The sequence below is a fragment of the Grampus griseus genome (assembly GCF_964374135.1).
Source record: "Grampus griseus genome assembly, chromosome: 14".
NCBI classification, from domain to species: domain Eukaryota; kingdom Metazoa; phylum Chordata; class Mammalia; order Artiodactyla; family Delphinidae; genus Grampus; species Grampus griseus.
The window spans coordinates 51,193,208-51,265,296 of NC_139008.1; the positions used below are offsets into that span (position 1 = coordinate 51,193,208).

Sequence of the window (72,089 nt, forward strand, 5' to 3'; positions counted from 1 at the left end):
CACCCAAAGCTGTGTGAACAGATAGTGCTAACAAATATTTGTGGAATAAAGAAACTCCTATATGGGAGAAACAATGTCTCTGCCTCATCAGCACAATGACTCATGCAGGAAAGGTGCTCAATAGTTATTCATTGAATGAATCAATGAATGAATGAATGATCTGCCCGTATCTAGGAGGCTGGTGAGAGAATAACAAAAAAGAGAAGATTAAATCTAAGAGATTTTTAAGCTCTGCTTGCTTGAATCAAGCAGGTGGGAAAAGCATGGAAGTAAATTCAGGAAACGTGGCATCTGGAATTAACACCCTAGCCACGTGGCATCTAACACGTACGTTGCTAGGCCATTTCTGTTGTGAAGATTTTTAAACGCATTTCCACTGTCACAGTAGGCTTTTGAGTGAATCTGCTGATCTGCCCTGTTTGGGGTACTGTGGAGAGGTACACAACAAGGAGTAGGAAACGGCACCATTTACTCTGGCAAAGCTCGGTAGGAAGTAAGTCTTGGGCTGCCTGAGAAACAGTGAACCCTCAAGCAGTGATTTTGAACCGATTCTTTTCAGTGACCTTCACCTCCTTCTTTCCTCACTTCTGACCACCCACCAACACTCACTCCAACACACAGACCACTTTTTGACCTTGGCCTGGAAACCTGACCCTCATCCTTGCCTAGTTTTATCAGCTGAGAGGTTGTATCAGTGTCCTGGCCATACACCTGGACCCTGACTGTGTAAAGAGGCCACAGCTGTTCATAGAGGGGGGTAGCCATCTCCCAACATTGGGGAAGGAGAACCATTGATGGCAGCAAGGTGAAAGCAAACTGGGCAGCCAGGAGAAACAGGGAGGCCACAGGTCAAGGCAGCAGCAGGAGTTCTACTCTTCGGACTTAGGGAGATGACTAAGTATACACTGTGATTTTATAGCCCGCAAACTTTGTCACCTGCCCTAAGTAGCTCTCTGACCAGCCTGTGGTACCCCTTTCCCTTTGCCTGTTTCAGAACATCTGCCATTAGAGCCAACCTTTTGGGTTTGGAAATAAATCAGACAATAGCTTTGGAAGGCCACTGTTAACTGTACCTTTGACATCTGGCATCTGTAGGGGTGGTGAGGGGGGAGCTGCAGGCTTCCTTGGAGTCTTCCTATGTCAGCACCAGGCAGGCAGAGCCCTGGGTATTTTCCAGCCACCTCCAGCTGGATTTTGGGGGGGCATAGAGACTAGATAAGTGTCACTGATTTGAACCCTGAGCTTTGCTGATCCGGAATCATCCTGGCTGTTGGACTGGCACAGGGCTCAGGGTCAAGGGAGAGTATCCAGATGTCTCCAAGCCACGTGAGCAGGTCTGCAGCCTGGAGCTGCTTTCTGGAGGGGCAGAAAGGGACGGTGAAGCCCTAGGGTCCTCAGCCCCTGCAGGTGTAGCCAGGCATGCCCTGAGCTGTACCTGTCTCACATTACTGCACCCAGCTTTCCAGCCAGCTCTGCAGTCTGGCTGGCTTTGTTTGCTGCAGTGCCGTGTCCCCTCTGGCACAGGTGGTGCGGATGCTCTGCAGGGCCCAGCAGAGGTGCACCAGGCAGCCTCCAGTGTCCCTGCGTAGCTGAGAGCACCGCAGTGAGGGCTCCGGCCAGCTCTGGGCTGGCTGCCAACAGCCTCTTGCAGACTGCGTCACAGCACAGATCTCTTGCTTGCAGGCAAGGGAGGAGTATGGAAAGCTTGGGACTTGAAATGTCTCTGGTGCTGCTTCATCCCCCTTTCCACACCCCTCTGCTGTTTCACGTGGTTCCTCATTCCTTTTCCTTTCCTCCACCTTGCCCCCTCCCCCGCCCCCGCCCTTATCACGCTGACACATTTGTGTCCTTCTGACGGCTTTTCATGTCAACCTCCAAACAAAATGACTCACACCATAGTACATCCCATCAGGACAGCGCTTTCTAGGGAGAAACAGGCTGGCTGACCTTATTATGCGTTAGGCATGTCAATGGGTTTCAGCGTGAAGCAATGAAAATTAGCAGTTTCCATCTAGAGGCCTTTCCTGCATGGAACCAACAGGGTTCCCTTGCTACTCAAGTTCACCTTTCTGTATCTTGATTTCCCCATCTGTAAAATGAGAACAGTTACTCCTCCCTTCTCTGTTTTACCAGGCCTTTGAGTATCATGGGGAATATTAGAAGGTTTCATAAACTTTAGTGTACAGGAAGTTACCTGGGGAGCTTGTTAAAATGCAGATCCTGATTCCATAAGTCTAGGGTGAGGCCTGAGATTCTGCATTTCTAACGGACTCCTGGGCTAATGGATGCTGCTGATCTGTGTATCACTCTGAGTAGTGAGGGGCTAGTAAATAAGAGGACAATTTGAACATCATGAAGCACCAGGAAACTGTAACATTTTAATTATTCTATGTGCTTGTCCTTCTAAAAAGCACATTTGCATCTTTAAAAGAGTCTTCACATCTTTAATTCAGATGAATGTCATTATTTTTGGCATCTTAGAGAGCTACTAGAGAGAAGATGTAAAGCTAAGAGGGACTGACTATCATTTCTGTTGTCACTGAAGCTGCCTCTTCCTTTTTTCTCCCCTTTCCTCCTCTCAGAGCTGGGATTGAATATGGATTCAAATGCAATTTCTTACCTAAGCAACCGATTGTCAGCAGGTGAGCAAGGGTGTTGGGTCATTCCCCAGGCCAGATGAGGGACAAAAGAGGGGTTGATTGAAAGCCATTGTTTTCTCAAGAGAAAGAGTATATATGGGCATCAAAAGGCATGCAGAGTTGGCCCTCCATATCCAAGGGTTCCACATGCTCAGACTCCACCAACTGTGGACTGGTAATACTCAGAAAAAAAAAATACAGAAAGTTCCAAAAAGCAGAACTTGAATTTGCTGTGCATGGGAAATATTATTTACATAGCATTTACATTGTATTAGATATTATAAGTAATCTAAGGATGATTTAAAGTATATGAGAGGGAGGATGTGTGTTGGTTATATGCAAACGCTGTGTGCCATTTTATATAAGGGACTTGAGCAACTGTGGATTTTGGTATCCAGAGTGGGTCCTGGAACAAATCCCCTGAAGATACTGAGGGAGGACTGTATAAGAATGTTTATAGCACCACTATTTATAAAGTCAAAGCCGGAAAGAACCCAAATGTCTAATAGTAATAGAATAGAATAAATAAATTGAGCTGTATTCATACAATGGAATACTACAGAACAATAAAAAATGAATCAACTACTATAACATGTACCCTCATATATAGATCCTATAGGTGAAATTTGTTATCAAACTCAAATTTGGCTGTCCAAGAATCCAATACTGAGAGACAAGAGTTGGGCAAAGGGAAAGGTAGCTTTATTGAGGAAGCTGGCCATCCTGGGGAGAAGGTAGACTCATGTCCCAAAGAACCAACTCCCAACTCCCCAGGTTTTGCTTGGAGATTATATAGGGAAAGGGGGAAGGGGGCTACATGCTGGGGAGGGGGCAATATTCTATTTTCAGAGATAATTGTCTCAACCTTGCAATTCTAAGTAGCCATCAGGTCTTGCTTGCAGTTGGAACATTAGCTGAGCCATAAGTTTCTGGTCAGCTGGGGGGGCCCCTGCACAGTCCTGCTCAGTTTCAAAATGATGAGCAGGGCTTCCCTGGTGGCTCAGTGGTTGAGAGTCCGCCTGCCGATGCAGGGGACACGGGTTTGTGACCCGGTCTGGGAGGATCCCACATGCCGTGGAGCGGCTGGGCCCGTGAGCCATGGCTGCTGAGCCTGCGCGTCCAGAGCCTGTGCTCCACAACAGGAGAGGTCACAGCAGTGAGAGGCCTGTGTAAGGCAAAAAAAAAAAAAAAAAAAAAAAAAAAACCCATAAAAAATGATGAGCAGACATAAGACATGCTGTATGATTCCATTTACATGAAGTTCAAAAACAAGCAAAACTAACTAACAGGGTTACTTCTGTATGAGGTAGCAGTGTTGACAGGGAATGGACATAAGGGAGTTTCTAGGGGCTAGAAAATGCCTTCATATTGGTCTGAGTTGAACTCTTAAGATTTGTACAAATTACTGGATGCTTATTACATCACAAAAAAGAAAATTTAAAGCTACAAAAGAGAAAGGCTAGTTCTAATTTTACCCCCACATTTCACATTTTTGGGTCCTGCTCTCCTTCTCTCCTTTATGACACATATTTTATTAAATGGAAACCCCTATAGGCCATACTAGTCAACTTCCCTGATTTGCTCTCTGCTGGCTTCCCAGGTACCTCTGCTGGACCATGTAACAGAAGTAGAACCTGCCTTCTCATCACTTCCCCTGTGACTGCACAGAAGGCTTTAGGCTGTGTTGTTTGTTGCTCACAGGTTCTCCTCTGAGCTTGAAGCTTGCTCCTGCCTCCGGTGCTGTGTCCTCTGGTCACCAGAGCCCTTGCTCTCTCTAGGGCTCTGAGCTGCAAACCTGCCTGCCCAAGTCCAAAATCAGATATGCAGAGCTCTTTGTACTTGGAAGTTTAATGCTTCCCTCCCACATTTGGGTTTATCCAAGAAGGGTCTGAAAACTCTGGGGCATCTGTTGTGAAAGTATCTGTTGCCACAATAATGCTGCCTAACAAGCCACTCCAAAACTCAGCGTCTTCAAACAACAATCACTATTAGTTCTCAAGGTTATGGTTCAGGTGGGCGGTCCTTCTTCTTGGGGCTCTGCTGACCTCTGCTGTGCTTGCTTGTGAGTCGGTGGTCAGCTGGAGGATGACTGCTCAAGAATGGCCTCACCCGCATGCTTGTTCGTCAGCTGGCTGCTGGCTGGGGGGATGGCACGGCTGTCCCTCATCCTCCAGCAGACTAGTCTGGATATTGTCACATGGTGATAGCTAAGGGTCTGAGAGAGAAGGGTGCTCAAGGGCACTGGAGGTGAGGCTTGGAGCTGGAAAAACATTCCTTCTGCTCTATTTTACCCATCAAAACAAATCACAGACCAGCCCAGGTTCCAGGGGTGGGAAACACAATCTGCATCTAGCTTAGAGAAACTGCAAAATCACATTGCAATGAGTGTGCAAGGGGTGGAAAATCAGGGCCATTTTTTGTTTTTTTTTTGTATTCAATCTACTACATGTGGCTGGGGTATGAAAACAGAGGCATTGGAAATCAGGTCTTTTCCCTTCTGCAAAGCATCTGTGGGGTAGCAGCTGCTCTCCAGGCCTCCTGTAGCCTTGACTCTGACCCCACAAAACCAGTCAAACCTGTTCTCCAGCCTTCTTTTATGCTTTATTCCTTTGGGGCTCAGCAGACTTTTAATCCTGCTGGTCAAATAAATGTGTGGAAACCTGAGTGAGCACATAAAAAGGAAATGTTTTAGGTCAAGTTTCCCAGAAGAGCCCAGAATGGGGATTTTTGTCAAGTGATTTGTTGTGGAAAGAATCTCAGGAAAGGGGAGGGGACTAAGGTGTGGGTGTGTTCTCCCACTCTGAGACAAGGAAGCTGGGCTTGTTTGCCCCATATCTGTCAGTCATTGGCTATGGCTGCCCCTGGGTGAGGGGAGACACACATCTCCATTGCTGTGGCTTCCATCAGCCTTGGGAAATTTTCTAGAAGATGTAGTCATGAGCTCTTAATAGCAACACTCAGAGCAGCTGGGGAATGGGAATGTGATCCAGGAAAGGGGGTTCTGGGCTGGACCCCAAGAGCATTTGCTAACAGAGGCACTATTTAGAAACTGAATTCTGAACTCAAAGAAGATCTAGGGAAAATTTAGCAGAGACCTGATAACTGTTTCCCAATTTTGATGAGTTGTAATGACACATAGAGGAACCCATTCTGTACATTCTGTAGGCAGATCTAAGATCCATAATTGGACTCTCAATAGAGGCAGATTTGGGCTTAACAGAAGGGGAGAACATTGAATAATTTGAGAATTCTGAAAATGAAAAGGAAGGCCCTGGGAGTGGTGAATTTTTTTTTTTTTTTTTTTTTTTTGAGTGGTGAATTTTTGAAAAAGAGATTGGGCAACATTCGGTGGGAAGATAGTATAGGATATTAGTTAGGTTCTCAAAGAAAGAAACCGAGGGATGATGACTAAAATCCCACATCCTTGAGTTCTTGATGTTCTGGTCAGAGATTCAAGAGGGAAGAGTATAAAGGGGACATTCATTCAGGGCAAATACACTTCTTCTATTAATACAGAGCTTTGGCCTCAATCCGTTGTTTATCACCCCCAGCTCTGCCTGGCTGGGCCACATGCCAGCTGAGAGGTAGATTGAAGGGAACTTCATGAAGTCAGAGTGAGCCCTGGTGAACATGCAACATCAGCTAAAAAGGAGAAGAGAAAGGTGGACGTTTAAAGAAATGTCAAAATAGACTCCAAGAAGAACGGTCACCCAAAACAACATTGCCCAGCCCTGCCTTTGAGTCTTATTGGAGGTAGACCCTCACATATTTGGGTGTTTGGCTTAGCACAGAGTCCAGTGGAATTTTCTCATGCCTCTAGTCTGGCTGCACAATAAAATCACTTGGAGACCTTTTAAAAACCTTATTGTTCAGCTTCTCTCCAGAACAATAAAATCAGAACTTCTGGGGGTGGGAGACATATCGGTAATTTTTAGTTAGAGCAGTAATCCTCAGACTTTAGCATGCACCAGAGTTATCTGGTGGGCTTGTTGAAATATAGATTTCTGAGCCCCAACATCAGAGATTCTGATTCAGCAAATCTGGGAAAGGCCTAAAAATTTGCCTTTTTAACAAGTACCCAGGTGATGCCAATGCTGCTGGTCTGGGAACCACATTTTAAGAACCCACCGATAGAGACAGACAGAAAGAAGGAGGAAATCCTGTCTGTGATGGTTTCAGTGTAAGGCTGCCTCAAGTGAGGGCTTGATGTGGGTGACTCTTCCATGTCCTTTCTTGAATTCCCTAGTTCTGTGGCTGTTCACACTGGCCCCAAAACCTGGATATTATTTGTATTCAGCTGTGGGGTGCCATATAGTCAGACTCTCAAAATGGTTGGGTAAACATTTTCAAGATATCCTAGGTATTCAACAGTGGGTAGAAACAAACCCATGTTGAGCCAAATAGGTGTTTGAAACCTTATCTTCCCCTGAAGATACCAGGGTATTTCTTGGGAGTCATCTCACATTTGTATTGAGTTTCAGGCCCCAACGACTTCCTTTGGCTGCATCTGCTTGCTAAGAGCTCCCCGCCCCATCCCCACAAAGCTTACTTGAGGGAAAATCTTTTCTCCAATATCAATAAGTTTGGAAGATACTTAGGTGACATTGTCACATATGCCTCTTTTGAAGACTCTCTCTCACTGTCTACTAATAATTGCTAACTTCCCAAAGAAGCCAGGAGAGATTAATTTTCTGTATGAGCTGATTTATGACTGGCCACCTCTGAGAAGATAGCCTGAGTCACTCTCCTTGACTCGTGCTCACTGCAGAATATTCAGGGATAAAAATCTTCTCTTTAAACACAGAAAATGTATGGGCAAACTTCAAGTTCCTCCATCTAAATTCGCAATTAATCTAGAGACTAGATAGGAAAAGCAAATAAAGACCATTTACAGGGCAGCAAAAAGGGATGCCCCAAATATGGGTTTTCTGGCCCTGTTCCCAGGTTGTGACCATGAAGCCTTTGCTTGTCACGTTCCCTTGTTTCCCCAAATAGGGATGAGGCTGACTCTGCTCCAATTATAAGGCCTAAGTAGTTTAAAATTTAAGATGTTTTTGAGAATCCATACAACAGGAAGATAACTATAATATTACTACTACTACTATCATTTATTGAGCATAAGTCACTGTTTTAATGACTGAATCCTGAATTCTTAGAAGTCATTTAGTCCTCCTGATGCCCTTGGGTGATGAATTCAATTACTCCTCCACGTTTTAGGTGGGTGATCTGGGCAAAGAGAGGGAGCTGACTTGAACTCAATCACAGCTGTTAAAGGGGTGAAGCCAGGATTAGAAGCTCAGCAGGCTGACTTTAGGGCTCTTGACCTCATGATGTACTGAACAAAACAAAACAAATCAAAAACAACCTGACACAGGGATGAACTAGTCTCAGGGAAAGTTTTTTTGTTTTGTTTTGTGTTTTGTTTGTTTGTTTGTTTTACTGTCAGGCCTGTGGAGAAAGTCGGGGTGGCATATTTATGAAAGGAGGAAGTTTTGTGGGGGTCAAAAGAATTTAGGTGTCTTCAGCTTTGAAACCAGAGCAGGGGAGGTAAAGGGCTCATTAACAATTACAAGTGACCCTTGAACAACATGGATTTTAACTGTGTGGGTACACTTAAACTTGGATCTTTTTTTCACTGAATAATACTACAGTATTACAAGATTCAAGGTTGGGAATTCTCTGGCGATCCAGTGGTTAGGACTCTGCACTTTCACTGCTGAGGGCTGGGATCAATCCCTGGTCACGGAATTAAGATCCTGCAAGCTGTGTGGCCAAAAAAAAAAAAAAAAAAAAAAGAGATCCGAGGTTGGTTGAATTCACAGATACAGAACTGCAAATACAGGAGAAATGTGCACATAGAGGGCTGACTATAAGTTATACTTGGATTTTCAACTGCACAGAGGGTCAGTGCCCCTAACCTTGCTTGTACAAGGGTCAACTTTATAGCTTGCCCAATTATTTGTTATAATATTTTTTTTTACCATCTGAACAAAGGCAATGATTTATTGGTAATGGCAATGAATGAAATATTGAAAGTCTTATACACACTACTATATATAAAGTAAATAATCAATAAGGATCTACTGTATAGCACAGGGAACTCTACTCAATACTTTGTAATGGCCTATATGAGAAAATAATCTAAAAGAGTGTATATATATATATATATATATATATATATATATATATATGTATAACTGATTCACTGTGCTGTATACCTGAAATTAACACAACATTGTAAATCAATTACATATTTTTTTAATTAAATTAAAAAAAAAAGAAGGTCTCTGGCGAGAATCAAGCAATTATCCAAGAGCTGTAGATCTGATTGCAATATGGTCTTCCAGTGTCTTTTGTACCTTAGTGGCTTTCTCCTTTTTTGCAAACTACTCATTTGAAATCATTCATGTTTGCTGCCTGGACTGGAGTTCCAATAAAAGTAAAATATGAAATTCTAGTTGTTTCTTCTTCACTTGATTGGACTAAATAAATATAGTTATGCTGTTAACATTCTGAAACTTAACATATGAAGTGGGACAATACCATCTTCTTTAATACCATCCTCTGAGAGTTCCAGAGCTGGAATTGGTTCACTTCTTTCTGCCTCTTCAAAATCCATAGATAGGGGTAAATTGATAGAAATTTTTACGTATTTCGGACCCTGACCATTATCTGGACCTTGAAATTTCATTGAATAAAGCTTAACAGGCTGATTGAAGACTACAGTAATAAGCAGCTGTCCATCCCAATCAGATTCCAAGAAGGTCATGTCTTTTCATAAACAGTTGTCAAATCCATGCTCCTCACTTTCATTAAGACATTCACAGCCAGATTTGTTAATAAAAAAGCATAAAATCCATATAGCCTTTTGGAATATCTGTGTCCTCATTGCTTCCAGGGCTGTTTTCTAAGTGCTGCTTGGTTTTTTCTTCTAGTCCCACAGCATCTGCTCCTTGATACTGATCAACTCTCACTTTGTTTCAAAAAAACAAAAAGGTAGGTATTGCTGACATATTGTTGGTGGCAGCTGTTCCCTGACACTGATGTACACCTACTTCCAAGGAAACTGCTTGTGGATACTTATTACACATAGAGCTGAATGCTGGGGCAATCCTTAAACACAGTCCACACCCTCGCATGGTGAATTTGACATGGTGAGTCTGGAAATCCAGGTCACTCCTGACCCGTTTCACACCCACCACTCTCAGAGAGCCTGGCAGGGTGGCCACAACACCACTGGCTTCAAAATTGAAGGAGAAGAAGGCCCTGGAGAGGAAGGGGGGAGGCTCAGGAAGACCTAGGCCTGGACAAAGGAGGTGGTGACCCTGGCGTCTTCTCCAGGGTCCTCCAGTGCCGAGTCAGGCCAGAGAGCGGAGCAGCAGAGGGGGCGGGATGGGAGGGAGAGAGGAAAGATGAGGGAAGAGAAGGCCTATAATTTTATATGATGTAATCATAGATGCATTTATACAATATATAATGTAAGATACAACTAACAACACATTATACGTATGAGATATATAATACACACTATATTGATTATAATGTGTTATACATTTAAAATTATATATAGTTTTTTATATATATTTTATAACATTATAGTGTATATATATATATGTATATATATAAATATACATATATATTAATTTTTGGAATAGGTTTTGGGATAGTTTTATTAGGCTATTATTCACCTACCACAAAATTCAGTAAAGTCCACAAATCCAAAAAGGGAGTAAATAAAATGGGGCTGATAGAAAACTCTCCTTCTTGGGGTGTCTGCAGATGGCCCATCTGATCAGGAATTTGATTACATGGGTTGATCAACATATGTAACAGAGGACAGGCTATTGAAATGTTTTCTTTCCCAGCTTCTAGCCTATAGGCTAGGTGAGAACGATCATTTTTATTTTTCAAAAGATAAAATTTTAGTTATCAATATTTCTCAATGCCAACTATAATAATTGCATCCAATTTGTTTATTAAATCATTTCAAATTTAGGGCAATATCTCTTTTAATTTTGTGGTTTTAACGTTTTTCTTATAAGCAAAATAAGACAGGATTTAAAAATTCCTGGGCTTGTTTTCTTTGACCACGTCTGACCACATCTGAGTCTGGTTTCTAAGTTCCTAATTGTTTCAGTCAGGTTCTCATTCTCCTTAAATTGTCGTTGAGCTGTTGAAGAGGGTTACAATTTCCTCCATATTTATTTGAAATTGAATGGTCAATTAAAATATACACTAACTAACCCCTAAACTGACTGGACTTTTAAGAGATTTTTCAAAATGTATTTAAGGGAAAAGTAAAATAAATGATGCTTGAATGGTTAAAAGCTCTACAATTCTTTAAAAAGCCCATTTTAATTTAGGCTGAAACCCATGCAATGTGAAAAGTGCTACAAAGAACAGAGTGGGGGCAGTGAGGGTGCTTGTGTTCTTCATCCAAGGGAAGGTAGAAATAGTAAAAGCAGAGAGGTGAAGATTAGCGGAGACAAAGAAAGGGATGGTGGCTTCCGATCTGGCACCCTAGCATCTCCTTAGAATTAAATGGATGTGAGGCCCATGAGGGAAGCTTGGCCCCAGCCTCTGGGAAACCAGTCTCACAAAGTACCCTGCACCCAAGAGTAACAGACAATGAGGTGTCTGTCAGAGCCACCTTCCCTCCAAGGACTATGCACATCTGAACAAGGAGCATACAGGGTCCAAACACCATGGGGGGGAGCCCCCCAAATTCTATGCTGCACACAACTTCCTGGACCCTTCTGGGAACTGGGGGCATGGGAGCAAAGACTCTTCATACTCACTGAGACTGAATCTTCCTCAACCCAGGTGAAAAGAGGACTGAGAGTCAGCTACAATTTAATTTTTTTAGATTGAAGAATAAAGCATTGTGCCATACTTTCAAACATGAGAATTTTTGGCAGCAGAAACAAGCTGACAACTTACGTTAAAAGTTTTCTCTTTGATCTCTGCATTTTCTCACCTCTGGGAAATGTGTCAGATCCAAGCTGACATGGGTAAGGCAGGTACTTTGTTGCTGGAATAAGAAGAGATGATGGAGGCAAATCCACAGTGATGGAAACTCTCCCACTTATATTTAACATGGGCCTTCTGGGTTCCATGCTTTAAGAATGGAGGCACTGTGAAAAGACAAAGGACCCAGAACCCAGGGGTTGTTCAAAAATCACTTTACCTTGTCAGAGACAGCACCAGGGTACAGCTAAGAGAATGAGCTGGGTTCAATCTGAGTTTCACCACTACTGCTGTGTGATCTGAGGAATGTTACTTATCTTCTCTGTGTTTCAATTCCATTATTTGTATATGGGCATAATCATGGAGTATCCTATAATATTATTGAGATGATTAAATGAGCTAATATATCCATAGCATTTAGAACATTGTCTTGCCCAGGATTAGGGCTCAGTGAATGTTAGTATCATCATCATCATCTTTATCATCATTATTATTACATGGGATTATGTCAGGTGACCAGGGTACTAATTTGACTTTATTCCTTTCCTTTTGCAAAACAAAAAGGACTAAATCAAATGGACTAATATCAGCTATTTCTAAACACATTTTCAGCAGCAGAAATAACTTTTCCTAGACATAAACTTCTAAAGAAGCTAAGCATATATGTATTCATTGATATTCTTTTGATTCTAGTTGCTTAAGTCAACAAGCAAAATAAATTTATGGGCTCAAATTACAAAATAACCTAGGAAGGTCCAGCTTCAAGCATAGCTGGATACAGAGGTACAAACAAAGATATCAAGATCAGTTTGTCTGCCTCCTCTCTCCTCTGCTTTCCCTCCTTCTACTCCATTCCCAGGATCCTTGCCTCCTCATCACAGGGTGACCACTGGAAGCTCTCAGAGTAACATCCTTTTAATGTCCAAACTAGTGAAGAAGAGTAAACATCTTTCCCCCAGAATTCCCTGTGAAGGTCCTGACGTTCACTTTGATTGGCTGGCCTAGACCTCATGTCCAAGCCTACAGCAATCATAATGGCCAGAGGAATGTGTTGCACTGATTGGTCGCTGGAGTCACATGTCCCACCCCTGAGGCTGGAAAGAAGCCCTGACCCTGAGAACAGAGAAAAAGAAAAGGTTGTTCCCACTAGGCTTGCTCTGCACCCTACCTCCTTGACAGTCCCTTCTCGAAACCCCAAGTGCTCCTAGTTTGAAACTCCTTGTACGTGGGGATCTCTAGCATTCTGCACGTTTGCTAGGATGCAAATCCTATCGAAGCAGTTACTACGGTCAGGGGCCAGAGTAGTGCCCTTGGGGAGGTTCCATTGATTCTTTATCAAATCATAGCCTGCAGACAGCTACCAGCTCCAACGTCCCGTGTGGCATTGCTTTGTCTCTGTGTGCCCACATCAGTGCCGCCTACCACAGCCTTGTATCTAGTGGGGGCAGGAGAATCATCTGGGTTCAGTTCTACATCACATTATGAGTGATGCCTCCTCTTCTAGTTATTTACTGCAATGTAACCAACAACCTCAAAACATAGGGTCTTAAGACAATAATCATTTATTAGTGTCTCTCATGGTTCTGGGGTCAGCCAGGCTCCTCTGGGCACATCTGGCTCCCAGCTCTCGGTGGTTACAGTCAGAAAGCAACTAGAGCTAGAGTCATCTTGAAGTTTTCTATGTTCACATGCATGGCATTCCGTGACCTGGGAAGATGGAATAGCTGGGGCTGGAACAGCTGGGGCTCATTGGCCATCTCTCTTCTCTCTCAGTGGCCTCTCCACCTGGTACCTTCAGCACATGGCAGCCTCAGTGTTACTTCTGTTGCACTCTTTAGGTTGAGGCAATGACAAAGCCCACCCGATTTCAAGGGGTGTGAACACAAACCCTACCCCTTAGTGGGAGAGTGTCAAAGGATGCATAGTCCTCTTCAACCATCACATCTCCTGGGGATGGCAGGGGGTCAACATAAAATCATGTTTTAGAGTTTATCCTTGGTCATGCTATTCTAATTCAGTCCTGCCCTTGGCAGAAATGAGGTGTGATTATCAGGACATACCAAGAAAAATGGCTTCTTAAACAACTGTGAGCCAAAAAAGAGGCTTAGACACCACATTAAGTGCAGTGGTCTGGACATATTGACCTATTTTGGATAGTTGGGATCCCTTCTAACCCTTGCAGAAATACTGCAATCTTCACCCTAGTGCAGTTTGAGCTTTTGCAATGGAATACAGCTAGAACCAAGAAAAACATTCTCTTTTTCACTTACTGATTAAAAGCAGTGAGCCACTCTTGAGAGACAGTGAATACAATTTGATGTTATTATGCAGAGTTTGACCATTGGGGGGAAAATACAATGTTATCTTTAAGGTAGGCTCTGGTTTTAATTGCAAATTTTAGAATGGGGCTTCACATCCAGGATAAGAAGGAAAATACACAAACTGCTGACTGAATCGATGCTCAACACTCTGCTCTCTGTGTCCTCCTCGTCCTTGGGGTGATTACTAAGCATGTAAGCAAAATCAGAAGTCAGGGAGAAAGTAAGAAAGGAATGCATATACATGAGCCTCCAGAGGAAACCATTTCAGGCTGGATTATGGAATCCTGATTCTCAGTGAATTGCAAGAGTGTTTAAGAAAAGATTGCACAGGTGAAAGTGTGAAGCTATTGTCAAAACATGCAAATGTTTTGTCTTCCTTTTAATTTCTGACACCAAGTCAGTCCTAACCCCTTTTATTGGACCTTAAATGTCTCAAAAATAGGGGGCTTCCCTGGTGGCACAGTGGTTGAGAGTCCGCCTGCCGATGCAGGGGATACGGGTTCGTGCCCCGCTCCGGGAAGATCCCACATGCCGCGAAGTGGCTGGGCCCGTGAGACATGGCCGCTGAGCTTGCGCGTTCAGAGCCTGTGCTCCGCAACGGGACAGGCCACAGCAGTGAGAGGCCCGCGTACCGCAAAAAAACAAAACAAAACAAACAATGTCTCAAAAATAAAGGAAGAACATAACTTCTCATTATAGAATTGACCTCTTACTGGGAGCTAAGTTCTCCTGAATAAAGAGGTCTAGATAAAATTATTAAACCAAAGCAAAGATGATCTCCAGCCTTCTGCTCCTTAATGTGCTAACATTCGGGTCTGCAAAATCCATTCTCTTCCTAGTGACTCTGGCAGTGCTAACTCTGGGATGCTATGGCCAACTCCTTTCTTCTCAAGGGCCAAGACTCTGTCCAGTTAACAGGCAAATGTTTATAAACCTGACCATTCAATAGGTATTCAATTTGCATTTTCTGAGCACCAACCACATGCCAGGGGCTGTTCTACATACTTGTTTTACAGAAATGAATAAGCCAGTCATAACTTTGATGTATGAAACTTACAGTTTGGTACCATGTCTTTCTAGAAGAGCAGCCGTGGGAGGGGGGAATTCTATACATTAATCATAACTACTGTAGAGCCAAGAGGGAGATGAAAAGAGAGTTTTCTAAGCTTTGTAGTTGAATGATGCTCCTCTTATTTCCCCAGTCCTATACATATTCTCTAGGAAAAGTATGGAGAACCCCAGATGTGGCTGATATAATAGAAGATGTTTTCTGTAAGGCTGAGCTATTAGTTAACTTTCTCCAAGATAGAAGATCACAAATATTGGTTCAAAGTGCATGCATATCATTCCCTATCAACACAAAATTTTGTTTTGGGGAACAGAGCTGGATTCATTAACTTGTGGCTAATGCTGAAGGGAAAAGACCATGATGCTGTTGCTGGTGAAAAAAAATCAATGGGCAGGTGGAGTATGGAACCCATTCAATCAACAAATATTTATTAAGTTCCCAGAGGTCCTAGGGTTATCATGGAAAACAAGACAGAGTGACTCCTCTTGTGAATTTTGTGTTCTGGCTGGGGATACAAATAGTAATGAGTGCAAAAAAAAAAAAATCTATAATGATAGTGAAGATGATCCAGGACCTCGGAAAAAGAATGGAGGCAAAAATCGAGACGATGAAAGAAATGTTTAATAAAGACATAGAAGAATGAAGAAAAAGGAAATAGAGATGAACAATACAATAACTGAAATGAAAAATACACTAAAAGGAATCAATAGCGGAATAACTGAGGCAGAAGAACGGATAAGTGACCTGGAAGACAGAATGGTGGAATTCACTGCTGCAGAACAGAATAAAGAAAAAAGCATGAAAAGAAATGAAGACAGCCTAAGAGACCTCTGGGACAACATTAAATGCAACAACATTCACATTATAGGGGTCCCAGAAGGAGAAGAGAGAGAGAAAGGACCCAAGAAAATACTTGAAGAGATTATAGTCTAAAACTTTCCTAACATGGGAAAGGAAATAACCACCCAAGTCCAGGAAGTGCAGAGAGTCCATACAGGATAAACCAAAGGAGAAACATGCCAAGACACATAGTAATCAAATTGGCAAAAATTAAAGACAAAGGAAAATTATTGAAAGCAGCAAGGGGAAAACAACAAATAACATACAAGGGAACTCCCATAAGGTTAACAGCTGATTTCTCAGCAGAAACTCTACAAGCCAGAAGGGAGTGGCATGACATACTTAAAGTGATGAAAGGGAAGAAACTACACCAAGATTACTCTACATGGCAAGGATATCATTCAGATTTGATGGAGGAATCAAAAGCTTTACAGACTAGCAAAAGCTATGAGAATTCAGTACCACCAAACCAGCTCTACAACAAATGCTAAAGGAACTTCTCTAAGTGGGAAACACAAGAGAAGAAAAGGACCTACAAAAACAAACCCAAAACAATTAAGAAAATGTTCGTGGGAGCATACATATCAATAATTACCTTAAACGTAAATGGATTAAACGCTCCAACCAAAAGACACAGGCTTGCTGAATGGATACAAAAAGAAGACCCATATAAATGCTGTCTACAAGAGCCCCACTTCAGACCTGGGGACACATACAGACTGAAAGTAAGGGGATGGAAAAAGATATTCCATGCAAATGGAAATCAAAAGAAAGCTGGAGTAGCGATATTCATATCAGATAAAATAGACTTTAAAATATAGAATGTTACAAGAGACAAGGAAGAACACTACATAATTACGAAGGTATCAATCCAAAAAGAAGATTTAACAATTATAAATGTATATGCACCCAACATAGGAGCACCCCAATACATAAGGTAACTGCTAACAGTTATAAAAGAGAAAATTGACAGTAACACAATAATAGTGGGGAAATTTAACACCTCACCTACACCAATGGACACATACACCAAACAGAAAATTAATAAGGAAGCACAAGCTTTAAATGACACAATAGATCAGATAGATTTAATTGATATTTACAGGACATTCCATCCAAAAACAGCAGATTACACTTTCTTCTGAAGTGTGCACAGAACATTCTTCAGGATAGATCACATACTGGATCACAAATCAAGCCTCAGTAAATGTAAGAAAATTGAAATCATATCAACCATCTTTTCTGACCACAATGCTATGAGATTAGAAATGAATACAGGGGAAAAAAACTTAAAAACCACAAACACATGGAAGCTAAACAATACGTTACTAAATAACCAAGAGATCACTGAAGACATCAAAGAGGAAATAAAAAAATACCTAGAGACAAATGACAATGAAAACACGACGATCCAAAACCTATGGGATGCAGCAAAAGCAGTTCTAAGAGGGAAGTTTATAGCTATAAAAGCCTACCTCAAGAAACAAGAAAAATCTCAAATAAACAATCTAACCTTGCACCTAAGGGAACTAGAGAAAGAAGAACAAACAAAACCCAAAGTTAGCAGAAGGAAAGAAATCATAAAATCAGAGCAGAAATAAATGAAATACAAACAAAGAGAACAATAGCAAAGATCAATAAAACTAAAAGTGGTTTCTTTGAGAAGATCAACAAAATTGATAAACCATTAGTCAGACTCATCAAGAAAAAGAGGGAGAGGACTCAAATCAATAAAATTAGAAATGAAAAAGGAGAAGTTACGACAGACACCACAGAAATAGAAAGCATCCTAAGAGACTACTACGAGCAACTCTAGGCCAATAAAATGGACAACCTGGAAGAAATGGACAAATTCTTAGAAAAGTATAACCTTCCAAGACTGAACCAGGAAGAAATAGAAAATATGAACAGACCAATCACAAGTAATGAAATTGAAACTGTGATGAAAAATCTTCCAACAAACAAAAGTCCAGGACTGGATGGCTTCACAGGTGAATTCTATCAAACGTTTAGAGAAGAGCTAACACCCATCCTTCTCAAACTCTTCCAAAAAATTGCAGAGGAAGGAACACTCCCAAACTCATTCTGTGAAGCCACCATCACCCTGATAGCCAAACCAGACAAAGATACTACAAAAAAAGAAAATTACAGACCAATATCACTGATGAATACAGATGCAAAAATCCTCAACAAAATACTAGCAAACAGAATCCAACAACACATTAAAAGGATCATACACCATGATCATGATCAAGTGGGATTTATCCCAGGGATGCAAGGAATATTCAGTATATGCAAATCAATCAATGTGATGCACCATATTAACAAATTGAAACATAAAAACCATATGGTCATCTCAATAGGTGCAGAAAAAGCTGTTGACAAAATTCAACATCATTTATGCTAAAAACTATCCAGAAAGTGGGCATAGAGGGAACCTACCTCAAGATAATAAAGGCCATATACAACAAACCCACAGCAAACATCATTCTCAATGGTGAAAAACTGAAAGCATTTTCTCTAAGATCAGGAACAAGACAAGGATATCCACTCTCACCACTATTATTCAGCATAGTTATGGAAGTCCTAGCCATGACAATCAGAGAAGCAAAAGAAATAAAAGGAATACAAATTGGAAAAGAAGAAGTAAAATTGTCACTGTTTGCAGATGACATGATACTATACATAGAGAATCCTGAAGATGCCACCAGAAAACTACTAGAGCAAATCAATGAATTTGGTAAAGTTGCAGGATACAAAATTAATGCACAGAAATCTCTTGCATTCCTATATACTAATGATGAAAAATCTGAAAGAGAAATTAAGGAAACACTCCCATTTACCACTGTAACAAAAAGAATAAAATACCTCAGAATAAACCTACCTAGGGAGACAGAAGACCTGTATGCAGAAAACTATAAGATATTGATGAAAGAAATTAAAAATAACACCAACAGATGGAGAGATATACCATGTTTTTGGATTGGAAGAATCAATATTGTGAAAATGGCTATACTACCCAAAGAAATCTACAGATTCAATGCGATCCCTATCAAATTACCAATGGCATCTTAAATCTTGTATGGAGACAAGAAAGACCCCCAATAACCAAAGCAGTCTTGAGGGAAAAAAGTGGAGCTGGAGGAAACAGACTCCCTGACTTCAGACTATACTACAAAGCTACAGTATTCAAGATGATATGGTACTGGCACAAAAACAGAAATATAGGTCAATGGAACAAATAGAAAGCCCAGAGATAAAACCACATACCTATGGTCAACTAATCTATGAGAAAGGAGGCAAGGATATACAATGGAGAAAAGACAGTCTCTTCAATAAGCAGTGTTGGGAAAACTGGACAGCTACATGTAAAAGAATGAAATTAGAACACTCTCTAACACCATACACAAAAATAAACTCAAAATGGATTAGAGACCTAAATGTAAGACAGGACACTATAAAACTCTTAGAGGAAAACATAGGAAGAGCACTCTTTGACATAAATCACAACAAGATCTTTTTTGACCCACCTCCTAGAGTAATGGAAATAAAAACAAAAATAAACAAATGGGACCTAATGAAACTTAAAGGCTTTTGTACAGCAAAGGAAACCATAAACAAGATGAAAAGACAACCCTCAGAATGGGAGAAAATATTTGCAAACGAATCAACGGACAAGGGATTAATGTCAAAAATATATAAACAGCTCATGCAGCGCAATATTACAAAAACAAACAACCCAATCCAAAAATGGGCAGAAGACCTAAATAGACATTTCTCCAAAGAAGACATACAAATGGTCAAGAAGCACATGAAAAGCTGCTCAACATCTCTAATTATTAGAGAAATGCAAATCAAAACTACAATGAGGTGTCACCTCACACCAGTTAGAATGGGCATCATCAGAAAATCTACAAACAACAAATGCTGGAGTGGGTGTGAAGAAAAGGAACTCTCTTGCACTGTTGGTGGGAATGTAAATTGATACAGCCACTATGGAGGTTCCTTGAAAAACTAAAAATAGAATTACCATATGATCCAGCAATCCCACTACTGGGCATATACCCAGAGAAAACCATAATTCAAAAAGACACATGCACCCCAATGTGCATTGCAGCACTATTTACAATAGGTCATGGAAGCAACCTAAATGCCCATCAACAGATGAATGGATAAAGAAGATGTGGTACATATATACAATGGAATATTACTCAGACATAAAAAGGAATGAAATTGGGTCATTTGTAGAGATGTGGTTGGATCTAGAGACTGTCATACAGAGTGAAGTAAGTCAGAAAGAGAAAAACAAATATCGTATATTAACGCATATATGTGGAACGTAGAAAAATGGTATAGATGAACCGGTTTGCAGGGCAGAAATTGAGACACAGAGGTAGAGAATAAACGTTCTCTAATGGACACAAAGGGGGGAAAGCAGCAGGGGGGTGGGGATGGTGGTGTGATGAATTGGGAGATTGGGATTGACGTGTATACACTGATGTGTATAAAATGGATGACTAATAAAAAATATAATTAAAATAAATTAAAAAATTAAAATAAATTATACAATTTCAGAATAAGGTGGAAGAGAATGACAGAGATAGGTCATGTTTTAGATAAATTAATCACAGGAGGGTTTTTAAGGAGTTGATATTTAAGCTGGCCCTGACCAATGAGCAGTAATGAGGCATGCAAGGCTCTATGGGAAGATGGTTCCAGGCAGAGAAGACAGCATGGGACTAAGCAAGAGATCCAGTGGGACAGGCCAAAACAGAGTGGTACAAGGAGCAGGGTGACTGGTCATAGTACTTACCTAGTTTGTGTTGAGCCACCTGATAGGGGAAAGAAATTTGGAAAGAATTTCTATTTGGAAGGAAATGATCTAGATATTTAAACAAGATTATGTACAGCTCAGAGGCAGAGCACTGAGGAAAAATTGATACCATGAAAGCTGGGTAAATTCTTCCTATATAGGTAAAAATCAACCCTTGAGATGTAGGTAAAACTGAGCTGACTGATGAGGTCCAGCAGCTGCTGAGAAGAAATGTGAAGACCTTGAAGCAGGAAGGCTCTGACAAGTTTAACTTTGGAGTCCACCGGCTTTCAGAATTGAGGGTCAGGTGACCTTATTCTATGGGGTGAAGGTAGAAAGTGATTGCTTCCTTCTTTGCTTAAGCTGTCATCCTGGAAATGTACTAGAAGACTGGATTCTTTATAAGCTTTAGCCACAGCACATCAGAATAGAGTTAAATTTTTATAAAGAAGAAAAGGAAAATTACCAATCCAATGCTTTCTGTTCTGCGGTAGCCAGATGAGAATAACCCAAAGTCCTCAAGTGTCCATGGTCCCTCAGGGTCCCATGATAAGGAGAAATCCCAACATCATTTAAGTAATACCCCTACCTGCACCGTGATGCTGACTGTTCTCACTCTTGGCTCGTGAGGTCACTGCAGGGCTTTGTGATTCTGCAGGAGGAAACTGTTGAGTAGACTCGGATGATGGAGACTATGAATCCATAGTAAGTCTTGCTTGCTGCTCTCCGTGTTATGTGGAATGCTTTCAGATTTCTCTTCTCTTTTGGACGCTATGGCCAAAGGGTAGAGTTGACTCTTTTTCCAATGTGTTTTTTGCCATCTTCCCTTTCAGAAATATAATGTCTTATGCTTCCTCTCTGATATTCTAGTCTATTCTCCAAAACTGTGAACTTTTCTTTGAGCACAAATTGCTTTCTGCCTCTCAGGAATGGGGACTACTTCCCACTCTTTGCTCCTATCTCTGGCTGGTACATGGTCTGGCCCAGGGTCTTCTTCCTGTACTTCCACAGACCCCTGTTCTTCTTGGACATCCTGGAAGTGGAGAGGTTCCCTCTTGACCTTCCCATGGAGTAAGGCTTCCAGTAGCATCAGTACAAGGTCAACAAAAGACATACTAACCTTTGAAGCCATAGGCCTGCCTCTTATGATTGATTCCCTTTTATCTCTTGTGTTTCTCATAGTTCTTGTCTACTCAGTCTAGAGACAAAAGTCTGCCTGTTATTGGACTCAAGTAAAATTTACTTCAGCCCCACCTTGTGGTCCTGAGTCAAACTTAAAGGAAAGTTGGTTTGGCAGATATTAAACTGGCTCACCAGATCTGTTTCCCTTTCTTCCTGGTTACACAGCTAGACCACATTTCCCAGATTCCTCTACAGTTACTTGTGGCCATGTGTCTGAATTCTATCTAGTAGAATGTGGCCCATGAAGATTTCCCATGAGCTATCTTCCACTTTATTTTTTTCCCTATCTATCAGCTAGATGGAGAGGATTCTAAGAACTAAGATGGGGACTCATGAGATGAAGGAGTCTGGGTCTCACCAACCAGGAGAATCCAGTGGACTTTATATGAATTAGAAATATATTTTTGTATTTTGGGGCTACTGAAATTATAGGGGCTGTTTTTTATAGCAGCTAACATTACTTATCCTAAGTAATACAGTTGGTCACATCCCTTTCACAAGGTACTGTCCCACCCAGACACAATACATTCTCCTAAACTCCCCCCAGATCACCAGACCGTATTTTTGGGTCTTTGGCTCACTCCCAAGAGTGAGTCTGATTAATGGAGTCTAATTAAGAACACATGTATAAGAAGCTGAGGCCCCTCTTTCCCACACCAGATCCCTGATAGCTAATATTTAGTGAGCACAGACTGTTAAGAAAAGCAGATTTAATATGAAGCTAATAAAGTTTAAGCTTGGGGCCTCTCACATACATGGAGCTTTCCCAAGGCCTTGAAAAGGGCCTTAGCATGTTCACATATTTAAGTGTTTTCATAAAATCTGCAAATGCAAAATGTTTTAATTTTTTTTTTATTTGTGGGAGGGTATATTTAAATAAACTTCAGGCCCCACCAAATCTAGACACAGCCTTGAGGCTGAGTGTCTAACATATATTTTCAAATGTCATCCTCACAGCCCTGAAATAATAGGTACTATTATTTTATGCAGAAGAAATCTGATGCATGAAGATTTTAAGTCACTTGCCCCAAGTCACGCAGCTCTGATTTTCTGGAGACAGAATTCAGGCACAGGCTCTAAAGCCCAAGCCTGTTGCCACCCTCATGGTGTCTCTAGCCCACCCATGGGTCACATGCATGTGGTCCAGGGAATCAAACCAGGAAGCATGAAGCAATAGCAGCAGTGTTTAGTATATTTCTCTTGGCTCCTCTGAATGACTTCCTTTGGACTCATCCTAATTTCTTCAGTCTCGGATAAGAAGAGCTGGAGAGTTTTTCTTCAGGGCTCCCTTAAAGTGTTCATTTCATACAACAAGAAACACATAGGATTTAGCATCAGAAGATGTGAGTTTTAGACTAAGGAAACAATGGGACGTAATGGCACAGATTTTGCCAAGAGTTTGATGTACGTAGCAGCAAGCAACTGGATCAAACGAACAACTATGGGCTGTCCAAGGCAGTGGAACAGCTTCAAAGCTCATTACTACCTCAGCTTCCACATGGTGCAAAATAACTGGAAGACGCGGAGGATAAAGAGGCAGGCTCAGAAAGGGGGTTAAAACGCGTAACTCCAGATGAGCCTTCAGGGCCAGCAATGCCCTGAGGATTGTGGGCGCACACCCAGCTGTTACCTCTGTGGTGGTTTGATCCCCAGCTAATACGCCAGCTGGTGGAGTATTATTTCCTTGTTGACTTTTTTGCTGCCACCTGGGGAGTCTTGGTAACTGTAAACAAAGATTTAGAACACTAATAAAGTGTCGGGCGCCAATGCAGTTTACTCTGTACTAAAATCAAGTAAGCTGTGGATGAGCAGCTGGCATGGGGGATCCCAGACATAAGGGCTGGTGGGAAGCAGGAGTCCAGGAGCAGGGAGGTGGGGTGAGAGAAAGGGATCTGACTGCTGCAGCCTGTCAGTTCAGAGCCCGACTTGGACTCAGGCACATGGAGTAGATGCTGTTGCATGGGCAGGGCCCCCAGCCCCTGGCTGCTTTCAGTGTTGGCTGCTAAGGGCTCACGGAGGCCTCCTTCCCCAAGAATTGCCCTTAACTGATGCCTAGGAGGTTATACCCCTATACCCCCCACCAGGAGAAGCCTATAGCAATGACTGACTGATGCAGGGGTACAAAAGGCCAGCCCCCTTGCCTTAAGGAGGGGATGATTGTGTCTCCAGAGCCTTTCATGGATCAGGCCAAGTTTAGATTTTGCCAGAACACACATCGTTGCTTGCCTTCTTCCCCTGTCCTGTCTTCTGTCCTCCCTTAGAGGCTTCTCCTAAGCATCCTTCCTCAATATACCCTGGGCACCTGATTTTTCCTGTCCTGGGCTCTGCTTCTGGGGAATCCGACCTAAGACACAATGAGGGTTTTAGGCCCCCAGTTGCCACAGCTAAGCCTGGCAGGAAGTGGGCAGGGCTTTGAAACAGGAAGTCCCCAGAGATGTGCATTTAGGGCACATCCTCCTGCTATGTATATACGTAGGGAATGGCAGGTAGAAATTGAAGACACATTTTGAGAAGCAAGTGTCAGCTCCCGGGAGAAACGAGTCAGCAGAGGATGGATGTCAGGGCCCTAACCTGGAAAGTACAACTGGTGCACATAGCAAGAAAATCAAAGACTATCCCAGTGCTAGAGACTGGGTCAGCAAAGCCAGGGTAGAAAATGCTATGACTTGTAGGATCCATGGAGGTTCAGGACTCATATGTGGCTCACCAAATCCTTCATCTGTTGGTAGCAAGACCCAGCTACTTAGTAGCCTTGTGAATCTGAGCAAGTTAATTTTCTTTTCTAAACCTCAATTTCTTCATTTGTAAAATGGCATACAGCATGCACTAAAATGGTAAATATTTTATTATATACATATCATTCTAAGCCACAGTGAGTAATGGAATTTTTGCCTGCTACAGGGAAGACCTGGATTTCTACATAGGGCCTACCTGTAGATCCAGACTTGGAAAGCAAAGGAAAACAAAGCTATGGGATAAAATATAGGGGCTGAAATAATGGCCACATCAACTCGAAAGGCCATGATGTTGCTTGTATGGCTACCTGTGGTCCTGTATCTTAAGGTCCAGACCTCTGTGGTGCCATTTTTGCATCTTCAGAGCCAGTCGTAAAAGCAAGAGGGAGAGGGAGAGAAAGAGGGAGAGACAGCTGTAAGCCAAGAATCCTCCAGATTTGAATATCACTTATCTAGAATTGGACCCAAGAGGGACTGTTGGGGACAGAAAGTTGGCCAATCAATTGTTATTGACCTCAAGTCTGAAACTGCAAGAGAATTTTTCTCAAGCTTGGCAGACACTACATTCACAATGCCAGATTCCCAGTGCGTAAATCCAACTGGAAATTCCCAAAGACCAGAGCACCAGGAACTCTGAGCCACTCAAATGTTCTTTCCCTAGGATGACTCTCTACTCTCCCTATACTTCTGTACAGAGTTGTATCGTCTTTATTTTAGCAAAGGGTTCCAAGAAGCAGACCTTGAGATGAGAATTCCCATGCAACTTGATGTATTGAGGAAGTTCTCTTGGGAAAAATTGGGTGTGGAAAGCAGGACAGGGAAGGAAAGAAGCCAAGCCAAGTTCTAGCCTCAGCCTTAACCTTCAGGAGAGGTTGGTAATGTAAATTACACCTCAAATTTCGGCCTAACTCCAAGGCAAAAGAGCTGGGCTTTCCTTTTTCCACTCCAGTCAATCATTGGATAGGGACTACTTTTGAGGAACTTCTGTCTCTCAAGCCAACACAATAGCCCCAGGGAGGTTCTCCATAGAGCATCATAGAGATGGACAATTAGAAGTAAAACAGAAGACAAGGAAAAGCATACTGAAAAGGTCAAAGGGATCGAAGGGAATCTGAGTGGAACACCATTGGAGATGCTACACACTTACACTTATTCTTTTCTTTTCTTTTCTTTTTTTGCGGTATGCAGGCCTCTCACTGTTGTGGCCTCTGCCGTTGCAGAGCACAGGCTCCGGACGCACAGGCTCAACGGCCATGGCTTATGGGCCCAGCCGCTCCGCGGCATGTGGGACCTTCCCGGACCGGGGCACGAACCCGTGTCCCCTGCATCGGCAGGCGGACTCTCAACCACTGCGCCACCAGGGAAGCCCCACACTTACACTTATTTTAAGGGAATGGAAAAATCTAGTTTCTGCACATATGCAATTTATTCTATTGGCTTTAGTGTTATAAAATTGGAAGGGCATAGGATTTAGCCTTAAAAGATGTGAGTTATAGTTGTTGTTCTAACTCATATAAACTTTTTGACCTTGGGTGGGTCACTTAACTTCCCAGAAACTTAGTTTCTACATCTATAAATGGGTTTATTACTTTTGAGCTTTTCAATATACATTGATATTTTCTGTTGGCTCCACAGGTTTTTGATATATGTATTTTAAAACCTTAAATAAGATGGTAGGTTTTTCATTTTGGCTTGTGATTTTGATAGTATTCTTTCTTTATAGTTCAAGGCATAGTGTTAGCCATTCAAACTAACACTGTTATGTGTTAGTTCCTTTCATTACTGTTCCTTTTATTACTATGTTATGTCTTTCTTTATGCTTTTTAGCTTGAATTAAATTATATCTGACATTAATATTGTTATATCAGCTTTCTTTTAGTTAGTAATTGTCTTTTGTGTTTTTTCTATTTTCAACATTTCTGGACAATTATGTTTTAGATGTGTCTATTGTAAACGACAGATGGTTGGATTTTTAAAAATCTGGCCTGATAATCTTGTTCCTATAGGCCACTTGAATTCCTTTATATTTATTTTGATTACTGCTATATTCATACTTAGTTATATGATCTTATTTTATGTTTTAGATTTATCATGCTCTTTATTTGCCTCTTTTTCCACTTTTTATTCTTTCTGTTTGATAGTTTCAAAATTTTCACATATTTACTTAAGTATAAAATTTTATAACAAAGTTTAAGTTATTCAGTATCTCTACCCTCCTCCCAAATAACCCAAGAACTTAATATGCTTTACTTACACAATAAACACCTCCCTCTTCTATATTTTCCTTGACATTACTTGAATTGTATCTAGTTATGTGGAAAAATACCATTCTTTTTTAAAGAGTCAATAGTAAATTAAACTTATCAACATAGTTCACCAAATTCTACACTAAGTATTGTTTCTATATTTCACTCCAACCTATCTCTCAAGATGTTTTCTCCTTCTGCCTAAAATTCTTTAGTAGTTATTTCAGTGAGGATCTGTGCGTAATAATCTCTCCAATTATTTCCATTTCATCTAGAGTGAATTTATTTCCAGTTGTTGCTGTCTTTCTTAGCATTATTTTCTCATATGTTTTGGAATTTTATTACTGAATGGAGACAGAGAGGTTGCACGCTTTTTCTCTCTCTCTTCCACCCCTTGTTTCACAGTCCTGCATATTTATATTTGATTTCTTCCACCACCTCCCAAGAACAGTAATTCCAAAACCAGGTCTTATATTGGTAGTTCAGGGCTAGCAACCTACACTGATATTGGAGTCATTACATATTCAGCAACCAAGTCAGCAGATTGTTAAGCCTAAGTCCAGGATGAAAGATTTCATTTCTTACAGCTTCCCTGCTTTATATAAATGGTAGCTCAGATAGTGGTTTTAAGAGCTTATTTCAGCACCCTTTAATGTATGAGGAAACCTCAAACTTGCTTCTGATTTCAAACAGTGAGTTTGAAGAGTGAGCCTCTTACTTCCTTTGTGAAATTTTTAGTCTTGTTACCCACAGGAACTCAGATTTCTCCATTGGCTTCTGGACCTGGAGTTCAGTGAGTCTGTAAACTCAATCCCAATTACTCCTCTGTTCAATTCCATTTCTGGCTTTCACAGATGTTTATCTCAGTTTTTAGAATGGCCATATTGTCTAAAAGTCTTCTTTTTAGATGTCATATTCTGTATTAGTCAGCTATTGCTGCATAATACAGTTACCCCTGAAAAGTGAGTGGTTTACTACAATAGTTATTTACTCTCATTCACGTGTCTGGGCTTTGCCTGGGGTTTGGCTAATCTGGGATGGGCTTGGCTGGGCAACTCTGCTTCACTCTGCAGGAAGTGAGATGGGAGAATACAAATTTTGGCTTCTTTATCATCTTGCTATCCAGTCTCCTGTTTGTGTCCCTTCCCCCCACCCCCTGCCATATAGCCAAGTTCAGTAGTAGCCAAAGAACTAGGGTATCATTGATGAGTCCATAAATGTCAGTCCGCTAGGGCACAGAGCTTGTTAGAGAAGGTGAGGGGGGCAACAAAGAATACCTAGTACATATCAGAGGGAAGTCATAGGCAGTTGGTAACTCACTGGGAGACACAGGGCATGTGCAAACAGAAAACCAAGACTCATGAGTCTCAAAAAGGTGTGATTCCCCCAAGACAGATTTTTGGAAAATCACTTTTTTGGCGCTTTTGGAAATTGGCAACTCTTGGCTTAGACTGGGAGATACAGAAGCAGAGGAGTCCCAGTATCTCCAAGTGGGAAAATCCTGTTGCCTTTGAAAACTGTCTTGCACTCAAAGAAATATGATACACTTTGGACTTTTTATCACTTAGGTCTCATTAATCTAGTCTTTTGTACTGAAAAGAATGAAAGGAGGGCAATTTTTTCCATTCAATGGACATTGAAGTGGCAGTCAGGAAAGCTATTGTGTTCCAGCTCTGCCACTGTCAAGTTCTGTGACCTTGGACAATACATGTGGCTTCCTAAGCCTCTGGTTTCCTCCTGCGGAAAATGAGGCGGAAAATGAGGTGGTTGAATCAAATGCCTTCACATCTCTGAAAACTCAGTATCTATAGTTTATAGATGGGATGAGTGGCACTTGCAGTTTTGTTTTCTTTTTATTAAAAAGTATTCAACTCTGCCCATGTTCTGGTCTCTTTACTGAATTACTCGAACTAATGGGAATCTTGTGAAAGAACTTTTTATTTTCTATCTTCCTTTCCCTAACTCTTAAATCCATTATTTTCATCTATGCCTCTCAGGCAAAGGAGAGCCAGCCCTGACAGCCACCCAGGGCAAAACATGGTTTGATAATGATAAAATGAAAAAATTAGATGCCTGTAAATTTAGATCTCCAGCACGGGTACTGATTTCCTGGCCTCGTGGACATCCCAGTAATTATCTAGAATTATGCATAATTTACCTACTTCCATTTTCTAAGAAATTGTCAGCTTTCAGGTCAGGGTTTGACAATTTATTGGTTTGTCCTGTGGAAATAAATTGGGGGCATCTGGGACTGGAGTCTTTAATGTGTGCATTTGGGGTGGTAGATGTGAAGCTGCCTCCTATTTATAGCTGAGCAAGCTTAATTGTTGCTTTTCAATCTAAATAGAAAGGCTCTGTTTACTGCTGCTTTTAATTGTAGCAAGTTGGTGAAAAACCATGCAAGGCCTCTTCAGTAAAGGCAATTCAATAAAAGCATTTTGTCAATAAATTATTATTGCCATCATGAAAACCATGCACAGCCTTCAAATATAAAGCAAGCAACAGCTCAGCTTCTCCCTTTGATGGACTCAGCATAGTGCTTTTAAATTTTCTTAATTCATTCTATTTTTCTCCTGTTTCCATAGAATATTAGAGCTGATAAGGGCATTGTGGATCTTCTTATCTCTAGTCTTCATTTTACAAAGGAAAGTCTGAATTCCCTGTGCAGGGTTGGGACATGATTGTGTCTAGAATCATTAAAAAAAAATCATCTGGGAAATCAGAAAATCAACCTGCATTCTATGTGTGCCTAGTTGGAAGAGGATTGTGCTATACGCCAAACCTGTATTTGAGTTCTCTTTTACAAAGCTCTTAAAAGTTTCCTACCAAGTGTGTCATTTTATCTTCAATTTCCTGGGAATTGAGCAACATTGTATAAGGATCCAACCCAGAAGGAGGTTCTCTGTGTGGGAATGTAGGGATGAGTGGAGGATTATATTTTTCAAAAATGACCATAACAATATTTCCAGGACCACATACTTTTCCAGAACTTTCCATCCTCCATCAGTTCATGTTCCCTTCTCTTGAATGTGGACAGTCTATGAAAGCCTTGATGAGTAGAATGCAACCAAAGCCATTTTGAGTGACTTTTGAGGCTAGGTCTTAAAAGGCACTATGTTTCCACTTCCTTTCAGGGTGCTTGGAACACAGCCACCATGCTGTGAGGAAGCTCAGGATACGTGAAGGGACCCTATATAGGTGTTCAACTGAGATCCCAGCTGACAGCTGGCATTGACAAGAAAGTGACTTTGAGCTGCTCCAGCTAATGACAAATACAATTGAATGAGCTGTTTCTCTTGGGCACTGTTGAAACTGCAGATTCTTGAAGAAAATAAATATTGTTGGTTTAAGCCACCACATTTTGACACAATATGTTACACAGCCACGGAAACTGGAATTTTTTTTCTTTTCTTTTCTCTTTTTTTTTTTTTACATCTTTATTGGAGTATAATTGCTTTACAATGGTGTGTTAGTTTCTGCTTTATAACAAAGTGAATCAGTTATACATATACATATGTCCCCATATCTCTTCCCTTTTGCGTCTCCCTCACTCCCACCCTCCCTATTCCACCCCTTTAGGTGGTCACAAAGCACCAAGCTGATCTCCCTGTGCTATGCGGCTTCTTCCCACTAGCTATCTATTTTACATTTTGTCCTGTATTTATGTCCATGCCACTCTCTCACTTTGTCACAGCTTACCCTTCCCCCTCCCCATATCCTCAAGTCCATTATCTAGTAGGTCTGTGTCTTTATTCCCGACTTACCCCTAGGTTCTTCATGACATTTTTTTTCTTAGATTCCATATATATGTATTAGCATATGGTATTTGTCTTTCTCTTTCTGAGTTACTACACTCTGTATGACAGACTCTAGGTCCATCCACCTCACTACAAATAACTCAATTTCATTTCTTTTTATGATGAGTAATATTCCATTGTATATATGTGCCACATCTTCTTTATCCATTCATCCGATGATGGACACTTAGGTTGCTACCATCTCCTGGCTATTGTAAATACAGCTGCAATGAACATTTTGGTACATGACTCTTTTTGAATTATGGTTTTCTCAGGGTATATGCCCAGTAGTGGGATTGCTGGGTCATATGGTAGTTCTATTTGTAGTTTTTTAAGGAACCTCCATACTGTTCTCCATAGTGGCTGTACCAATTTACATTCCCACCAGCAGCGCAAGAGTGTTCCCTTTCCTCCACACCCTCTCCAGCATTTATTGTTTCTAGATTTTTTATGATGGCCATTCTGACTGGTATGAGATGATATCTCATTGTAGTTTTGATTTGCATTTCTCTAATGATTAATGATGTTGAGTATTCTTTCATATGTTTGTTGGCAATATGTATATATTCTTTGGAGAAATGTCTATTTAGGTCTTCTGCCCATTTTTGGATTCGGTTGTTTGTTTTATTGTTATTGAGCTGCATGAGCTGCTTGTACATTTTGGAGATTAATCTTTTGTCAGTTGTTTCATTTGCAAATATTTTCTCCCATTCTGAGGGTTGTCTTTTGGTCTTGTTTATGGTTTCCTTTGCTGTGCAAAAGCTTTTAAGTTTCATTAGGTCTCATTTGTTTATTTTTGTTTTTATTTCCATTTCTCTAGGAGGTGGGTCAAAAAGGATCTTGCTGTGATTTATGTCATAGAGTGCTCTGCCTATGTTTTCCTCTAAGAGTTTGATAGTTTCTGGCCTTATATTTAGGTCTTTAATCCTTTTTTTTTTTTTTTTTTTTTTTTTTTTTTTTGCGGTACACGGGCCTCTCACTGTTGTGGCCTCTTCCATTACAGAGCACAGGCTCTGGACACGCAGGCTCAGTGACCATGGCTCACAGGCCTAGCCGCTCTGTGGCATGTGAGATCTTCCCAGACCAAGGCACGAACCCGCATCCCCTGCATTGGCAGGTGGACTCTCAACCACTGTCCCACTAGGGAAGCCCAGGTCTTTAATCCATTTTGAGCTTATTTTTGTGTATGGTGTTAGGGAGTGTTATATTCTCATACTTTTACATGTACCTGTCTAGTTTTCCCAGAACCACTTATTGAAAAGGCTGTCCTTTCTCCACTGTACATTCCTGCCTCCTTTATCAAAGATAAGGTGACCATATATGTGTGGGTTTATCTCTGGGCTTTATATCCTGTTCCACTGATCTATATTTCTGTTTTTGTGCCAGTACCACACTGTCTTGATTACAGTAGCTTTGTAGTATAGTCTGAAGTCAGGGAGCCTGATTCCTCCAGCTCCGTTTTTCGTTCTCAAGATTGCTTTGGTGATTTGGGGTCTTTTGTGTTTCTGTACAAATTCTGAAATATTTTGGGAAACTGCAATTTTGTGATACAAATACTATCCTCGTGCATCTCACTTCTATTTAAAGTGTATCTTTCGGAGAGCTTCAAGGTGGCAGAAGAGTAAGATGCGGAGATCACCTCCCTACCCACAAATATATCAGAAACACATCTACACGTGGAACAACTCCTACAGAACATCTACTGAATGCTGGCAAAAGAACTCAGACCTCTCAACAGGGAAGAAACTCCCCACGTACCTGGGTAGGGCAAAAGAAAAAAGAAAAAACAGAGACAAAAGAATAGGGACGGGACCTGCACATGTGGGAGGGAGCTGTGAAGGAGGAAAGGTTTCCACACACTAGGAAGCACCTACACAGGCGGAGACTGTGGGTGGCGGAGCGGGGAAGCTTTGGAGCCACAGAAGAGAGCACAGCAACAGAGGTGCGGAGGGCAAAGTGGAGAGATTCCCATACAGAGGATCGGTGCCGACCAGCACTCACTAGCCCGAGAGGCTGGTCTGCTCACCTGCTGGAATGGGCGGGGGCTGGGAGCTGAGGCTCGGGCTTCAGTCGGATCCCAGGGAGAGGACTGGGGTTGGTGGCATGAACACAGCACAAAGGGGGCTAGTGTGCCACAGCTAGCCGGGAGGGAGTCCGGGAAAAGTCTGGAGCTGCCAAAGAGACAAGAGACTTTTTCTTGCCTCTTTGTTTCCTGGTGTGTGAGGAGAGGGGATTAAGAGCGCTGCTTAAAGGAGCTCCAGAGACGGGCATGAGACACTAAGGCTGCTGCTGCCACCACCAAGAAGGCTGTGAGCGAGCACAGGTCACTCTCCACACCTCCCTTCCCAGGAGGCTGTGCAGCCTGCCACTGCCAGAGTCCCGTGATCCAGGGACAACTTCCCCGGGAGAACGTATGTCGTGCCTCAGGCGGGTGCAACGTCCCAGTGGCCTCTGCTGCCGCAGGCTCACGCCACACACCGTGCCCCTCCCTCTCCCCGCCCTGAGTGAGCCAGAGCCCCTGAATCGGCTGCTCCTTTAACCCCATCCTCTCTGAGCAAAGAAGAGATGCCCTCAGGTGACCTACACGCAGAGTAGGGGCCAAATCCAAAGCTAAACCCCAGGAGCTGTGCAAACAAAGAAAAGAAAGGGAACTCTCTCCCAGCAGCCTCAGGAGCAGCGGATTAAATCTCCACCATCAACTTGATGTACCCTGCATCGGTGGAATACCTGATTAGACAAAGAATCATCCCAAATTGAGGAGGTGGACTTTCAGACCAATGATATATATATATATATATATATTTCTTTTTCCCCCTTTTTTCTCTTTTTGTGAGTGTGTATGTGTATGCTTCTGTGTGTGATTTGGTCTGTATAGCTTTGCTTTTACCATTTGTCCTAGGGTTCTGTCTGATTTTTGTGTTTTTTTTAACTTAAAAAATTTTTTTCTTAATAATTATTCTTAGTTTTTATTTTAATAACTTTATTTTATCTTATTCTTTCTTTCTTTCTTTTTTTCCTCCCTTTTATTCTGAGCCGTGTGGATGAAAGGCTGTTGGTGCTCCAGCCAGGTGTCAGGGCTGTGCCACTGAGGTAGGAGAGCCAAGTTCAGGACACCAGTCCACAAGAGAACTTCTAGCTCCACATAATATCAATCAGTGAAAATCTCCCAGAGATCTCCATCTTAACACCAAGATACAGCTCCTCTCAATGACCAGAAAGCTATAGTGCTGGACACCCTATGCCAAACAACTAGCAAGACAGGAACAAAACCCCATCCATTAGCACAGAGGCTGCCTAAAATCATAATAAGGCCACAGACACACCAAAACACACCACCAGACATGGACCTGCCCACCAGAAAGACAAGATCCAGCCTCATCCACCAGAGCACAGGCACTAGTCCCCTCCACCAGGAAGCCTACACAACCCACCGAAACAACCTTAGCCACTGGGTACAGACACCAAAAACAATAGCTGCAGAACCTGCAGCCTGTGAAAAGGAGACCCCAAATACAGTAAGTGAAGCAAAATGAGAAGACAGAGAAACACACAGCAGATGAAGGAGCAAGGCAAAAACCCACCAGACCAAACAAATGAAGAGGAAATAGGCAGTCTACCTGAAAAAGAATTCAGAATAATGATAGTAAAGATGATCCAAAATCTTGGAAGTAGGATGGAGAAAATACAAGAAACTTTTAACAAGGGCCTAGAAGAACTAAAGAGCAAACAAACAGTGATGAACAACACAATAAATGAAATTAAAAATTCTCTAGAAGGGGGCTTCCCTGGTGGCGCAGTGGTTGAGAGTCCGCCTGCCGATGCAGGGGACATGGGTTCGTGCCCCGGTCCGGGAGGATCCCACATGCCGCGGAGCGGCTTGGCCCGTGCGCCATGGACGCTGAGCCTGCGCGTCTGGAGCCTGTGCTCCGCAACGGGAGAGGCCACAACAGTGGGAGGCCCGCACACCGTAAAAAAAAAAAAAAAAAAAAAAAAAAAATTCTCTAGAAGGGATCAATAGCAGAATAACTGAGGCAGAAGAATGGATAAGTGACCTGGAAGATAAAATAGTGGAAATAACTACTGCAGAGCAGAATAAAGAAAAAGGAATGAAAAGAATTGAGGACAGTCTCAGAGACTTCTGGGACAACATTAAATGCACCAACATTCGAATTATAGGGGTCCCAGAAGCAGAAGAGAAAAAGAAAGGGACTGAGAAAATATTTGAAGAGATTATAGTTGAAAACTTCCCTAATATGGGAAAAGAAATAGCTAATCAAGTCCAGGAAGCACAGAGAGTCCCATACAGGATAAATCCAAGGAGAAACACACCAAGACACATATTAATCAAACTATCAAAAATTAAACGCAAAGAACAAATATTAAAAACAGCAAGGGAAAAACAACAAATAACACATAAGGGAATCCCCATGAGGTTAACAGCTGATCTTTCAGCAGAAACTCTGCAAGCCAGAAGGGAGTGGCATGACATATTTAAAGTGATGAAGGAGAAAAACCTACGACCAAGATTACTCTACCCAGCAAGGATCTCATTCATATTTGACAGAGAAATTAAAATATTTACAAACAAGCAAAAGCTAAGAGAATTCAGCACCACCAAACCAGCTTTACAACAAATGCTAAAGGAACTTCTCTAGGCAGGAACCACAAGAGAAGGAAAAGACCTACAATAATAAACCCAAAACAATTAAGAAAATGGTAATAGGAACATACATATTGATAATTACCTTAAATGTAAATGGATTAAATGCTCCAAACAAAAGACATAGATTGACTGAAGGGATACAAAAACAAGAAGCACATATATGCTGTCTATAAGAGACCCATTTCAGAGCAAGGGGCACATACAGACTGAAAGTGAGGGGATGGAAAAAGATATTCCATGAAAATGAAAATCAAAAGAAAGCTGGAGTAGCAATTCTCATATCAGACAAAATAGACTCTAAAACAAAGACTATTACAAGAGACAAAGAAGGACACTACACAATGATCAAGGGATCAATCCAAGAATAAGGTATAACAATTGTAAATATTTATGCACCCAACGTAGGAGCACCTCAATACATTAGGCAAATGCTAACAGGCATAAAAGGGGAAATCGACAGTAACACGATCATAGTAGGGGACTTTAACACCCTACTTTCACCAATGGACAGATCATCCAAAATAAAAATAAATAAGGAAACACAAGCTTTAAATGATACATTAAACAAGATGGATTTAATTGATATTTATAGGACATTCCATCCAAAAACAACAGAATACACATTCTTCTCAAGTGCTCATGGAACATTCTCCAGGATAGATCATATCTTGGGTCACAAGTCAAGCCTTGGTAAATTTAAGAAACTTGAAATTGTATCAAGTATCTTTTCAGACCACAATGCTATGAGACTAGATATCAATTGCAGGAAAAAATCTGTAAGAAATACAAACACATGGAGGCTAAACAACACACTACTTAATAACGAAGAAATCACTGAAGAAATCAAAGAGGAAATCAAAAAATACCTGGAAACAAATGACAACGAGAACAGGATGACCCAAAACCTATAGGATGCAGTAAACACAGTTCTAAGAGAGAACTTTATAGCAATACAATCCTACCTTAAGAAACAAGAAACATCTCAAATAAGCAACCTAACCTTACACCTAAAGCAATTAGAGAAAGAAGAACAAAAAACCTCCAAAGTTAGCAGAAGGAAAGATATCATAAAGATCAGATCAGAAATAAATGAAAAAGAAATGAAGGAAATGATAGCAAAGATCAATAAAACTAAAAGCTGGTTCTTTGAGAAGATAAACAAAATTGATAAACCATTAGCCAGACTCATCAAGAAAAAAAGGGAGAAGACTCAAATCGACAGAATTAGAAATGAAAAAGAAGTAACAACTGACACTGCAGAAATACAAAGGATCATGAGAGATTATTACAAGCAACTGTATGCCAATAAAATGGACAACGTGGAAGAAATGGACAAATTCTTAGAAATGTACAACCTTCTGAGACAGAACCAGGAAGAAATAGAAAATATGAACAGACCAATCACAAACACTGAAATTGAAACTGTGATTAAAAATCTTCCAACAAACAAAAGCCCAGGACCAGGTGGCTTCACAGGTGAATTCTATCAAACATTTAGAGAAGAGCTAACACCTATCCTTCTCAAACTCTTCCAAAATATAGCAGAGGGAAGAACACTCCCAAACTCATTCTATGAGGCCATCATCACTCTGATACCAAAACCAGACAAAGATGTCACAAAGACAGAAAACTACACACCAATATCACTGATGAACATAGATGTAAAACTCCTCAACAAAATACTAGCAAACAGAATCCAACAGCACATGAAAGGGATAATACACCATGATCAAGTGGGGTTTATCCCAGGAATGCAAGGATTCTTCAATATATGCAAATCAATCAATGTGATACACCATGTTAACAAACTGAAGGAGAAAAACCATATGATCATCTCAATAGATGCAGAGAATGCTTCTGACAAAATTCAACTCCCATTTATAATAAAAACCCTACAGAAAGTAGGCATAGAGGGAACTTTCCTCAACGTAATAAAGGCCATATATGACAACCCCACAGCCAATATCGTCCTCAATGGTGAAAAACTGAAACCATTTCTACTAAGATGAGGAACAAGACAAGGCTGCCACTCTCACTACTATTATTCAACATAGTTTTGGAAGTTTTAGCCACAGCAATCAGAGAATAAAAAAAATAAAAGGAATCCAAATTGGAAAAGAAGAAGTAAAACTGTCAGTTTGCAGATGACATGATACTATACATAGAGAATCCTAAAGATGCTACCAGAAAACTACTAGAGCTAATCAATGAATTTGGTAAGGTAGCAGGATACAAAATTAATGCACAGAAATCTCTTGCATTCCTATACAGTAATGATGAAAAATCTGAAAGTGAAATTAAGAAAATACTCCCATTTACCATTGCAACAAAAAGAATAATATATCTAGGTATAAACCTACCTAAGGAGACAAAAGACCTGTAAGCAGAAAATTATAAGACACTGATGAAAGTAATTAAAGATTATACAAATTGATGGAGAGATATACCATGTTCTTGGAGTGGAAGAATCAACATTGTGAAAATGAATCTACTACCCAAAGCAATCTACAGATTCAATGCAATCCCTATCAAACTACCACTGTCATTTTTCACACAAATAGAACAAAACATTTCACAATTTGTATGGAAACACGGAAGACCCTGAATAGCCAAAGCAATCTTGAGAAAGAAAAATGGAGCTGGAGGAATCAGGCTCCCTGACTTCAAACTATACTTCAAAGCTACAGTAATCAAGACAGTATGGTACTGGCACAAAAACAGAAATATAGATCAATGGAACAGGATAGAAAGCCCAGAGATAAACCCACACACATATGGTCAACTTATCTTTGATAAAGGAGGCAAGAATACACAGTGGAGAAAAAACAGCCTCTTCAATAAGTGGTGCTGTGAAAACTGGACTGCTACATGTAAAAGAATGAAATTAGAACACTCTCTAACACCATACACAAAAATAAACTCAAAATGGATTAAAGACCTAAATGTAAGGCCAGAGACCATCAAGCTCTTAGAGGAAAACCTAGGTAGAACACTCTATGACATAAATCACAGCAAGATCCTTTTTGACCCCCCTCCTAGAGAAATGGAAATAAAAACAAAAATAAACAAATGGGACCTAATGAAACTTCAAAGCTTTTGCACAGCAAAGGAAACCAGAAAGAAGATGAAAAGACAGTCCTGAAAATGGGAGAAAATATTTGCAAATGAATCAACTGACAAAGGTTTAATCTCCAAAATTTACAAGCAGCTCATGCAGCTCAACATTAAAAAAACAAACAACCGAATCCAAAAATGGGCAGAAGACCTAAATAGACATTTCTCCAAAGAAGATATACAGATTGCCAACAAACACATGAAAGAATACTCAACATCATTAATCATTAGAGAAATGCAAATCAAAACTGCAATGAGATATCATCTCACACCAGTCAGAATGGCCATCATCAAAAAATTTAGAAAGAATAAATGCTGGAGAGGGTGTGGAGAGAAGGGAACCCTCTTGCACTGTTGGTGGGAATGCAAATTGATACAGTCACTATGGAGAACAGTATGGAGTTTCCTTAAAAAAGGAAAAATAGAACTACCATACAACCCAGCAATCCCTCTACTGGGCATATACCCTGAGGAAACCATAATTCAAAAAAAGTCATGTACCAAAATGTTCATTGCAGCTCTACTTACAATAGCCAGGACATGGAAGCAACTGAAGTGTCCATTAACGGATGAATGGGTAAAGACGCAGAGAACGCTTCTGACAAAATTCTGACAGAATTTTGACAGAAGAAGAATGACAGAAGAAATTCTGACAAAAGAAGAATGCTTCTGACAAAATGCTTCTGGCACATATATACAATGTAATATTACTCAGCCATAAAAAGGAACGAAACTGAGTTATTTGTAGTGAGGTGGTTGGACCTAGAGACTGTCATACAGAGTGAAGTAAGTCAGAAAGAGAAAAACAAATACCGTATGCTAACACATGTATATGGAATGTAAAAAAAAGGTCATGAAGAACGTAGGGGCAAGATGGGAATAAAGATGCAGACCTACTAGAGAATGGACTTGAGGATACAGGGAGGGGGAAGGGTAAGCTGTGACAAAGTGAGAGAGTGTCATGGACATATACAGTACCAAATGTAAAATAGATAGCTAGTGGGAAGTAGCCACATAGCACAGGGAGATCAGCTCGGTGCTTTGTGGCCACCTAGAGGGGTGAGATAGGGAGGGTTGGAGGGAGGGAGATGCAAGAGGGAAGAGATATGTGGACATATGTATATGTATAACTGATTCACTTTGTTATAAAGCAGAAACTAACACACCATTGTAAAGCAATTATACTCCAAAAAGATGTTAAAATAAATAAATAAATAAATAAAGTGTATCTTTCCCTTTCCTTTGTAATGAGCCGTTTTCCCTTTTCTGTATTGCTTCTAAGGATGCTAATACTACTTCAAATACCACTGCTACTACATGTATTGCTACTACTATAAAAATATAAGATAATTGTTATAGCTCATGTTAAGTGCATATACCTACTATATAGATTTAAGCCCTAACATGTACTAAATTATTTAAGCCTCATATCAACTTATGATGGGTTGAATTGTGTCTCCCTCCCCCACATTTACATGTTGAAATCCTATCCTCCAGTTTCAGAATGTCTGTAGTTGGAGATAGGGTCTTTAAAGAGGTAAAATTAGGTCATTAGGATAAGCTCTAATCCAATATGACTGGTATCCTCATAAGAAGAGGCAATCAAGGACACAGACATGCACAGAGTAAAGACCATGTAAAGACACAGAGAGAAGATGGTCATCTTCAAACCAAGGAGGAACAACCCTGCAGACACCTTGATCTCAGATGTCTAGGCTCCATAAATTGAGAAATACATTTGTGTTGCTTAAGCCACCCACTCTGTGATACTTTGTTATGGCAGCCCTAGAAGACTCATATACAACCTTATGAGTAAAGTAGTATTGACTTCAAATGAGGGGTTTACAGATGAGGAAGCTGACACAGAAATAAGGTAACTTGCCCAAGGTTACACAACTTTATTTCCTTTCAGAAATAAGGAAACAAGGGCCCAAGACTTTGACTTACATAAAGCTTCACAGTTAGTTTGAAGAAAGATTCAAAATTAGAAAAGTCAAACCCTACCCTATATTTTCACCATTTAGCATCAGAGTTCTCAGAAATATGTCATTTAGTCCCTTTGGCTGAATTAAGACAAAGTGGTCATAGCGCAGGAGTGAATGAAGTCATATTTCTGTCATGGCTGTGGATGCCAAATGAGGAGCAAGAGCATGTCTCTCTCTCCATCTCTTCATTTATTTTTCACATCCGCTCTGATGTCCAGGGCAAAGCTGCATTTAAAAGGAACATGGGTTCCTGAATAACTGTGTGGATTAGAGTCACTCTGTCCACCCACATTGAATGAATGCAAGAAATAAATCTTACTGGGTTAAACCAATGGATTTAGTGCGTGTTTTTTGTTATTGCTGTTGTTGTTGTTGTTTACTGCTGTTGGCCCACCCTTACACACAGAGATTATGATTGGAATTAAACTAGACAAACTATTCCACTGCAGGGCCACAGTAATTAGTTTAGGTTGGGTGCATGCCCCCATCAAAGCCAATGAGATATGAAGAGCTATTTTTTGAGTATTCTGGCAAAAGGAATAGTCTTCTACTGGAACTATTAGAATTGGTTTCTTTCTTCCACCCCTCCCCCAACCCACCATGTTGAGCAATTCAAGCTTCAAATCTGCAGTAGCTTTTCATGGGCAGGAGACCACTATGTGGAGGAAGGGGCCAGTACTGCAGAGCGCAGAGAGAGGGGGAAACCAGGTCCTGATGGCATTATTTGATCTGCTGGATCAAGCCTTGCCAGCTGTGGCCTCCTTCAGTTCAGTGAGACAACCAGGTCACTTCATTGTTATAGTCTGTTTGAGTTTTCTCCTCCTAGAAACATACTTAGAGTTACTGAGTGCCAGCTGCCCACACGGCACCCATTATCTCCTTTTTCCTTCCTAACAGAAACTCTCTTTTTCAGATGCCCCATCCTCGTGTAGCCCATATAACTTAGAGGAATCCCATCAGCTTCAGGAGTGAATCTGATTGTATTAAGGGTTATCTCACCCCCCCCTTGTCTGTGATTGGTTGTGAAAAGTCATGTGACCCAGTTCTGGCCAATGACATGTGATGAGAGGGCTGTTGGTGTCATCTGCGGAAGTTCTGCCTTGCTTTTAAGAGCAAGCTATTCTCTCTTTCCATAATTGAATGAAGGCAGATGAATCCACCATTGTCCCTTGGACAACTTAAAAAAATGAAACCAACCATGTGAATAGCAAAGCCAAGGACTGTAGAGAACCTAAGCTCCAGATAACAATATTGAGATTCTGGATCAACCAACTCCTATCAAATTTCCTGTTAAATGAGCTTATACATCCTTTCATTGAAAAAGCTAGTTTAGAAATAATTGAAACTCATCCAGTTATTTGAATAACTGAAAGTTAATTGCTGCATAAAGCCTCCCAGTAGTTCCAAATGCTTCCAATAGATTAAATAATCCCTACCCTCTGTCCCCAAAGCAATGATAACCAAAATGTGCTTTATCCTTTCTGTCTCCTTAGGCTATAAATAGTCAAATGGTTTTCCTCTCACATAAACGCCAGGGAATAAACTCTGTGCAATCTCTTCAAACCAAAATAGTAAAAGATATTAAAATATCTTAAAGTGGTCAGTGCTCTATGACACAGACTAGGAGAGGTTATTTGACAATATCCTTTGTAGCAGGAGGGGAAACTATTGGCATATTCCTGGCTCTTGAGTGAGTTATAGGACTGGAAAAGAGATCAGTTTTTTCTCTTCTCTTGTCCAATATCGTTCTTTGATTATATTACTGGGATTAAAGACTGATGATGAAAATGAAATTAGCTGTTAGTCTTAGTGAGATAATTATGATCCTGAACTATCAGGAGAGATGGACTTTGAGGCATCTATTTATATAATGAAAGATTTCAAATGCCTAATATTTATATATAGACTTGGCTCTTATATTTGTAAAGTTTCTTCTTCAGTTAATGTTAATTTACCTCTACTATCAACTCTGGGAGGTAACTGTGACAGGTTTTGTCAATTTCATTTTACAAATAAATTTGAACAAGGAGAGTGACTTGATTTCTAGGTTGATTCCATTGTGTTAGAACACACTGCGTATGATTTCAATTCTTTTAAATTTGTTGAGGTTTGTTTTATGACCCAGGAAATGGTCTCTCTATGTTCTGTGGGCACTTGAAAAGAACGTGTACTCTGCTATTGTTGGGGGGATGCTTCTATAGATGTTGATTAGATCCTGTTGGTTGATGGTGTGGTTGAACTCTCATGTATCTTTGCCAATTTTTGTGTCTAGTTGTTCTATCAAATATTAAAAGAGAGGTGTTGGAGTCTGAAATTATAATTGTGGATTATACTTCTTTCACTTTTATCAGGTTTGCTTCACATATTTTGCATCTCTGTTGCCTTGTGGATACACACTGAGCATTGCTATGTCTTTGTGGATTGACCCTCTCATCAGTATATAATCTCTCTCTCTGACTCTGGTAATTTTCTTTGCTCTGAATTCTACTTTGTCTGTCATTCATTAGCCACTCCTGCTTTCCTTTGATTATTGTTTGCATGATATATCTCTTTCCATCATTTTACTTTCAACTTGTGTGTACTGTTATATTTTAAGTGAGTTTCTTGTAGATGATATACATTTGGATTATGTTTTTTAATTCACTCTGCCAAGGTCTTTTAACTGGTATATTTAGATCATTTAAGTTTAATGTACTTATTGATATATTAGGGACTAAGTTTGCCATTTTATTTTTCTTTTGTTTATTCTCTGTTTTCCATTTATGATTTATTTTTTGCCTTCATATGAGTTACTTAAACTTTTTTTTAGAATTGCATTTGAATTATCGGTAGTGTTCATCAACAGTGTATCTCTTTGTGTAGTTTTTTTCTACTGGTTGCTCTAGGTATATATATAACTTATCACAGTCTACTGTTGTCATCATTTTACCCATTTGAATGAAGTGTAGACGAACTTACCTCTCTTCATGTCCATTTATCCTCCTGTTCATAATATAGTTTTCTTAAACATTTCCTCTGCTTACTTTGATAACCACATCAGACAATGTTATAATTTTTTCTTCAACCATCAAATATAATTTAGAAGTCTCAAGAATAAAAGGCAATTCTATTGTCTTTACTCATAATTTTGGTTACTGTATTTCCTTGTTTTTGATGTTCTAGGGTTTCTTCTTTTAGCATTTTCTTTCTTTTTAGAGAGTGTCTGCCCAACTGAAACCAGAACATCCCAGCTCAACTCAGTCCCAGTTGCAAGCCTCAGATTCATGAGCTAAAGAAACAGTTATTGTTTCAAGTCACTAATTTTGGGATGGTTTATTATGCAGCACTGTTGTGGTAATAGGTGACTGATACAGAATGGATGGGAAGCCCTGTACACAACACACACACACACATACACACCCCTCCTGCAGACCCTGAAGTGTAGAGAAGACTGAGATTATTTGTAACCCTTGCACAGAGCAAGCCCAGACCAATGGCTTCTCAGTCTGTGCTTAAGGACAATCTTTTCCAGATTCAGAGAATCCCAGATAAAACAAGATTCCAAGGAATGCTGCATTCCCTTCTAAGACTTCCCTCAGCTTCCCAGGCAAGATGTAGAGAGGCCAGAGAAGCCTTCTCTCCTAGAGGTCAGGCTCTGACTCCTCATTTAATAGATCACATTCCATATCTTCCACTCTTACTGGCCCATTATGTCCCTCTCTCTCTCTTCTCCTCATGGTATTCTGTGTTGTTAAGGCTGGCTATGGGCTTTCTCTAATTTGTATAAAAAAATCAAGAATCCTCATTACACTCAAAGGAGAAATATCTCTTTACAAGTCCTACCAAGGCACCTAGGTCTGTTCTAGAACTAGGTTAGTGCCCCTTCAAGGTAGAAGATTTTAAAGACTTGAGAAAATTTAGAAAATACTTATTGCTAAATTCCAGAATCCCTGTCTCCACAAGCGGGGGTTGTCTCTCTCTAGCCATTCCCGCAAGGGTTTTCTTTTTATTTTTTCTTAGACCAACGCTGTCCCTGGACTCAGAGGAGTCAGGATAAGGCTTTATTTAAGATTTTTCTGTTTCTAGCCTTATCTAGGTAACTAGCCAATTGTCTTGTTTGACTCCATGTGAGGGGATCCTAATCCATGCGGCGCATCAGGGGAGGGATAAAGGGAGCAGTGAGCATTTTCTGAGGGACCATTTCCTTTGGGGTACCACGCTGGGCAGTAGGGTATATCATCTGAGGCTTAGCCCCTGATGTTGCTACTATTATTATCTTCATTTTATGAACAAGGAAATGAAGGTTCAGTAAGGGGAAGTATTTATCAAATGTTACTCAAGAAACAGATCAGTGTTACTTCTATAAGCCTATCAGACCTTGCTAATTACAGGAGAACATCCTCTGCCCCCACCCTGCCTTGCCCCCAACACGCTTTTTTGAAATTTAAGAAAAAGTAAAGGAGATGATGATATGGCAACTACCTAGTATCTATTACAAAGAATTGGTCAATGCTGACATTTTGTCTCATTTGTGGTAAATATTTAAAATAAAATGTTAAATAACTTGAACCCTCACTTTCAACATCATTTACTATCCCCTCTCCACTCCCACCTCCCAAAATAAATCTCTACTATAAGTTTAGTGTTTTTCCTTTCAGCCCATTTTTCATACAGTTCAAAGACCTTTCTGGGGGTAGAAAGTTTCATTCTCCCTACGGCTTCCTTACAGGGATTTTGGGAATCCCATACCTTAGAAAATGTCCGTGACCTCTGCCTGCCCTTTGTGCTTTGGCCCCCCATGGTTTGTGACGTTGCTGCACAGGGCAAGTTCAGACAGAGTGATGTTCTTGGTAGAGCTGAAGTGGTCCAGCACTGCTACAGCAGACACGACTCTTTGTTCTCAACTCATGCTGTGAATTGTTCAGTTCCATTTTGTTTCTGGAGCTGCAGGACAACTTGATATGACGCTATCTAGTGTTCCAACCAAGCCAGAAAAAGAAATGAAGCATCACCTCAAATAAAGCAAATAGACTTTAAAACAGGGAAGAAAAGATGTTATTACCAGAAGAACTTAAAACCAAAGCTTGAGGGGTTTTTTTCTTCTTTTTTTTAATCACCATTGCACTGCAGGAGTTACTGTTGGTGTCCCTATATCTCCCTACACTTACATCTTCGGTGCACAGCTACCAGGACCTGCATACCTCTGGGACCACTCTGCCCAGTCTGGGAGGCTGAAGTAACGGGGAACCCGTGTGCCCTAGGAGCAGTCCTCAACAAATGACTGCTAGGAATTGATGTATAGATATCTTAGCTCCTTCTCTCAGGTAGGATAACAAAAAGGCATGTGTCCAACACTCCCAGAGTTTTCCAGTGGAATTCAGCTCCATCTATGAGAGTGCTGGCTGGCCGGGTTACGCACACTTCACCAGATGCTTTCCTCTGGATCTCAAACCCTACGCCCCTACCAGTATTTCCTTCACTTTCCAAGTAACCATTGAAACCACTGGCTTTGGAATCTTTGTCTCAGGGTCTCCCAAACTCAGAAAACTCTTCTGTGGTAGATTGCAAAATGGCCATAAACTCCACCTTCCTCTACATCTTTACTATGTGATGTTACAGCTTCTCCCATCCAGCAGTGGACTGGTCTTGGGTCTTGCTTTGGCCAATAGAATATGGTGGAAGTGATGGCATGCCAGTTCCAAGCCTAGGCTTCAAGAAAATATACAGTACTACTTTTTCTCAAATATTCATGAGCATTAATAAATGGTTGTTCTAAGTATTGGGTGATTCGTCAGATAACAGAAACTAACTGATCTAAGTCCTTATATGAGACCACCTCTTGCATGTATTTCCTTGAATGAGAGTATTGTTTACCTTAAGGAAAAGCATCTTCTCTGGCACAGAGAGTAAATGACCTTCTCAGGGTTGCCCCGCAGAATGTGAGTGCCAGTAGCCGTCAGTATCCTGGTTTATTACTTTGTTCCAGGGCCTCTGTGCTGAATCACCTTGTCTGGGTTTGCCTGCTAGCTGCTGCGTTTTCTCTCCACCATGGCTGCCAGCCTGGCTGCTGGTTTTTTCCAAAGCCCTCTTTTCACAGAGCCGTGAGGTAGGAGGGCCCTGAGTTTTTATGGATTTTGCCAATGACATATGTGTCTGATAGGGATTCAAGTGCTTACAAAACTGGCCTGAAATGCAGAGCTCACCATAAACACTGTAATTGCTAGACGCTGGAAAACTTATGGAGCTTCAGAGCCAGCAGGATGCAGAGGAACAACATTGAATAGAGTAAGTCTGGCTGCTTCATCCTGGCTTTGCCTTTGGTCTATGAAGTTATTTTCAGCTCTAAGATGCCAGGATGAAAAAAAAAAAAGATGCCAGGATGCCAGGATTTGAGGACTAAGTAGGGCCTCATGAAAATGCAAAGCCAAAAGGCATGGGGTTAATTGTCTAACTGAAGGAAGTTCTTATAGGCTAGAATGGTGGTTCTCTATAGGGTCCCTATACCAGCATCACCAGGGAACTTGTTAAAAAAGAAAATTCTTGGGCCCCATCCCAGACCCTCTGAATCAGAATTCCTTGGGATGGGGCCCCAGTAATCTGTTTTACCAACCCTCCAGGTGATTTGAATGCAGACTCAAGTTTGAGAATTATTGATCTAGGGGCATGTTATTCCAAATGTAGCTCACGGTGTTGGCATTGCCTGGGAGCTGGTTAGAGAAGCGGAAGCTCAGCACCATCTCCTCAGCCTTCCTGAATCAGAATCTGCATTCAACAAGACCCCCAGGTGATCTGAGTGCACATCAAAGCTGAGAAGAGCTGGGTATACATTTCTAATCTCAAACCTTGAAGTTTGTGATTCACTGGGTCTGGGGTGGGGGTCACTAATTTGCATTTCTAAGAAGCTCCCAGGTATCGCTGATGCTGCAGTTTTGGGGACCACACTTTGAGCAGCAAGACTCTAGTTTTCAGGCCAGGCTTAGAATCTGGTCATGGGAGGGTTTCAAGCCAATCCAAATTTGAGCCACTCTGGACAGACCTGCAGGCTGCACACTGCTCAACTCCAGAAGGCACCATTCACATAGACTCTGAGGCAAGGACCTGAAACCCAAAGCTAAGTAAGATAAGAGGCAAGAGTTGGGTAAAGAGTGGGCCTTAAAGAGAGTCAGAACCGGGTTTGAATCTTAACCTTGCCTCTTACATAGTTATGTGATCTTGGGAAAACCATTTAACTCTGTGTCTCAATGTCCTCGTCTGTAAAATGGAGATGGTCATACCTGCCCCACTAGATGAGATACTTAATGGTCAGTACACAGAACAAGCCCAGCAAATATTCGTCTTTTCCTTTCAGCCAAGGGAATAGAAGTGGCAGCAGATGTGCTGTCTCCTCCTCCAGTCTCATCCTGGTCAGTGGCTTATTTGTCTGCTTCGGGCTGAAGGCCAGGTAAGTGTGATGGGCTTTTCTTTAGTGCTCCTAGGGGTCAGATGAAGGTGATACAAGAATAACGCAGGCTATTTGTATTAGGAACACTTCCCATGGGTTTGTAAAAATCGATTCATAAAAATGACCAATGTAGCCAATTTCAAACCACACCTACCTACCAAAGTCAAAAAAGACAGCAGCATCCCTGGTCCTGCCAAGGCTCACTGTGATGCCCCTGGAGCCTGGAATCACGCAGAGGCTTTGCGAGGGCACCTTGGTGTGTCGGGCAGGGAAATCTGCCCTCCTCAACTTAAAGGATACAGTTAAGCCATTCCTGTGTTTCTTTCTTTCTTTTCTTTTTTTTTTTGAGAAGAAGACACTCAGTGATGCTCTGAAACAAACATAAAGACGAAATAAAGTATATATTGGGGGCAAGGGGAAAGCCATTTGGGGTACAGAGCAGGCAGCAAGATGCTATCAAAGTTTTAAAACACCAACCAGGGCAATGTTAAGAGGCCAGGTGAACCTTGACGGTGTCAGAAACTAGACATCCCTAAATTTTCTTTTTTGCACTTAGGAGAAGCAGAAGAAAGGATATGTGTTTTTTCTTCCTTTCTTTTTAAATTCAGGGCTGGTCGTATTTTTAGGAGGAGGTGGAACGGCTGCCGACTTTAGGCAGGATTACAGCCTGAGACAGCCACTAGAGGGCGTCAGAGATCCAGAAAAACTCCTGTTTCTGAGAGAAGCCCCAGGGAGGGAGCTGAAAGGTCTGTTCTGGGTGGGGTGTTTGGGCATAAGCTGATTCCTGAGAACCTTCTCAGCAGGTGTTCACCTTCCCACGAGAAGGCAGTAGCCAGCTCTGTAGGGAAGTTAGATAATTAATTGACCAATTTATTCACTGTAAATGATTTCTGCATGCAAGTCTCTGTCTGTCCTTGGTGTGAAAGTACAGATGAGGGTGTAGGACTTTTTATGAGAGTCTGTAACTGAAAAGAAGCCTAGTTGTAGGGCTCAGGGGTGGTATCAGGAACAAGCTTGGAAGCTGTGGACCGTCGTACCCCATTACTTCCATGTGCTGCCCCAGTAAACATAAAATCAAAATACAAACAGCATGTTTGTAGGCAAATGGAGTTTTGAACGAAGTTCCAGATTGCCACCTGTTAATGTGTCCCGTATAGAAAATTCTAGCGCTGTCCTGATTGGGGATTTACAGTGTGCGCTGAAGCAGGGGTAAAGCTGATTCCTCTACTGTTGCTCAAAAGGCCCTTTAAGTGTTCACTAAGACAAAACACCGTAGAACTTAGAAACTCACCTTTCCTGGAGAGATCTAGAACACAGGAGGGGCTATCTCAGTAGGGGGACATGGTAGAAAATGGGCTAAAAAGGTATGATCTAGCCAGAGGAACTGCTGGTCATGGGAAGCAATGGGGCAGAATGGGCACCACTTGGTCCACCAGCCTCTGCTAGGGAAGAGATCCCTCAGCCCCGCCCTTATGCCTCTGCAGCCCCCTCCAGCAATGAAGACCCTTTGTCAGCATGACATATACTTCCTGCCCTCGCTCCCACCCCACCACGGCTGGCAGCAACTTTTTTTTTTTTTTTTTTTCCGGTACGCGGGCCTCTCACTGTTGTGGCCTCTCCCGTTGCGGAGCACAGGCTCCGGACGCGCAGGCTCAGCGGCCATGGCTCATGGGCCCAGCCGCTCCGCGGCATGTGGGACCTTCCCGGACCGGGGCACGAACCCGTGTCCCCTGCATCGGCAGGCGGACTCTCAACCACTGCGCCACCAGGGAAGCCCCTGGCAGCAACTTTTGTGAGTTGGGAAGGTTACAGATCAGGAAGAGGTGTTCCTTAGAGCAGGAGTGGGGTCTCCCACTCCATGGGTGTGCTCCAGAAGGGCTGAGTCCCAGATGACTTGCAAATATGGTCTCCTTCCTGTGGAGAGCTTCTGGGAAAGGAAAGAAATTGGCTGGGCTTCAGTATATTTCCTCGGTTGTAAGAGAAAGATGGATAAAATAAATGAGATGAGACCAATTCTATCAAGTAATATAATGACGCTTCCCTTTCTAATAGAAATTTCTTTTTCAGAGGCTAAAAATTCCATGAACCTCTAAAATCCTAGTTTACCATGGATACAAGGAAGAAGGTCCTCCTTGTCAGACTCTCTCTTGCTGTCTGGATCACTGTGGCCAGCCCCTCTGGCTCCCCTCCTTCCCAGGGGTAAAGTCAGCGGCATCAATCCTCCTGTAGGTAATGCCTGTCTTTTGGCAGTCTTTGCTCCTTAGTTCCCATCACATCAAGTCCAAGAATCTTTACCCGGCTTCCAAGGACAGGCCATCTCTTCCACTTAATACCTATCTGATACTCTCATCTTGCTGGTCATCTCACCATTCAATAGAAGGATCCCTGACATGGAGCTCTCTGAGCATTTGTGTGTGCTGTTCCCCTTCCGTGGGAACCTTTCCTTGTTGCTGGCATAAAACCTGAACCCAAGCTACATTTCCTCCAAAGCGGCTTTCCTGTCTACTTCGCCTTATTGATTGCCTCTTCCTTTGAACTCTCACATGTTCCTATAGACACTGGGGGACTTGATCCAACAATGTTTTGTTTTGGTTTTTTTTCTCTCTGTTATTTTAGGAAACTTGATTGTAGGCTGACAATTAGATGGCTATGTCTTTGAGGACAGAGGTTTGAACGTAGCGTCCCAAGACCCCAACGTGATGACCCCATGCGCACATTAGAAATGCAATTAACATTTGCCCGGTTAACTCCTCTGCACCCTTCAGATCTTAGGTTCAACCTCACTTCCTAAGGGCAGCTTCCCCGTTGGATCTAAATCTCCTACTATAGTTTCCCGGAGAACTGGGACCTCATAGAATTCCCACAAAAAAACACTCCTGCACAGTGCTTCTGAAAGACAGAATCTTTAAATTTTGCTTTATTTTATTACTCAGTTCCTTCCATGAGGGCTGGGACAATGTCTGGTTTTGTTTAGTGCCTAGGGCAGTGCCCGGCACACAGCGGGGCCTCTATATTTTCTTAAAAGAATGAATCCATACTGGTGGGAGGGAGTGTGACATGGACATCTTGGGGAATGAGGAGGACAGAGCTGAGGATGCTAACCTCCTGGGAGCTGGTACCCTTGAGCTAAACAGAAGTTAACAGCAGAGACTCAGATGGGTCAAGTCAGCAAAATCATTTTGGAATCATTATTGGTAATGAGTGACATGTTTTCTCAAAGATTTTGTGAGGAACTTATAAAAGTGATGCATGTTCATCATGGAAAATACGTAAAGTTTAGACAATTATAAGGAACCCAAAAAAGTAACTCCAAGCCTACCAACCAAAGCCTTTTATAAAAATAATATTTTCTTCCAACACTGGTTTAGTGACTTTTTTTACATAGTGGAACAATTTGGAGGTGGGGTCTACACAGAGCTCCCTGCCAGGACCAAGATCCAGGTACACACAGGTGTAACTTACTCATTAACCCACCCATGTTCGCTTCCTTCCCATCACCGCCATTTCCACAATCTCCCCTGTGTTTCCTGGAATCACTTCCCACATAAGCCATTTGCCCTGCTTCTGGGGAACCTAGTCCGAGACCGTACCACCCCACTTCTTAACTATGAGTTCAGGCACTGCCCAGATTAAAGTTTCCCTCTTCTTTTTAACTAAAGTGGACGCTAAAAAGTCTAAACGATCCAACATATATTTTAAGGCACAGGATAGAAATGCAAAACCATGCCAGGTTGCTGACTCTTTGTCATCAGAACTTCTGATAGGAACATTCCCAAGAGGGAATAAATTATACAGACTCTGGTCTCTTCGGAGGTGACTTTGGATTGTTCTTTATTTCTCCTCTCTTTTGTCCCCTCATTTCTTTCTTAATCTGCTTCCTCTATAGTAGAGGGTATTCTAAACCGAACTGTTTTTGCTGCCAATCCCTAATTAGGTTTCCAGATACACACACAAACCTGGATGTGATGCTAGGCTTGCTATAAAGCAAGTTCATATGCATTTTATTTGATTCATAGTTACCACTAGTTCTAAAGGCCTGATGCATGCCGACCAGTGTCTACTAGGTTCTACAAGAGATTCTGCAGGGACTACTAAGACACTATCCTTGTAGGGAAGATAAGACACATACACAGCAAGACTCATGCAGAGCCAAGTGTGATGTGTCAACTGAGGGGCACACATAGGCTGAAATAAACAAGCAAGCAAACAACTCGAGGAATTCAGAGAAAGTAGTGAGTCATTCTGGATGGAATTCGAGAAAGCTTCATGGAACAGGCTAAGAACGATGGGTGGGTTGGATTTTAATGGATCAAATGGGTCAGGACAGAGAGAGAAGTAATCAAAGCTTCCCCTGTCTCAGTTCCTAGGGGACTCCTATCTGATGTCAAAAGCTAAGACTGCTGCTTCCCTTTCCTTCCCCACAATGGTTACGAACCTTTGGAGTTTCCTTCTATCTCAGCTCCTCCAATACCCAGTGAGGAAGCAGCATCATCTTTCTGATGTAAACAGACTGGGCCAGACCCAAGTCCAACCAGAAAATAGGCATATCATCGGGGAATGCATTTCACTTTAGATATCAGAACCCCAACTAACAGGGGTCTAAACAAAAGGGACACTGATTGTATCTCACGTTAAAAGAAAACCAGAGATAGGCATTGGTTGCTGCTGGTTCAGCTATTCAGCAATCTCACCAAGCACCCAGGATTTTTTCCTCTTCTTCCTGCCTTCCTCAAGCTGTTGGTTTTTCAACCTCATGCTGCTCACCTCCTGGTTGCAAGTTGGCTGCTATGGACTCGGGCATCGCGACTGCCTCCGAGGCAGGAAGGAGGGAGGAGGGCGGCACAGGAAGTCTCTCTTGTGTTCAAACAGCAAAAGTTTTCTCAGGAGTCCCCTGCCAATCTCTACTTCTATGTCGTTGACTAGAACTGGCTCAGATGGCCCAGCTGTAAAACATTCTGGAAACTTGGGCATTTCACTTTTTAGATTTTGTAATTACAGAAAGCAAGGAAGGAGGGATAAGGAATGGCTGCAATGATGATGCTACAAATTCTGCCACCCCTGCGGAAAACTTCACCTGCTGTGGCCAAGACTCTCAGAGCCTTCCTTGCTCCCTCTTGGCTGGTAGCTCGTTTACCAGTCAACTATAACTGAGCCATACTATGTAACAAAGCAGCCCAAATCTCAATGGCTAATAATAAACATGCATTGTCATGCTCACAGGTTCCCTGATTTGCCAGGGTGGCTCTGTTCCATACATGTTTCACTCTTCTGGAGCCAGAGGAATGATGTGGCAGAACTCTGCACAAGAGAAGCAAGCAGAAAGTGTGCTGCCTCTTTGTGTGTAGGCTCAGAACTGACTCACTGCCATTTCTGTCCATGTTCCACTGGCCAAAGTAAGCCCACGTGGGACCAAAGCAAGATTTCTAGTGGAAGGAACTGCAAAGCTATTTAGGGAAGGGTATGGGTACAGTGAGGGGTGAGGAATGAGGTGATCTAATAATGTTATCTGTGTGACAGTGGTGGGGGGCCAGGATGTGAATGTGTGTCCTTGCAGGTGGCAAATGTGCTTGGAACAGGCAAGGGTCTACTGAAGGCAGTGCCTAGGCAGTGAAGTGGCCTCAGGGTGGTCATGTTAGACCAGGTGTGAGGGAAGGGATGGATACAGGGGACTAGTCCTTTAGGGAAGGCAAAGCATGTTGTACCTAGAATCACCTTTCGTGGGTGGCTTTTACTGATTGAACGCATCCAGCAAAAAAGGATTTTGAGGCTCACCTCCTCATCAGATATCAACTCGGCATTTTCAGGAGTCTCGGTCTCAGGCAATTCGTAACCTCAATCTCCCTCCATGTCTGGGTGTTTTCATCCCCCAAGTAGGAACTGAGTCCTGCTTTCCCCAGCAGAGGTAACTGGAGATGGTCCCTTGATTTCTCAAGGAGTATTTTCCCAGATAAACCCCATTTACCATAATTCTTATAACTTGATTAAACCAAGTATTGGGACAATAAGAATAGAATAGAGATGGAGACAATTCCTCATGATGATCAAATTACCCAGATTGTTCCTTGGTGCCATTACATTAACCAGAGTCAGAGTGTCTTTGACAGGAGGAATGCACTGGTTTAAATTTAATTAAACTCTGACATATGCTCCTAAGAGAGAAATCACAATACAGGCAAACTGTATTTAAGGACATAGGTATGCCTTTGAAAAAAAAAGTATATACATCCTTAACTCTGACAATAGGATTCATTCATTGATCCAATAAACATTTTCCGTTGTCTCTCCTCTCTCTGAAACCTACTTTGACAGAAAGAACCATATATGAACTCATTTGAGAAGGCAATGGATCTTCTAAGAGAAGTATATAATATCACATTTTTGCATGTTTATTTAGTGGAATTTTTTAGAACTTGTCATCTGCCAGACTCTATTCATAAATTGTCTATCTTATATTTCACACATATTAGCTTATTTAATTTTTATTATAAATGTGATAGGTAGGTCCTATTATTGTCCCCATTTTACAGATGGAAACTCTGAAGCACACTGAGGTTAAACAACTTCCTCAAGGTTAAGTAACTTGAAAAAGGTGTGGACTCCCAAAAGACTAATGGAAAAAGGAGATGGAACGCCTGACAGATGATACAGTATTTCTAATGAAGCCACATAAAATCTGAATAACCATAATCATTTTGGGGGGAACCAACTAGCCTCCTCATTGCCAAGCGTTTTGATTAGACGTACAAAAGATTTTTCCTGCCCAGCACGCTTCTCTCTCTCCCTAGTGACAGCAACCTGATTTTCCCTGGGAACCACGCTCCCTCATTGAGTCCATGTGGTTTGAGTGGGCAGATCCAACGCTCCATCTCCAAGGTTGGAAAGTCAATCAGGCCTGGGGATTATTTAAGAAATGATCAAGTGACCTAAGCAGAGGACAACGACCATCAGCCCTAGGACTTATGCTGGGTCTTTTAGGAAAGAAGCATCCTCTCTGGTAGGGATGTGAAGAACAGGACATGAGGTTGGGATAGCTGGCAGCCATCTTGCCACTGTTGGAGAAACTCTGAGATTGAAAGTAGTACAGTGGGCACTGATGTTGAGAGACTGAGATAAATCAATTCCTAAGGATATTATTTGAGCCCCTGGGTTCAGCCATGCCTGAGCTTCTCATTACAGAGCCTGCAGACTTTTTAGTTCCTTAAGCCCACAGAGAACCTTCATTGTCAAAGCCAGTTTGAATCAAGTATCTGTCATTTGTGACAAAGAGCCCTGTCTGAAAGTGAACAAGGTCACTTTCCAAGCCCATTCTTCTGCTCTGGGGGCCTCCATTCTTTCTGTCCAGAAGACCCTGGAGAGTTAGGCTGCTTTTCTTTCTTTGATGGCCTACAAACATCCTCTCACTCTTACATGAAGCTTCCCTTCTTCTCTAGCCATTGCTTCCTTATTGACACCAGTAACAAGAACACAGGTACTTTTTACTTAAAGGCTTCAGATTAATCCTTATGAAGAAAAAACAGGTCACCTCTAAAAGTAGCATGAAAAAGTTATAAAGGTGAAAAAAACCTCAGGCTTTGACAAGTCCTTGTCTCTGATGGAGTGTTTTGCTGTTCAGTATAGGAGCTGTGAGCCGCATGTATCTGCGGAGCACAGAAACTGCGGCCGTGAGGAGTGAGAAACTGAATTTTTAATTTTATTTAATTTTAATCTAAAATTAAAAACTTATACTTGATTCAGTTACTGAAGAACTTTTTTTTAATGTATGCTTGGAACCACCAGAGTACATGAATTTTTCTTAGCAACTGTATGTTTTATAAAGTCTGAATACAAATCAAGTATTTCCAATAAAAATTTAGTATCTGAATTGAGACATGGAGAAAGTGTAAAACGCATGTAAGATTTCAAAGATTAGGTTTGAAAAAGAGCAAAATTATTTTATTTTTATATTGATTACATGTTGAAATGATAATATTTTTGATATACTGAGTTTAAAATATTCTTAATATTAATTTCACCAGTTTTTGTTTTTGTTTTTCTTCAAGAGCCACTCTTCTAGGTACTTTCAGATATGCAACACAGCATTATTGACTATAGTCATGCTGTACATTATATCCCCATGACTTATTTCATAATTAGAAATTTGTACCTTTTTTGATCCCCTTCACTTACTTCGCCCACCACCTTTTATTTTTTTGAACATGGCTCATGTTCTATTTCTATTGGATGGTGCTGGTCTATAGTTTGTCTAAATAGTGATTTGAAGACCCAACTTGTACTCTATAGGGTGGAGCTTATCAAACCTCTGAACCTGAGAGCTTTCAGGATGTGAGCTTTTACGCTGAAAAAACATTGAAGAAATGTGTCAACAACCCCTCTGATGTTAGTTTTCCTTATAAAAGTCTGGAACAATCTAATTAAACAGTTTTGATTATTATTCATGTTATTATTTGATCAGTGAACAATCCTTTGGTTTGTTTTCTTGGTCTATGTGATGCTCTTCTAGTTGAAGGGTAAAAAAACATGAATTCCTGAAAATTTTATTTTGAAAAGAAAAAGGGATTTCCCCGGCAGTCCAGTGGAACTCCGCGCTTCCACTGTAGGGAGCGTGGGTTCTATCCTTAGTCGGGGAACTAAAATCCCACACGCTGTGTGGCAAGGCCAAAAGTAATAATAATCAAAAATAATATGACCACCTAGAGGGGTGGGATAGGGAGGGTGGGAGGGAGGGAGACGCAAGAGGGAAGAGATATGGGAACATATGTATATGTATAACTGATTCACTTTGTTATAAAGCAGAAACACACACCATTGTAAAGCAATTATACTCCAATAAAGATGTAAAAAAAAAATAATCCATCAATCAATAAAATAAAAAGGGAAATATCCTATTTAATGCAAAATAGGAGATATTATAGATTGTTTCCAGAAATCTTTTCATATTGCATATTTTTGTTGCTGTCTTGTCAATGTTTTCATTTATATATGTCTGATATTTTTATTGAAATAATCTGCCCACCCTGGGAAGCTTCATTTTTGCTTCATTTCTCCCACTTTCCAGAAATCATGACTCTAGAGTCCTTCTTCCCGCTCAGAAGCTGGAAGATACAGTTACAGCAGAAGGTAAAGAGGGCTCAAGTCTCAAGGGACCTGCCAACTGGGGGGCTCTGGTCCCACTGGGCCCCCTTCCCCATGGTAGGGACTTCTTCAGAATTTCCTTTTAAGCATTCAAAGGTCCTCTGGCACAAACAGGTAACAAAACAAAAATATATGACCCTCATTCTGGAAAGATGAAAATTGTAGGGTTTTTAAAGGACTTCATTGTAAGTCTAGCACACACCCTGCAAAGCATTTGCCAGCTTGCTTTCAGCTCCATTCTCCACACTTCCCTGTCCTCTTCTGCACTGCAGAGGGCTCATCCTGCAAACTACATTTCTTGGACTTCCCAGCCAATTGGCTTCTGGCTGGATTTGGCCTGTGAGAAATGTGGCCAGGAGACAGGAGATAGAAAGCAAAGGGAAAACAGGGAGAAGCCAGGGAGTTATCAGCTAGACCTCTCTTTCTTTCTTAAGATGCATCATCTTTGGTAGTGACTTTGTGTCCTGTTTTCCAGCTTTTGTCAAATAGCCCTTAATTCTATGACATTATATGGAAAAAGTTAAAGTGCACACTAATGATTATACATTTATATATAATATTTTTAATAGATTATAAAAATATATGTTAAAATATGATTAGGATTGGTGGAGTGGGTCAGGGAATGCAATTGGCGTTATGGCTAAAGGGGACCTGAGGTTCAACTGTAATGAATATTGTACTTTTTTACAAAACAGAACGAAAGGCCACAAACACAAAGAGTTAATAGCTATTAATCCTGGATGGTGGCAAAGGAAAGAAAAAAGAAAAGTCACACTTCTAGATATTTTGGGGGAGAAGAAATTACTTTACCATAATATATTTTTTTCTTTTCTTACTTAAGTTTTTCCAGGAATTATTTAAGTATAACTGTATTAGTTTTTTATTGCTGCTGCAACAAATTACCACAAACTTAGTGGCTTATAACAAACACACATTTATCATCTTATAGTTTTGGACATCAGAAGTCTGATACAGGACTCACTGGGCTGAAATCAAGGTGTCAGCAGGGCAGTGATCATTTCTGGAGGCTCTAAGAGAGAATCTATTTCTTGTCTTTTCCAGCTTCTAGAACCAGCCACATTCCTTGGCTTGTGACCTCTTCCTCCATTTTCAAAGATAGCAAGATTACATGCCTTTGGCCATTCTTCTGTAGTCATATTTCCTTCCGACTACAACAGAGAAAGATTCTGTGATTTTAAGGACGCTTGTAATTAGGTTGAGCCTACCCAGCTAATCCAGAATAACTCTACATCTCAAGATCCTTCACTTCATCACATCTGCAAAGACCATTTTGCCATGTAAGGAAACATATTCACAGGTTCCAAGGATTAAGATGTGGACATTTTGGGGGAAGGGTCCATTATTCTAGCTACCATGATAATGTGCAGAGGGAAAACATCCTTCATTTGTAAACTAAAGGCTTTTAAAAGCCCCTCATCCATCTAGCATGCCATCTTTCTGAGAAGACAAAGTCTTTATTCAGGTTCAAGTCCACAGCAGTGAGGGTGTTCACCTTCTGATTATGCATAGCTGAGCAGGAAACTTGCTGTACATTTTTACAATAGAAGACAATGAGAAATTCACAAGTTCATTAAGATGGCTTTCATCAGGATAGCGGGCAGATCTCAAATTAAAGTTATGACAGAGAGCTGTTCTGTAGATCCCCCTCAATGAAAAGACAAGCATCATTTGGTCTAATTGTTGCTTAGCTATAGCCAAACGTTGGGACTGTAATGACAAAACAGTTCAATGAGATATTACATTTTGCACTGGTTGCAGTGGTTCTGCTGAAAACAGGTTCTGGTTCTGCTGAACCAGGATTTTGCTGAACTGGTTAGTCGTCTAGAAACTGGGGCTTGGAACTAATTATTAGGAAGTGCTAATGTTCTCTGACCTATGATGAATAAGCCTTCCTTCCTGAGTAGATTAACTTCTCTTTAAGGAAAGAGCTAACGAAATTTAGAACCTCCCAAAGAGATCATAAGTAGACATTTGATTAAGCAAACAAGTTAAAGCAAGAACTTGGTAGATAATCATGAAAACGGTCCTTGCCAAGTTCTTTTGCATTTCATTGAGCAATTGCATTCCTCCAGCAAACAAAGGACTAGCATGTTAGATGTTCAAGAACTTGATGGTTATGCAATCGACCATCAGAAATGTTCAAGCTGCCCTTCCAGTTGATCCAGGGTAACTGCTTTTTCCCATCATCCTTGAAGCATTTGTATGGCTTTTGTCCGCTTCATTTCTGGAAAACTATTTTAGCAGGTAGAAATTTTTCCAAAATTTAAGATGCAAGAGAGGGGACATTTTTCTGATTTTATAACTCAAGTCAAATGTAGTCCATCAAGGTTAGCAAAAAGTCTAAGAGTAGTTATTATTTTTCCTCGGTTCATCTCTGTTATGTATTAGTGGAAACCAGGAAAAATGGGGGTCTGGCTTCTGGGCTGCCAAGATATATATCACCCATCCCAAATTGGGCCAGTAAACTGTGGGCAGCTGTGTTGTCAGCACCTGCCTTCTCTAGACCTAGCTGGGTACCATGAACTTCACAGCTGCCCCCAAGGATACAGTGCTTTGTGTTTTAAACTGATTCCCATTAAGCCTCTCCTTTCTGGGTATTTCCACTTTTGAGGTACAGCATGGAAATTGAGACTTCTATCCTCCCTGGGCTTGAGAAATCCAACCCTGCCCCTGGCCTGGCTTCTCGGCCTGTGAGGGGGAAGGCAAAGTCACCTTTTCCTTCAATCATGAGTATTTATTGAATCTTGTCTTAGTGTAGGTCCCCTCTCTTGTAGCAGACCCTTAGACAAGAATTCAAGTGTAAGTAGTTTACGTGGGAGGCGGTTCCAGGAAACACTAGCAGGGAGGTGTGGAGGTGACACAGGAAGGATAGGCAGCCTAATGGAGCAAGTTACCACCGTGAGCGACCAGAGCTCAAGCCCAGTGGGAAACTCTGGGAGCTGATGTACAAGACTCAGAGTTGACTTATGGAGGGAAAGGGATTTGGGTTATATATCCACCTGCCTCTAAGCATCACTGGTGGAAGGCTGCCAGCGGTTAACTGCCCAGACTGTCCAGTCTACTGTGTCTGAATCCAGGGTGGCTTCCTGCTGTTTGGGAGGACACCCTCTGGTGAGAGATGAAGATACAGGCAGTTGGTAGTAGAGCGAGCTCACATTGCAGTGGTACCACCTGAGGGGCGGTAATTCAAAGGCTTGTTATTCCAGCTATGAGGAAGTCACTGAAGTAAGTGCCGTACAAAAGCTTAGTTACTTCAGTCAATACATGAGGCAGAGTATCTGTGTGTTGCTGACTGTATGCTTAGAATGATGCTGTAGGGGAAGCAATAGAAACAGGAAGTATGATGTCCCACTGATTTGAGGGGCTTACGGAATAGGGAAGATAACCTTGCTTCTACCATGCAACACGGGCAAATGGACAAAGTATAAATAGTGCATTGGCATTAGGGGAGGATTGGAATTCTTGGGAAAGGCTTCATGGAGAAAGTAGAAAATAAAGGAAGGATAGTGTTTGTAGAAACAAAGCCAAAGCCTGCATCATCTGAGGACCAATGAGACAGATGGCATGGAGATGGAGTTAGCCTAGCATGTTGATACGTGGTGAACAAGCCCATGGGACCGAGGTTGATGGAACATATTCAAGTGAGTGGGGATCTCTATGCTTGACAGGGTAGGGCAGGGCCAACACTGAGACGTCTGAAGGCAAAACAAAAAAGTCTTGGCTTGTTATTGTCCTAAAGATGTCAGTCATTGCCTTGAGCCTACAATCCCTCTTGAAAAAGCCCACCCATGTCCACGGTACTGTTGAAGAAGTGGCTGTGTTGGGGCAGGTGACCCTGCTTCTGAGGCAACATCTGATTGTCATGGAGCAGACACCTGCCCCAGGTGGGCTAATCAGATTCTGGTGTTTTGAATTTTCCCCCTGGCATTTGGACCTAGGGCACTAAGAGACTGAATTATTTTGTTCTCTGTAGAGACAGGGCAAGGCTTCTGTTCCCTTAGTAAGCTGCAGCCATGTGCCAACACAGCACATTAGAGTAAAGCATCATAGAAAATATTAACTGCAGCAAAAAAGATGAGTACAAGTGCTAGGAGAATCAGAGAAGAGAGACTATGTGGCCCCAACACATTTAAGGTGACTTTCTAATTCCCCCAAGGCCACAGTGTACCTCTGGAATTTAAGTCTTTTGTAAACTTTCCATCTAAGTTAATGTGAATGGGTTTCTCCTCCTTGGAAATCGAGAACCGTTAACTAAAACAAGATGGTAACCACTAACTTGCATATTTCCAGTGCTTTGATTCTCTTTCCTCTGGGTTGAAGTCATTTGGTGATCCCCAGAAGAAAGCCTTGAGACGAGAATCATGTTCAAATGGTTTATTCAGGAAGGGCTTCAGGGAGACCTTAAAGGAATGGGGGAAACTTGATGGGGAAGGGAAGGAAGCCAAGCTGGTGGTGAATTCACATCCATCGATGGGGTCTGCAGAGGGCGCTGCAGCGGAAGTCCCGCCTCAGGGCTCCTCCTTCTTCCCTACTGAAACGAGCCCGGCTTCCCCTCTCCCTTTACTGCCCTGCACTGTCGCGGGCAGGCAGACGTAGATTAGGCAAGATCATGGCCCTCCACTCGTGTACAGTCCAGTTGAGGGAGACAAACTTGCAAACACGTATAGGCGACTAGAAAAATAGCTGCTGGTGGTGGAGAATAAGAAAATCTACATCCAAAGGAAGTTCTCTGCAAACAGTGAATGATTTAACATGGATGGGCCGTGCTCCCCCTCAAACATATTAGAATCACTCAGCAACATAAGCATGGTTGATTTCCTCCCAGGTACTATTTTTAAAAATCGCTTCCAGAAAACAGAAGTTCCTGGGAAATGACTGTTGAAGGAAAGTGGTTATAACCTGGCTGGAGCCCAGTTTATACTCCGCAGCCTTGACCCGAGAAAGAGAGTAGTAAATATCAAACCCAACGGCTTGGTAATATTCCATTGTACATATGCGCCACATCTCCTTTATCCATTCACCTGTTGATGGACACTTAGGTTGCTTCCATGTTCTGGCTATTTTAAATAGACCTGCAATGAACATTGTGGTATATGTATCTTTTTGAATTATGGTTTTCTCAGAGTATATGCCCAGTAGTGGGATTGCTGGGTCATATGGTAGTTCTATTTTTAGTTTTTTATATATATACTACCAAGACTAAAATAGATAGCTAGTGGGAAGCAGCTGCATAGCACAGGGAGGTCAGCTCCGTGCTTTGTGACCTCCTAGAGGGGTGGGATAGGGAGGGTGGGAGGTAGACGCAAGAGGGAGTGGATATGGGGATATATATGTACATATAACTGATTCACTTTGTTATACAGCAGAAACAAACACAACATTGTAAAGCAATTATACTCCAATAAAGATGTTAAAAAAAAAAAAAGCAACTTGGTAAGATTGTTGTATGTTTTTCTTTTCCCCCTGAAGGTATGTTTACTCTTTCAGTGACTAGGAACTTAACTGTTTAAAGTATGTTTGGTCCCGGGGTCGAGCTGCCAGGAAAACAGTGGGCATTTGCTTGTGATAATGTTTTTTTTTTTTTTTCCCAGTATGGTCTCTATTTAGTGCAGGGTTGGTGAAAGTGTGGACAAGTATCCACAAGGCTTTCAGGAACCTTAAACTGATAAAGCACAAAGCTTTCTCTTTATTATGAGCAAATGATGTACCATATGATATCATTTCATATTTTATACATATAAGCAAGTGCTACATACTAGTAAGTGACTATATGAGGAATTAACTATTACTAAAATTTAGTATTCATACTTTTTTTTTTTCTTTTGGCTGTTCCTCGCGGCATGCAGTATCTTAGTTCCCTGACCAGGGATTGAACCCGTACCCCCTGCATTGGGATTGCAGAGTCTTAACCACTGGACCACCAGGGAAGTCCCTCATATGTTTTAAATAGCACGATATTGGAGTTTAATAAGAACAGTTAAGTCAGGGTTCCAATGGAAGTTGGCTTCCATCGAATTTTTCACAGCACTGGAAAACGTGCACTGCTGCTGTGCACAGGCGGGGAGTACAAACTCCCACAAGGCTTGGTGGAAACACTGATCAGTGCACCATAGTTGGTGAATTTTCTTATGTGGAAAAATGCTGTTTTAGTATGGGTTTCCCCAGTAGACTCTGAGATAAGGATGTGAATGCAAGTAGTTTATCTGGGGGACGATCCCAGGAACCACTGGAAGGCAAGTGGAGAAGGAGACAAGGAAGGAAAGAAAACCAATCAAAGGGTGTGCAAATGAGCAGAATTCCTGATGTGGGCAGCTGGGACTCAGGCCTCTGGGGACTCTCAGGAGACTTTGCATAACATGCCTCAGTGTTGCCCCACCTGAGAGGTGAGGTTTGGGGAATTTATCCGACATTTTCCATTGGATGACTGTAGAGGGCTGCTTCTGGAGGCATTGATTCACAGATACCTCCAGCCTGCATGCTGGATCATGCACCTGCAACCAGAGAAAGCGCTCCAGGAGAGTGGCAAGAGGTTTATAAGAGGCTGTCAGTGAGGAGAAGAGTTGGAAGAGAGGACCAGCAAGAACTGGGCAGGACACAGATGCTCTGACAGCGTCTACCTGGGATGCAAATGTCCATGAACAGTATTGGGGGCCCATCGGTGTCTAACCACTTGACTTTAGAACACACGTGTGTTGCATTCAATGCACTATATAAGCCCCAATTGCTAAGTCGTCAGGGAGAAACTTATGTTAAGAATGCAATCTTAAATTTGAATCCCAGAGGATAGGAAGAAGCCAGCCATATGAAGAGGGGAGAGTGGTCCTGAAGTCTTCTGCATCAGTTTTCCCATTTAAATTCTGAGTCTAAACAAGGAAATTTAAATCCTTGATTGCTTGAAGAGTGATTCTTAGCAATCACATTCTCATTCAGAATAAAATTATTTTTAGCCCTCCTGCAGGATAAACTTTCAGATTTTCTATTTGCTACCATTTCAACATCATGTTTCTCTCCTCTAGTCAATTTCTCTTTGTCCACCCATTAGTCCACTGTCCTAATCCCACTCTTTTTGCCGCATCTACTGCAAGAATGAAGACCATTCTCAGAATCAGACTGTCGACATTCCAGAAAATGTCGACATCACTCTGAAGGGATGCACAATTATTGAGAAGGGCCCAGAGGCACCCTGTGGAGGGACTTCAATCATATTAATGTAGAACTCAGTCTCCTTGGAAAGAAAAAAATGAGACTCCGGGTTGACAAAGGATAGGGAAATAGAAAGGAACTGGCAATGGTGCACACTATCTGTAGTCGTGTACAGAACATGGTCAAGGGTGTCACACTGGGCTTCCATTTACAAGATGAAGTCTCTGTATGCTCACATCCCCATCAACGTCATTATTTAGGAGAATGGTTCTCTTGTTGAAGTCTGAAATTTGGGGGATGTGAAAAATACATCCACAGGGTTCAAATGAGGCCAGGCATTGCTTGTTTAGTATCTCAAGCCTAGAAAGATGAGTTCATTTTTGAAGGAAATGACATTGAACTTGTATCAAATTCAGCTGCTTTGATTCAGCAATCCACAATACTTAAAAACAAGGATATCATAAACTTTCGGATGCTATCTCTGTTTCTGAAAAAGGAACAGTTCAGCAGGCTGATGAATAAGATCTACATTGTCCAGCTACAGAAGCAGCAAGATGCCAGATGATACTTCGGACTCATCTGTGACATTTTAAAGATGCAATAAAAGCTCTTGATTGGGGGAAAAATCCTAATCCTATTTTCACCAGCTGCTGCTTTGAGAGTTCCCATCTTCCATCCTAGATTTTTCTAATCTAGTTCCTTAGAAAAAAAGACATCTCATTGGAGAAACAGAAATTTTCAGCCCCTTCTAAAGACAGTGGGGATGACAATCCGGATACCTGGGGCTGGACTTCTCAAATTTTTTGAGTTACCAACTTCCCCACTTTGTCCTGCCTCTCAGCTGAAAGGTAATTCCATATCTCTCAGACACTAGTCCTGAAGTTTGTCTTAGTATCTCAATATTCTGTAAGTAATTGTGTGGCATTGAAAAGGACTTAAATGAGTTTATGATTTTTTTTCTTGCTATGGAGTCACTGTCAAAATTGTCTGAGTTACACTTCTCTTCTTTGCAATGTAATACACTCCCAAGGGACACGGGGCTTCATCTTGAGCACGTGCAGTAAGTAGTGCCAGAAAGAAGTCTAAAAACTAAAAAAACAAACAAACAAAAAAAAAAAACAAAAAAAAAAACATGAAGCCATTTCAGATCTTACTCTTAACAGATTTCCTGAAATCTTATCAATGGAAACAGCATCACTCATCAACATGCAATGGCAGGGTTCCCTTAAATCATACTCCTCCATTGATGGCATGGCCCTTTTGGGGTGCCTCTGATACTTCTAACTTTTGAAAGAATCGTTTTCTCCCATATGTATTTGGAGTTGTTGTCTTGTTTGCACATGATTGTATTCTATCTTCCAGAGATTTCTCACAATTTTTGTTCCTCTGATGGAAAACCTTATATTTTTCTGCACTATGATGGATTATTTTCATCAAGTTTTCTTTCATTGCGTGGGCTGTATGATGGAAGTAGACACCTGTACTCAGTTTGTAATTTGATACAATTTTAAATAGCCCTTTATATATGACCTATCTGTTTTTATATCCGGCAACACAAAGTTAGCTCTCAATTAAGGCTGAATGAATTAAATATTTAAATCATTGCCTTGTAAGAAGGTCCAACTTAATCATCCATATGCAAATTTTAAGTATGTGTGTTAAAGGAATTCTAGGTATCTGGTTTTCTGACCTTGTATCTTAAATCTTTTATCAACTTAGTTGAATTTGTTTATGTAGTGCTGAGTAAAAAGGAAGAAAAAGTACAGTAAGTCCCCTACATATGAATGAGTTCCATTCTGAGAGTGCTTTCATAAGTCCAATTTGTTCGTAAGTTCAGCAAAGTTAGCCTAGGTACCCAACTAACACAATCGGCTATAAAGTACTGTACTGTAATAGGTTTATAATACTTTTCACACAAATAATGCATAAAAAACAAACACAAAATAGGTTTACAATACTTTTAACACAAATAATACATAAAAAACAAACACACACAAAAAAACATTTTTAATCTTACAATACAGTACCTTGAAAAGTACAGTACAACAGCTGGCATACAGGGGCTGGCATCAAGTGAACAGGCAAGAAGAGTTACTGACTGGAGGAGGGAGAGGAGGTGGGAGATGGTAGAGCTGAAGGATCGTCAGCAATAGGAGATGGAGGGCAAGCTACAATGTCACCCATGCCTGACATTAGTGCCACAGATTCTGGTTCCTTGCTGGATTCAATTCTATCTACCCTCTTGAAGAAACGATCCAGTGATGTCTGGGTAGTAGCTCCTTTTTTTCCTTGTCATAGATGACACGGTAGCACTGGATTGCATCTCCTGCATTATGAATCTCTTCAGTTATTCAGTTACTATAAGAATGAGTGACATCTACCATCTTTTCACCTCTCTCCACTCTCAATTATATTCACTTTTGTTTCCATCGTTATCGCTTAGTGCTTCTTAGCAGTAGCAGCTACATCACCGCTGGTTTTATGCTTGCTTCCGCACATCCTGGACTTAAAATAAAGATACTGTACTACTGTACTTTATACAGTACTGTACAGTAAAGTACATGAAAGCACAACCACTTGTAGAGGATGCACATATGTGACAATGTACACCAGACACGTGTACTAACTTACGTGTTTGGATATATGAACTCACGTTCACATCTTTGGAAGTTCACAACTTGAAGGTTCCTATGTAGGGGACTTATTGTAATATATAAACATATCATCCCATGACAACAACAGAAAAATAAAACCGTCTAAAGCTATAAACCAGTATTTTAATCTGCATATAAATCCTCCTTAAAACTTGTCCTCCAGTGTTTTGTTTTTCAGCCTTTTAAAAAAATACTTCTAGTGACAGCAAACTCATTATCCCCTCACGAAGCAATCCAAACCAGTTTCAGAAAGTTCTAATCATTAAAGGAAAAAAAAGTCTTCAGCAGCCAAATGATAGACAGGTGTAAGCACTGTGCTAAAAAATTTGGATAGCTTTCAGTGTCAGTCACCTTGATTGGGAAAACTCTGTAAACCACATTAGTAATCCCAGTCGACAAAAAAATTGATATTGAACTGCTACATACCTTGGCATTTGTAAGTCCTCATCCCCTATCCAACATTTGTTTATTCAGCAAATGTGTACCCATTTGGGTAACTGTCTTGTTAATATACTATGAATGACTATGATTCAGTGAGTACATTGTTCAGAATAGATTTATTCTACTTTCAACTTGCAGCTCAGATAAATCACCATGACCCAAAGTATTTTTCTAGTTCTTCCGCAGTGATCATGTTGCCCTAAAAGGGTCTTCAAGCCATTCACTCTCCATGAGTGATATAGCATATGTCCCTATTACCTGACTTCAATTATAGTGTTGAAATCTTACCCAGGTCTTATATGATGATCCCTTTGGAGCAGGATCCAAAATATATCCTTATTTGTCTTGTTCAATCTCATATCAAAGGAGATCATCAAGGTAAGTCTTGAGATATTGTCTTATCAACAATTTGGCTGGCATGATCAATATCCAAGTTTAATCCCCAAGTGGCACATGGAGGGGTAAGGAATATTCTAAGCCTCCTTGACATTCCTGACATTGATTGCTACCACTGCCTTCACTCCAGTCCTCTCCATGTCTAATCTGGATGACTGCCATAGCTTATTGTGCCCTCAGCCTTGCCATATCTCCCATCCCTTCCCACTGCAGCCAGAGTGCTCCTCTTAAATACACACTGATCATGTCAACTCTGTTGCTTAATTGCCTTGTTACCTTCTCCATAAAACTCAGACTCATTATGGAATACAAAGCCTGTGCCAACTTCTCCCACCTCATCTCTTGTCTCGATCTTTCTATCTTCCAACAATGTGGGATTATCATTGATCCTGGATAGTGGATGCTCCCTGCTGACTCTCCTCCTCCCCGTCTTTGGCTGCACCCCTACCTCAGAGTGAAGCCCTACTGCGTAGCCTCCAGGAAGCTTGTTTTCCTGACTCTTTCTCCCACAGCAGGATAGGTTTTTGTTCTGTCCAACCAGTTCTGTTGCAGACTGAGCTTATCTCAAATGCTAGACCTAATCACTCTGTATTGTCATTGTTTTCTAGTCTATATCCTCCCCAAACCTGGAGCTCTTGGTGACAAGAGGCTGGGTCTTTTGTATCTATAACATCAGGATGTAACAGGTAATTGTCTCCTACTGCAAATTCGTGATGAACGACAGTGATCCAACTCAGAAGTGAATAAAAATTTGGAAAACATAATCGTGCTGCTGAGGACCATTTTAGGGAATATTTCTTTGAGTGAACTCTGAAGTAGCTGAGTAATGACTGCTTTTAATGGAAGCACTAAAATATGAATAATGGTAATCTGATGGGTTTTCCCTGGTTTATGTTTTTGCCTTAATTTTTATATTTTCAGAATTCTCTATAGGGAGCCATATAGGTTACATTTATAATCAAGAATGAAGGCTAAAAAACAGTATATATTATTATTATTATTTAATTTTATTGAAATATAGTTGATTTACAATGTTGTGTTAATTTCTGCTGTACAGCAAAGTGAATCAGTTATACATATATATTCTTTTTCATATTCTTTTCCATTATGGTTTATCACAGGATATTGAATATAGTCCCCTGTGCTATAGAGTAGGACCTTGTTGTTTATCCAAAAAAACCAGTATATATTACTTTGTATTATATCTTTATGGCAAATGTATGCAGAGCAAAAGAACTGGAATAAAAAGTCCTCAAGAGGGTAACTGGTTTTCTCTAGGGCTGGAATAATGGATGACATTTTTTCTTTTTCTCCTAATTTGCAGGGTTTTTTTCCTGTATGATTATGTATTCCTTTTATAAGAAAAAGATTATTAAAAATAAATATAAAAATTAAATAAATGACATGATGATTGATAATATGAGCAAATAATCAAACTACTGCTTATCAAGAGATCACTGAATTTAACAAATAATACTTATTGTCAAGGCATTTAGCTATTATTTAGAGAACCCATGGAAAATAATATAAATATTGCAATCTTTTAAAATGGAGGAAAATATGACTCTGGAAACCATAACTGGAAAATTTGTTTTAGACCTTTTGGAAGTTAAGCATGTCATTGGTTTGGGAGCAGAACCTCAGTCCAGTTATGAATTATAGAGGTGGTTTTTAATGGAACATAACTATCCATTTCTGTTGCCAAATCTATTATCCTTTAGTGCACAATACACCAGAGATTAAAATCCCACACATTCAGCAAAATACTTACTGTGAAGCAGTGTAAATAGATTTAGTCATAATTTATACAGGTGCATATTTATAGGTAGAACATAAATGTTTGAAAAAATGGCAATGAGAGAAAGGAAGAAGCAACATTATTTTAGAATATTATTTCTTTTGAGTTTCTTCTTTAAATCCTTATGCTTTGCATTTATTATGTGTTAAAACTAAACACTCCTCCAATATTTATAAACCAGTTTAGCTTTCCCTCACTTGATTTGGTAAGAGCTGAGTAAATCAGTTACATGTGGTTATTTATTAAAAAGAAGATTAGATACAGTTTTTGTCATCACTATTTCACTTTTGTGAGCAAAGTAATGTTAAGTTCTTAGAGATTCTTTTATATCATCAATAATCACGAGATGAAAATATGATTTACTAACTTGCTGATTAATAATTTTCATGTATAAGTAAATGTCAGTGTCAATACTTCTAAAGGTAGCTTGTATCATTCAATCCTGGCCTGAAAATTAAATCCTGAAAGCTACACAAATGCAAACATTTAGACAGAGAAGGCCAGTAATACTTAACTGAAAGATGGAAAAATATATGTATTTAGCACTTTATAGTGTGACAGACAGTAAGTAGAGCAATTGCCTACAATATATTATCCCATTGAGTCCTCACCACAAACCTACAGATAAGTCTATTAGGGTAGTCAACAGTCTGTAATCTCAGCTGTTTATAAACCACCATATCCACTGATAGGCAGCTCTGGGCCCTGTTCCATCTCTCCTTGGCTGACAGCGTAGCCAGCAGCAGAGAGAGAGAAAAAGACCTGGGGAGTCTCAAACCTGCAACTCAAAGCTCGAGCCTGGAAATGGCAAACATCACTTCTGCTCCCAACTCATTGTTCACAGCTAATCACCTGGAACCACCCAACCACAAGGGGGCAGGGCAGGGAGTGCAACCCCACAGTGTATCCAGAAGTGGAGGGAACAGGCAATATTTGGTGAATAGTACTAATCACTACTATAGTAACTGCGTGCCCTTATTTTACACACAAAGAAACAGGGGGAAGTCAAACAACTTGTCAAGTCACATAGCCAGTAAGTGAAAGAGTTAAGAAGTTATTAAAGAACTAAACATGAAGTGAACAGTATTTTTATGGCAAATTCTGAGCCTACCAATTCTATGTCACATAGAAAGACACAGGAATATTAGAGAGTGAACAGGGATTAGCAGATTTCCCTTGCTTTCACTTTTGTGAACTTGAAATCCTTTGGCTATATTTCCAGCTGCCTACCTCAAAAGCTAGAGATCAAAAATATTGCCTTTCCATTACCAGAGCTGAGTTCCTTATGAAATGTTATGGCCCTTGGAGTTCATCGGATAACTTATTGAAGATAAAGAGAAATGTGACTTGCAATCCCTTGGAAGATGTTAGCAATGTGAAGCCAAATAACCTTCAGGAAGAGGCAGTACTGTCAATCCAACCTGCCTCAGTTGTGTGCATTCTTCATGAAGATGAATTATAGACAGGGCTGGTGCATGCACAACTGCAGGGGGCACTGCTCACATAGTATTCTATGTTGATGCTGCCTCCTGGACTTATGAAATGCATTGGTCAAAGAAAATCTTTCCTCCTAGGAGACAAATGTCATACTTTTCCTCCATTTCAGCTCCTCTCCTCAGCAGAATTTCACTACTTATGAGTAGCTGTTTGGAGACAACACATTATCAGCGAAGTCTTGAGGAGTCTACAAAGTTTGAGCTTCCACTGAGGGTTCAGCCAATGGAAACTCTTCCTATCATTTTCCTTTTAGCATTTGACATCTTGTGATTTACAGCCCTTGCTTGTAGGTACTAAAGAATCTCTACTTCCCTAGATATTCCAGCACCAAATAAACAGCAAATTTACATTGCTTCTACATAACACCCAGAGATGGTCTCTGCCTTGCTGTACATTAATACCCTGGGGTTCTTTCAAAAAATCCCCTTGGGACTTCCCTGGGAGTCCAGTGGTTAGGACTTCACCTTCTAATGTAGGGGATATGAGTTCAATCCCTGGTCAGGGAGCTAAGATCCCACAAGCCTTGAGGCCAGAAAACCAAAACACAAAACAGAAGCAGTGATCCACCAGAGGGCAGACAGCAGAAGCAAGAAGAAATACAAACCTGCAGCCTGTGGAACAAAAAAAACATTCACAGAAAGATAGACAAGATGAAAAGGCAGAGGGCTACATACCAGATGAAGGAACAAGATAAAACCCCAGAAAAACAACTAAATGAAGCTGGAGATAGGCAACCTTCCAGAAAAAGAATTCAGAATAATGAGAAAGAAGATGATCCAGGACCTCAGAAAAAGAATGGAGGCAAAGATCGAGAAGATGCAAGAAATGTTTAACAAAGACATAGAAGAATTAAGAACAAACAAACGGAGATGAACAATACAATAACTGAAATGAAAACTACACTAGAAGGAATCAATAGCAGAATACCTGAGGCAGAAGAACAGATAAGTGACCTGGAAGACAGAATGGTGGAATTCACTGCTGCAGAACAGAAGAAAGAAGAAAGATTAAAAAGAAATGAAGACAGTCTAAGAGACCTCTGGGACAATGTTAAACACAACAACATTCACATTATAGGGGTGAGAAGAGAGACAGAAAGGACCCGAGAAAATATTTGAAGAGATTAGAGTCAAAAACTTCCCTAACATGGGAAAGGAAATAGCCATACAAGTCCAGGAAGTGCAGAGAGTCCCATACAGGATAAACCCAAGGAGAA

The 72,089-nt window shown here is 41.1% G+C and overlaps 2 pseudogenes across 2 annotated transcripts; one reads left to right on the forward strand and one right to left on the reverse strand.

The window, feature by feature from the left end:
• Nucleotides 1–8,944: 8,944 nt before the first annotated feature.
• On the reverse strand, nt 8,945–52,592 carry LOC309832732 (thioredoxin-like protein 1; annotated as a pseudogene). Its single transcript has 2 exons — nt 52,556–52,592; nt 8,945–9,936 (listed from the first exon to the last, which is right to left on the reverse strand). The product of its transcript is annotated as a thioredoxin-like protein 1 (transcript).
• Nucleotides 52,593–64,030: 11,438 nt separating this feature from the next.
• On the forward strand, nt 64,031–64,609 carry LOC309833202 (large ribosomal subunit protein uL6-like; annotated as a pseudogene). The gene has a single exon. The product of its transcript is annotated as a large ribosomal subunit protein uL6-like (transcript).
• The last annotated feature ends 7,480 nt before the right edge of the window (nt 64,610–72,089 follow it).